Source organism: Microtus oregoni, unplaced genomic scaffold (genome assembly GCF_018167655.1).
Source record: "Microtus oregoni isolate MIOR12 unplaced genomic scaffold, Mior012 000006F_ref0000085, whole genome shotgun sequence".
In the NCBI taxonomy this organism is placed as follows: domain Eukaryota; kingdom Metazoa; phylum Chordata; class Mammalia; order Rodentia; family Cricetidae; genus Microtus; species Microtus oregoni.
The window spans coordinates 38,241,585-38,302,718 of record NW_024543065.1 but is presented as its reverse complement, the minus strand read 5'-3'; the positions used below and the strand labels follow the sequence as shown (position 1 = coordinate 38,302,718).

Genomic DNA, 61,134 nt, shown 5'->3' with positions numbered 1-61,134 from the left:
ATGAAGATGACTTTCTCCCTAAGCTGGGCCATATAATTGATAATGATGTAAGCTTATGCAGAACTTTGATGAGTAAAAATATATACAAAAATATGTTTCACAGCTAGGACTATGAGTTATGCCTAGAAGTTGTTTTAGACCACAGCTCAGGTTATGATTAAGGAGAACATGGCCATTGGTAGCCAACACGGCCATGGCCTGGTGACAGCACAGGCCATCCAGATCAGCACTGCCCTAGTGGCAGCCTGGTTCCAGGTGGGTAACCAGACCTCAGGCAACTGTGTAGCCCTCGGTGACAATAGGAGCCATAGACACCAGCCAAGATCCCAGCCTTCACTGGGTCATGAGGTAGACATTGCCCTAGGCAGTGGCCTGTACCTGAATGTCTCCATGGCTCCAAATGGCAGAACCCACCGCCCTGATCAACATGGACTCATGCGTGGCATGGTCCTTGAAGACCAACACAGTCAAAGGTGACTAATCAGAGCAGATATTTTTTGCTTTGCTAAATTGCTAATATTCTAATGTACCAACAATGTATCTGACAAATACAGGTGCAACATTCTAAATGGAAACTGTTTATCCCAGCTCATGTCTGTTGATGTCTTCTCAATCATAATTAGATACCAATTCATGACTCATTAGTATTGTGTTTTTCTTAACTTTCTGTCTGAGATCAAATAATTAATACTTAAAAGTTTTAGGGCAATTTGTTCATTTCATATGTGTGAATCTCTTCTTTCTTTTCTTTCCATTTTTTTGTGTTTTTTTTCAAGACAGGGTTTCTTTGTAGATTTGGAGCCTGTTCTGGAACCAGCTCTTGTAGACCAGACTGTCCTCACACTCACAGAGATCTGCCTCCCTCTGCCTCGTGATAGCTGAGATTAAAGATGTGCACCATTGCTGCCTGGCTGTGAATTTCTTTCCTTCGTGTATGTGCATACAGTGCCCACAAAGGCTACAAAGAAAACTTAGAAGGACGTAAAACTGGAGTTATAGATGGTTGATAGCCTCCATGTTGATCCTGGGAGTTGAACATTGTTCATCAGGAAGAGCAGCCAGGGCTTTTAACTGCCGAGTCATCTTTCCAGCCCCAAAATCATTAACGTTTTAGAATAATAGTTAGAAACACATCAATTCACTTCATTTAGTTTCAAATACATTTTTAAAATAAAGGGCAACAGATTTCTTCTTATTAGTCCTTTTCCAGAATTTTGTAGCTAATTTAGTACAAACTTGTATAGGTGCTTTATGTAAGGTGGTCTTCAGTGAACTGGTGGTGCTCACGTATGTGGGCAGTTTGCCAACCTTCTTCATAATGCAGTCTGATGCATGCCAAATGCGAACTTTCCCATGCGATTGTCCATCAGAAGGCACTAACCAGTTCTGTGTCAGGTATCTCTGTCAGATGATCTGCTGAAGATCAAAGGGCCTAAGGGAGGCCATGGGTGACTGCAAGCACACTTGCCTGTAAGGCTACTTCAGGCTCAGGAAAGTTACCAAGTCTAAAAATACCTTTTCACACTGAAAAGAAAGAGTTCCCGTTTCATCCTGCCTTATATCCCTCTCTAGTGTTGGTATTAAAGGCAAATACCACCACTGCCAGGCCTCTAAGGCTAACTAGTGTGATTTCTGTGTTTAAAGGCATGGGCCACCACTGCCTGGCCTATATAGCTGGCTAGTGTTGCTAGCTTTGCACTCTGGTCTTCAGGCAAGTTTTATTTGTTGGATCATAAATAAAATATCACCATACAATAACATATGTCTTTTTTTTTTTTTAGTTTTTTTGAGACAGGGTTTCTCTGTAGCTTTGAAGCCTGTCCTGGAACTAGCCCTTGTAGACCAGGCTGGGCTCGAACTCAGAGATATGTGCCAGCCTCTGCCTCCCGAGTCCTGGGATTAAAGGCGTGCGCCACCATCGCCCAGCTATAATAACATATTCCTATTTTGTTCTCTACATTATTGTCATAGAATTCATTGTATCTGCTATTTTTTTAATATTTATTTATTTATTTATTTATTATGTATACAATATTCTGTCTGCATGTATGCCTGAAGGCCAGAAGAGAGCACCAGACCTCATTACAGATGGCTGTAAGCCACCATGTGGTTGCTGGGAATTGAACTCAGAACCTTTGGAAGAGCAGGCAATGCTCTTAACCACTGAGCCATCTCTCCAGCCCTATCTGCTAATTTTTATGAACTCTTTTACATTGATGTCTTATTCCATTCAGGCAAATGTAGCACTATTTTTCAGTGAAAGAGTTGAGGTAATTTCTACAGCTCCAACAAACCCTTGATCCCCGTAAACATTTTTAAAACATACATACTTATAGGATTTCTCCTGGGGTAACAAGGTGGATTATCTTTTCACACATTTTACTCTCTATCTTTTATTCATTTCTTAAATCTAACTTTTGTTTCTAGTGAATCCTCAATAATTCTTCCCCTTGTATAGATATGCAACAATGTTGTGGTTTTTAGTTTTTCTATATCATATGTTATATAAAATCCCTTGTGCAGTGGTGTCATATGAAGTAAAATAAAAGCAATTGATCTTTGCTATAGTTTGCACAGGCATGGTACTGATCCGTTTGCAAGAATCTGAAGACTTCTGATATCTTGAACAAAGGTTGTCCTCTCTATTTGTTGTCCAGCACAACAAACGCGATATTGAAATGGAAGAAATGACTGTTGTCTTATCAGATCTACTACAAGAGTCTCTCATGGGGAAAACTATTTTGTGACCCCATTAACTCAGGCGATCACCAAAAGTCATGATCATGTGTTTCATATATATATCCATGTGTTTCATATATATATATATATATATATATATATATATATATATATCCATGTGTTTCTCATATATATTTATATATCCATATGTTTCATATATATATCCTTGTGTTTCATATATATATATCCATGTGTTTCATATATATATATATCCATGCTTTTCATATATATATATATATCCATGTGTTTCATATATATCCATGTGTTTCATATATATATATATCCATGTGTTTCATATATATATCCATGTGTTTCATATATATGTATATATCCATGTGTTTCATATATATATATATCCATGTGTTGCTTTCAATGTTTTTTCATGTTGAGGACATTGTTTCTCATGCTTCTTTCAGCCAGTGGTCGTTGATGTAGTGACTGCATACAGACATATTTCTGCATCAGGAAAATGAATAAGCCATGAGGGAGAAGTGCATGATACAGTCAGTACATCAGGAATCCACAGCATAGTGATATTAATTCAATTGTTTTCTTTCAAAGTTTATTAATTTTTAGCATGCTGAGTTCACAGTATGTTAGCAAGATGAGTATTTCTTCCTAATTGATTGCAAACACAATTTTAGCTCGACTTTGAGTTAGGTGAATGTTTGATTTGTTAAGGCAAACATCAAACAGCATTCATCAGAAAAGTCAATCCCACACTCTTCTGTTGTAGAATATAATTGATTACAAAATTTAGGTGCCAAGGCTATGTTTTATGTCCATGTTTAATCCTCTTAGACATTAGGGCTACAAAATATTTTCTATTCCTGAAATATAACTCAAATATGTATACATAGATATATATAGCCCATATATGTGTACATATATATTTGTCTACATACTTGTACATGTAATATCTTAATATATTTGTATGTATATACTTTTCTATATACCAATTGTACTTTAAAAGCAATAATTATTCATCACATTTACTTCCCATGGTAGACTGACTTAATGAAGTCTCTGAGGAAGATTAAGTCAGTAAGAGAGTATTGCCAGTGTTCTTCCCAATTCAGAATTACTCCTCTCAAACATATTTTACAAATACTTTGTGTAGATGTGCATGAACATTCTGTAACAGATTTGATTAATACTCCTGGGCATAGTGTTCTTAATTGTACTGTTCACTTGATGTTCCATATCTCTAATTGCCTTGTTAATTGTGCAATTTAGGGGACTGTGACAAACTAGAGGAGGAATCTGCAGTACAAAAGTTTTCTCGCAAATTCACACCATCCGATGGGACTATGTACCTAATGGATAGCATTATTCTACAATGTGAGTCCTCAAAGATTCAGACATATGCTTTATGTGTTGTTTACAAGTGGGGACATTCTCTGCCCCAGAGACATTGGAAACACTGACCCTTTGTCTCATATTTATGGCTCTGCAGAGATTTTTAGCACAAGTCAGAAACTTTTAATTGCTTGTGGGTATTTAAAATTACAGGAAACTTTCAGAAATACAATGAAAACACTTCAGTGTCATTAACAGCACAAAGAAATGTTCATTTATGTTCTGAAGGAAGGTGATGTCACAGGTGAATTTATGTTTATCTTTGTGCCCTCTCTGAGGGTCATACCCATTCCAAATGCACATGGCCTTTGGACCTGTTACCTGAGAGAATCGTGCTGAAGCAGGGAGGGAGGAGGCAGAGGAGTGTTTTCCTTTCAAACTTACAGATAGGGTCAGAAAGAGCAACAGGGTTCTGGGAACATATTCTCCCTTGGAAAGGGCATTCTTGTGAGACTCAGGCTTATATTTCAACAAAGCCACACAGGTAGAAGGAGTGATACCTCCAGATAAGGTAGAACTGTGCCTAGGGATATGGGTCCTAGATCCTGAAATGAATGTGGAGACCAAAAAATGTCAGCCTATTTCCATGTTGACCAAAGGTCAGAGAGTTGGAACTTACCTCTAGTTGCTTCAAGGTTATTGTGCTTCTACCTCAAACAAAGGTTCCACCTAGAAACAGACCAGAAAGTTCTGCTCTCTCAAGGTTGTTGCTCACAGGCGTGGCTAATAGCCAGACTGTATTCCAGGACTAGAGAATTACATCTGCTCCTACCTCAAACAAAAGTCTAAGGATCCAACTAAGTTCCAGTCTCTTAAGGGGATAACTTTGGATCCCACACAGGGAGTGTTTTGCCGACAAAATATTTTTTCTAGGGTGTAAGCGTGACTCGCTCAGTTCCAGAAACAGAAAGGTTTAACTGTGGGTGTAGCACTTGACCTTCAACTGGTCTGTTCATTTCCTTGTTTCATGTTAATGCAGTCTTTTGTCTTACTCCAGAAAGACCTCCAGAGCAGGGAGACTCTCACTCAAGTCTCAGGATAACTCTACCCCGAGCAACTCACAAGAGACTATCCTTGCTCCAATCACAAGGGTTATTGACAGGAACCAGCCCACTGGGGCCAATACTCATTTTCCATGCAGGGGTAGAGAGTTCGAAGCCAAGTAGCTGGAAGAAGGGGTATTTAAGGGAAAAAAAACACAACTCAGTAATCCAAAGGGGGTAGGGAGGGCGTCATTGGAAAATTTTGAAAGACCCCAGTGGTGGGCAGTCTTTCAGGCTAAGGAGACCCTCCCAAGGAACAGCGAGATCACTCTTCGGATGCAAACAGCAAGAGGCTTTATTCAGTACACAGGTACCTGGGGCGACTTAGTCTCTCAAAAGACAAAGCGCGCCTGCAGACTGGGGGAAGGTCTTTTTATAGGAAAGAGGGCAGCAGAAGCAGATTACAGAAGCAAATGCGTTGTTAGTGGTCAGTTGGAATGGGGCAAGTGGCATAGGTGGTTTTTCCTTTCCCAGCACAGATGTATGGCAACAGATATCCTGTCCCTCTTTTGTTCTTTCTTTCCTTTTCCAGCACAGATATATGGCAACAGATTTCCTGTTAATTGATGTGCTGTCCTAATCTATAGATATCCTGTTTTGCAGCCAGGGACCCTGACCTCACTCTGCACTTACATTTGTTCGTCAAAAGCTTTGTGAAATGACGTTACAGCAGCTTAAGCTGGGATCTTTCATAGGGGGAGTTTTCTCTTCTGTGAATTGCTGGTATTCTAAGTTGGGCATATGTGCTTACTATGGGCATCCGGGTTCCCTAAGCAAATGGGATGTTCTCATGGGAGCAGGCCAGCTGCCGGTTCTGGGAGGGGGTATCCAGAGGGCCTTCCACTTTTCCTGTTTCTAGTTTGGCTCCTTATCCCTTGGGGCCAGATGGCTGACCGGCTGACCGCAGATATCTTGCCTGGCTTCTCCGCCCTTGTTCTCAAGTCGAACTTCCCTGCTCTAATGTTACTTGTGTTGCTCCAAAGTTTAAGCCTGGCGTTGCTGCTGCTTAGCTGTTTGTCTATACTGTGGGGGTCTTTCAATTTCAATAATACCAATGATCATTGAAAAATTCCAAAAATACCAGTGATAATCACAAGGGGATAACTCCCTGTTTCTCAAAATTATTCTCAAGATTATAATCTAACTTTATCTTCAGCTAGTTCCTAAAACAGAATCACTGAACCAGCTAACCTAGATTTTTGGCTCTTCTCTTCCCGCTTAGATTTTTGGATCTTTTTTTTTTTTCTTTGCTTGAGTGGTCTGGATTTAACCAGGTCGTTCTCTTCTACCTTTTGGGGATAGGGGTATTTTAAGGCATTGGTAATTAAACAGGGACAAATTTCAGTACTCACTGAAATTTCTTCTTAATATTATCCTATGTATTTCTCTGTTTATTATTTTCATTTGTGTTTTCATATTCGCTACTAATATTTTCTAAATCCCGACACCTCTACCCTGGCAAAAGGTATTTTTTTTTTTTGGAAGATGGTCCCTGACAGATGAATCTTACAGTGCTAAGGTGTTTTGATGTAAACCTCGCAGGAAAAGATGGCTGGAGTTAGGTTGGAGAAGGAATGAAATCTCAAGTCTATAATGTGCAGGTATAACTCTAAGTCTTAATCTTCCTTTGAATGTGCCATTGAGAAAGAATTGGAAAGAAATAAGATAAGTATTAACTCTCTTCTAAAACGAAGCACATTCTTTTTTTTTAAATATTTATTTATTTATTATGTATACAATGTTCTGTCTGTGTGTATGTCTGCAGGCCAGAAGAGGGCACCAGACCTCATTACAGATGGTTGTGAGCCACCATGTGGTTGCTGGGAATTGAACTCAGGACCTTTGGAAGAGCAGGCAATGCTCTTAACCACTGAGCCATCTCTCCAGCCCCAGCCCATTCTTAAAATCATAAATAATTTACTGTATATGCACATGCATGTGTTAAGATGCTAAAATTTCATTCATTTGTTACTTTTCAATTTCTTGTGATATATGCTATATTATTTGGCATTGTGCAGGAGTGTGTAAAGAGATGGATCAGTGGACGAAAGCTCTGTCTGCTCTTCTAGATCACCCAGGTTCAATTTCCTCCCCCTACATTGCTACTAACACTTACTGAACTCTCTCCTGGGGATCCCATGCCATTTAATGGCCTTCGCAGGTACTGCATACATGGAGTTCACACACAGATGTGCATGCATACAAAAACATAAGTAAATACAAGCAGATGGTATATCAACAAACTTGAAAAATAAACATATCTATAACTCCATATTATATACATGTAAATACTTATAAATAAACCTTTTTGTAAAAATAGATGCCAAAGAAATATAACATTAAGGTCATTACTAGTGAGGTTCAGAAATCCAAACCTAAATTCTTTCCAAAGCAACCATTAATTAGCCTGCAGCTAAGTCTTCCTGGAAGGTAAATGAATAAAAATATATGTACAAGATTATATCATTATTGCTGTTAAGGTAATAATTCTGAAGTCATTAGTTGCAATTGTCCATGTATTTTGAACGTGGTCTAGACAGAAGCATTTAACTCTTGTTCATTATCTACACCAAAAAAAATTTAGGCAATAATGATCATTGCCTAAATAATATTAGTAAAAGTAGAAGAAATAATATTGACTAAATTGGTGTTTTCTCTTTCTTCTCCATGTAATACATCACACAACTCATGGGTTTTTTTTTGCTAAATATTCTATATAAGGAAATGTTATATGTTAAGTTCTATGTCAGAAAGTGTTATTTTTTTCTTCCATAAATATGATCATTGAGCCAGATGGTGGGGGCACACGCCTATAATCCTAGCAGTCCCTGTGAGTTCAAGGCCAACCTTGTCTACAGAGTTCCAGGATGTTTTCCAAAGCTACACACACCCTGTTGAAATTATTCAGCCACAGGTAAGGCTGCACTCCTGGGTTCTAAAGGCGAGCACGTGCAGACGGGTCCTCAGGCCACCCACCACATGACCCAAGTGCATGCATGAGTGCATACACGTATGACTCAGCTAAATCCTTGCATGCATGCGTGAGTTGTTTGTTATCTGTGTCATCAGCATGTGACATAATCGTGACAACCCCCTGTGAACATGTGGTAGGCATCTTTTAAAAGCTGAAGGTGTGCTGGGCTATGGTGGCACACGCCTTTAATCCCAGCACTGGGGAGGCAGAGGCAGGTGGATCTCTGTGAGTTCAAGACCAGCCTGGTCTACAGAGCCAGTTCCAGGACAGGCTCCAAAGCCACAGAGAAACCCTGTCTCAACAACCCAAAAAAAAATAAAAAAGCTGAATGTGTCATCTTCCTCTCTTTCTCTGCACACTGATCCCAAGGCCTGTAAGCAGCCCCTCTAATAAACTCCTAAGTGGATTTATTGTGTGTTCCATGTTTCCTTCTCACTCCCGCCAGGTAATTTCATTGTTGCTGAGACTCAAGAGGTGCTGCCAGGAGCAATCATGTCTCACTTCAACAGAAGTGATTTAAATGCCATTTTCTACAGCTATTTGAAGTGGTTGAAGATTATCTATCTATGCAGAATATAATCTCAATGTATCTAAAGAACCTGATTAGTCTAACTATAAGTATGACAAACATAGATGGCTATTGATCTATAATTCTTAATATCTATATAACTAATGGCCCCAAGGATATTAAAGGGCCCCCAAGTGACCTATGCACATGAGTGGTTGCATCATACACGTTTGACTCAGCTAAGCCCTTGTGCACATGCATGAGCACCATCATGTGGGCATGACAGATGTGCCTATGCACTAGGCAGGTTTTAAGAGCTGGATTCTCTCTCCCTCTCTCCCTCCCTCCCTCCCTCCCTCCCTCCCTCTCTCTCTCTCTGCACACTGACTTCCCGAGATCTGTACATGCTCGCTCTAACAAACCTTTAAATGTGTTTTTTGTGTTCCGTGTTTCCTTCTCACTCACACCAGATAATTCCAGTCATGTCTTGACAAGTACCCAAGCTAACTTTGCCTAAAAGATGTGAGTGTATGTGGGGATCTCATGTCTAATGACTTAAAAGACTCATTTTCAACTAAATTGAAAACCTTAAAAGAAGTGAATGCATTTCCAGATATTTACAACATAATAAAACCAAACCAGGAAGAAATAAACAATTTAAACAGATCTATAAGCAGCTCTGAGATGGAAGAAGTAATAGATTTCTTTCCTTGACCCTCCCTAAAAAAAGACCAGTAGCAGACTGAGCACCACAAAATTCTCCCCAGATCTTCAAAGAATAACCAGTACTGAATCTACTTGATGTAGAAAAGGAACGGAGGTGCCTGGACTATGAATGAAGCTAGTATTACCTGACACCAAAACTAGATAAAAAGCAACTAAAAATGAAATTAGAGTTTGGCTCTAATTTCTAATAATTGTGAAGGCACACATATTTGATTAGAGTACTTTTTTGTTTTTGTTTTTTTGAGACAGGGTTTTTCTGTAGCTTTGGAGCCTGTCCTGGAGCTAGCTCTTGTAGAACAAGCTGGCCTCCAATTCACAGAGACCCACCTGCATCTGCCTACCGAGTGCTGGGATTAAATGCTTGTGCCACTACCGCCCAGCTGATTACAGCACTTGTGATGGAGAGACAGGCAGATTTCTCTGATTTCAAGCAAGGAGGAGAGAGGGAAGGAAGGAAGAAATAAAGAGAAAGAAATTACAGTCATTTGGCCGTTTAAAAAAATTCTATTTCAGTTTCACTCACATAAGAATGCCACCCACTTTTACCTTCCTACAACCCAGAATCATACTCCCAACAAATCTTGTGCTGCTGTTCATATCCATTCATTTTCTATACAGGCCCACTGATACCAGCAAGGGCCATGTGTGAAACTGTGTTTGAAGATTTTTGTTGGAGCATGTGGGTGCTCAAGAGAACATACACAGCTAAAGAATTATTTTCATAAAGCCTTCTTTTTGGTTTTTCGAGACAGGGTATCCCTGTGTAACCATCCTGGTTGGACTGGAACTAGCTCTTGTACATCAGGCTGGCCTTGAACTCACAGGGATTTGCCCACCTCTGCCTCCTGACTGCTGGGATTAAAGGCTTGCGCCACCGCTGCCCAGCCCACAAAGACTATTTATATAGCCAACATCTGAGAGGTAGAACTTCCTAGACTGATTATGACTGGACTGATTTCGTGTGAGGCCAGTGTAGCTGAGTACATTTTCTCTGGGCTACTGATTGCAACAGCTGTGTGGATGGAGTCTAGAGAATGACATGGCTTAGCCCTTCCTCCTCGCTCCCTTATTCGCTTTCTTCCTTCTCCTCCACGTTCCCAGGGCCGTAAATGAGAAGGTATAACTGACTTGTTCAGGGCTGAGCTCATACACCTTACTTATTTTCTGCGTCTGGGATAGCCACAAGTCTGCATTCACCACTGCGTTTTCAAAAGGAACGTCTCTGTTTTATCCAAAAGCATCAGTAACATGATTTCCAGGAGACAAATTCATTTGTCAGTTAACAAAATGGTAAGATCATTAAGTATTGGTAAAAGCAGTACAGCACAGGATGAAGTCAAGTGCTGTTTGTCTGCCTGTAGTGTTTAGACCGGCAGCTTGCATTGTCACCTATTTCCCTTGGACGTCCAGAGTTCCTGAACTATCTTTCCCACTCAAAGTTGATGATGTTGCTAATCATGGGATTCCAGCTCTTTGACTGTTAATGGTGGGGAACTTTGAGGGCGGGATAAAGGTGGCTCTTAGTGACACTGCATTTGCATCATGAAGGAAATGATTATCAAACTTCCCAGGAATGCTCTCCAAGGCGATAGTTACTGACATCAAGTTTTATAATGTTTTATATCAATGCAGAAGTTGCATTTTTTATATCAATGCAGAAGTTCACATTTTACTAGTGCTGCCTGAACGGAGCATCTGATTTTTTTTCTAGTTTTTCATCTTACGTGACCTAGTGATATAGATCCTCTTATCTTGTCTACAAACCCTGATCTTCTGTCTCCTTCTTGATCTAGTCTGGTGTGGAAGCTTTTCATTGATTATGCTTAATGTGTTTTCCACTTCTTGTTTCACTAGCTCTTGTAGAGCAGGCTGGCCTTGAACTCACAGAGAGTCTCCTGCCTCGGCCTCCCTCCCAAGTGCTGGGATTAAAGGGTGTGTAGGTTGAATTTCCCTCATTTTTCGAGGACAAGCCATTTGCTAGTGTTTTCTTGCCCTCCAATCACTTCAATCCTGTCCTCATTGACTTCAGGAGCTTGCTTCCTCATTAAGTACTTTGACCTTATTGAGAATACTTCTGTGTGGTGTGTGTGTGTTTTCTGTTTCTCATATTTTATGTACTTTGGTCTCCTTAGAGGACACAGTCATGGAAATTTGGGGGAGCAATATTTCATCGTAGTTTGTGTTATAGAAACTAGCATTATGTTTTTGGGTGTTTTTTTTTCTGTATGCGTTTACAGGCCAGGAACTGAAATCCCATAATGAGGCGTTAGACTGAACAAATTCAACACAGAGTGGTCAAAACTCCGGATAAGAGAGTCGGATATGGAGAGCAGCGTCCTACTAAATCCAGATCTGCTCTAGGCCGGCAGCAAGCATGAGGGGAGGCTGTGCAGGGCGGGTCCAGGGCAGCCTGACAGCTGGAGCTGAGTGGGCGGAAGCCTGAGGCGGAGTGGGCGGGACCGTTCGATGTAGGGGAGGGGGATAGACGCACTGCGAACGGAAACGGTAAATGAGAGAATGTGACTCATTGGCTGGATGTAGGGGAAGAGTGGCGCATGGGCAGATTTAGAGGAGTGACGAAAGCGGAAGCTGGGAAACCTCGTGGGTAAGGACCGGGAAGTGGACTGCTGAGGGAAAGTCAGCGGCGCAGAGGACCCGTTCGCTGTCGTTCCTCAACCGTGGAGAGTGGCGTATGCAGACCTGGGAGTCGCGGGGACGCGAAAACTCCGCGGAGTCGCAGTCGCCGCGGGGCGGCCTGGGAAAGTCAGCAGCGCCGTGGCGGGAACCGCAGCCCGGCGGCCCTGGAACCTTGCAGGTCAGAGGAGCAGCGGGGCTGGGACCCAGGAGGGAAGGGACCAGGGGTGCGAGCAGTTTCTCTGCTGTTCATAAGGAAGCTGGTTCTGAAGTTGTCCTGTAAATTTCTTCCCTTGTTGGTAAATTTTAGGTAAAATCAATTGGTCGATCCTTCTGGTTGCCAAACTATTTTGGGGGGGGGGGAAGTGGGGGAAGAGGTTCGAGACAGGGTTTCTCTGTAGCCTGCCCTGGAACTAGCTCTTGTAGCCCAGGCTGCCCTCGAACTCACAGAGATCTGCTTGCCGTTGCCTCCTAAGTGCTGGGATTAAAGGTGTTCTCCACCACCGCCCGGATAGAGTATCCTTATAAGAATAGTTTGGCGGGGGCTGGAGAAGTGGCTCAGTGGTTAAGAGCATTGCCTGCTCTTCCAAAGGTCATGAGTTCAATTCCCAGCAACCACATGGTGGCTCACAACCATCTGTAATGAGGTCTGCTCTGCTGCCCTCTTCTGGTCTACAAACACAGAGACAGAATATTGCATACAAAATAAATAAATAAATATTAAATAAAAAAGAATAGTTTGGCGCCAGGCAGTGGTGGCACACGCCTTTAATCCCAGCTATAAGAGTTAGTTCCAGGACAGGCTACAAAGCTACACAGAAACCCTGCCTTGAAAAACCAAAAAAACAAAAGAAAACAAGAAACTATAGTGTAATGATTGATTTTGCACACTTGATTCCCTTTGTTATGGTGGAAAGCACAAAGCTCTTGAAACTCACATTCATCCATGCTAATTTCCCTGTTAAACCATTTATATATTCAGGCGCGTGGTACCTGGACCTGAGGAGCCCACATCCCTTTTTTTTAGATAGTAGTCCTCAAAGGAATTCTTGCAGATTTGGTAGAATCTGAAAATAAATTTATTTTCAAGCTCAAGTATGGTTGTAAGCATTAACATTTATTTTTTTTTTTTATTTTTTTTTAAAAATGGTTTTTCTTCTTTTTTTAATTTTTATTTATTATGTATACAATATTCTGTCTGTGTGTATGTCTGCAGGCCAGAAGAGGGCCTGAGCCACCATGTGGTTGCTGGGAATTAAACTCAGGACCTTTAGAAGAGCAGGCAATGCTCTTAACCTCTGAGCCATCTCTCCAGCCCAAGCATTAACATTTAAAAGCACACTTTTTATCGGTAAATTTTTATCTGATGTTATGTGCTCTGATGTAACCACAGCATTCTGAAAAGTGTCTTTGCCAGACTTGGTGGCACAGGCCTCGAATACCGGCATTCAAGAGGCAGAGACAGGTCAATCTAGTAAGTTTGAGACCAGCCTGGTGTACATAGTGAGTTCCAGGACACACATAGCTAGCTCCATGTTGAGACCCTCTCAAAAAAAAAAAAAAAAGAAAGAAAAAGAAAGAAAAACAAAAAACAATGAATCTTTTAATGCTGAGTTGGTAGTGTTGCATCTTGGAGTCTGGAAAGCACAGTATGCTGTTTGAGGGTGTCAATATTCTCACAGTTAGAAAAGGCATTATAAACTGGGTGGTGGTGGCACACGCCTTTAATCCCATCACTTAGAGAGTCAGGTGAGTTCAATGCCAGTCTGGTCTGCAGAGCAAGTTTCAGGGCAACCAGGGCTACAAAGAGAAACCCTGTCTTGAAAAAAAAAAAAAAAAGAAGGAAGGAAAGGAAAATGACTCATCTACATCAGAATAATGTCTAGAATAGTCTTCTGTCTCCTTGGTTCTAGAATAGCACACTGCCCATGGACACGTGGCCGACCAAACTGTTGGTTTTTCTTTTTTCTTTGTTTTGGTTCTTGTGTTTGCTTCTCTGAGAACTGAACTCAGTGTCTGGCCAAAAATTCACCCTGTAGGACATGTTGGACCTAGAACTTAGAGAGTTCCACCCACCTCTGCCTGCTGAGAGCTAGGATTAAAGGTGTGCCCTTACACAACAATTCAAACTCTTGTTTTTTACTTTGTGGTCTTTAGACAGCCAGTGTTGAGACTGGACTTTTCCCAACAGGAGTAGCGATGCCTGAAGCCTGCTGAGAAGGCTTTGTACTGGTACTGGATGCCACAGAATACAGAGGTCTGGTTTCTCTGGGAGAGAATTGTTTGTTTGTAGTCTCCCTTGTTCCTTGGGGTTTCTGAACAAACTAATCTGCAAGTGTGTGAGCTTTGTGCAAGAGTGTGAATGAATCTCACAGAATAAAGAGGAATCCTCAGAGGGGAAAAAAAAATTTCAAGGAATGTTCCTTCTTTGTGTGTTTCCCTTTGGGATGTGTGAGGCTTCAATCGCCCTGGGTCTGTGATGAATTCAGAACCTCATCCCAATCATTCAGTTTCATTTCTTCTTTTTTTAAATATGTATTTATTTATTTTTGTATACAACATTCTATCTGTGTGTATGCCTGCAGGCCAGAAGAGGGCACTAGACCTCATTACAGATGGTTGTAAGTCACCATGTGGTTGCTGGGAATTGAACTCAAGACCTTTGGAAGAAGCCCGGTGGTGGTGGCGCATGCCTTTAATCCCAGCACTTGGGAGGCAGAGGCAGGCAGATCTCTGTGAGTTCGAGACCAGCCTGCTCTACAAGAGCTAGTTCCAGGACAGGTTCCAAAACCACAGAGAAACCCTGTCTCGGAACCAAAAAAAAAAAAAAAAAAAAAAAAAAGACCTTTGGAAGAGCAGGCAATGCTCTTAACCATTGAGCCATCTCTCCAGCCCCCATTCAGTTTCATTTCTACCACTGATTTCTGACTCAGCTGTGACTGGAAGGGGCATTCAAGTTACGCTAACTGAAAATGCTTTCTAAATGTTTCCAGTACTCTGACATTGTAGGACACTTGGACTCATTTGTAGAATCCTCTCTTCATCCTTCATCTACTGAGCACAGTACTGTTTTAGGAATCCAGATGCTTTCTGAACAATCTCTTTCTTAATTACAGGACATGCTGATCACCCAGACCTGCTCACCTCTGTGGCAGAACAAGGAGACCTGGAAGGAGAGAGGAGACCGTAGCTAAGGATCCAGGTATGGTGGAGGCATTGGTGAAAGAGTGGTAAGGGGTTCATGTGGAAATGGGACATGAGATCAGTTTTGTCACATTTTCTTTCACTAGAAAGAATTTGGGAGACTTGCTCTGAGAAAAATCTCCTCACAATTATCCTATTATAGGTTTGAGAAGAGGTTCTGAGGAAGAATTGACACTAGGAGGCAAATGAAATTGTATTTCGCTGTACATTGAGTTGCTGTCATTCCCTTCATAGCATGTCATCATATTAATTGGTTTTCATGTATGATTTTAATAAATTATAAAATGGTGAAAGAAGTGCTTTATTGTGTTCAGAAAATTTGAGCCTTGGTTTCTAGCCACATTCTCTGCCTTTTAGTGTTTTTTTCTCCGTTCTTGAAAATAATGCCAACTGAGTTTGATAAGAATGAAAGTAAGTGGTGGCCCAGGCCTTTTAATCTCAGCACTCAAGAGGCAGAGGCAGGTGGATCTCAGTGAGTTCCAGGACAGCAAAGACTATACAGAGAAACCCTGTATCGAGTTTTTGGGTTTTTTTTTTTTTTTTTTTTTGGTTTTTCGAGACAGGGTTTCACTGTGGCTTTGGAGCTCTAATTCCTTCAAGATTATTGTGCTTCCACCTCAAACAAAGGTTCCACCTTTGATGTAGACCAGAGAAGGAGAGGGAGGAGAGTGGAGACCTGAAAATGTGAGCCTGTTTCCACATTTACCAATGGTCAGAGAGTTCTGTTCTCTCAAGGCTATTGTCCTCAATAGGTGTGGCTAATATAGCCAGACCTACTCCAGGAATAGCGAAGTAGATCTGTTCTACCTCAAACAGAAGTCTAAGGATCCAACTAAGTTTCATTTCCCAATGGATCCCACCCAGGGAGTGGTTTGCCTACAGAATGCTTTGGTGTAGGGATTGAACATGACTTGTTCTAGCAACCAAATGTTTAATTATGAATGTAGCCAACGATCTTCAATTGGTCTGTTCATTTCCTTGTATCATGTTAATGCAGTCTTTTGTCCTATTCCTGCCTTTTGGGGTCAGTAGTATTTTAAGCAATTGGAAATTAAATGCTGGCAAATTTCAGTACTCACTGGAATTCCCTCCTGATACTATGCTGTATGTTTCTCCATTTTGCTATTTTCATTTGCATCTTCATATTCTTTACTATGTTTCTAAATCCCCATGCCTTTACCTGGTAAGAGGTATTTTTGTCAAGACTGGTCCAAAACAAACTACAAAGCATGTGTCCTGCCTGATTTTGGTGATTTTGTATGAAAATCTCTGGCTCTTGTGAGGAGCATCATCAGCCCAGATATGGTTTTTGTTTTCATTCTAAATGTATCTGCATGTACAGACTTATGTATTAGAAGCAGTTTTTTTTTTGTTTCCATTTCCCCCTTTAGATCATTTGTTCCCTGTTATTCCCAACTATTAATCCCCACACGTCTCATAGTGCTTTCTTTTTACTGCATCACTCCAGGTTGTGTGTTCAAATCTAAAGATTTGGAGCTAGGAACTTCCTATGAGAGAGAATGTGCAATGTTAGTCTTTCTCTGCCAGGAATACCTTACTTGAAATGCTCTTATCCATCCAATTACTTGCAAAGCTCATGATTTCAGTTTTCTTTCCAGCTGAATCATATTTTCACTCTCCCTGTCCGTTGAAGGACATTTTGTAACTATTGTGAGTAGATCAGCAATGAGCATGGCTTGCAAGTATCTGTGGAGTAGGATGTCAAGTCCTTTGAGCATATGCCAAGGAGTGGACTATCTGGGTCATGTGCTAAATTCATTAACTTGAGAATTTGTTGATTTAATTGAGGGTTTTCCATATTGATTTCTAGAGCACCTAAATTATTTGTTCATAAGGATTTTATTCCCTATGCTTGCTTGTTTGCTTGCCTTCCTTCCTTCCTTCCTTCCTTCCTTCCCTTTTTTGATGCTGTTTCTGGTTGAATTATTCATAGTATTCCTCTTCCTTCTCTGTGAGAATTTGCTGCCTTGCCTATGGATGATTACTTCCCAGTTCTCTGGTATTTATCTATTCTTCATTTGAAATTTATTTCCCATGTTCCCTTTTAATTCCTCTGAATCTTCTGTGTATGTTCTGCCTGTAATTTATTATCTGCAGTGTTGCATTCGTGAAATCAGTTGTGATAATTCATAACTGTCCTAAAATGCACTCATGTGTTCCTCAATTGTAAGATAGAATTTTTCTGTGTGCAACAGTGCTGTTGGTGGTGATTTTCTTTACAAGCCCTACCTCTCGCTTCATGCTCTCCTGGGTTTTGGATCATGGTGAAGACATCTGGTCGTATTCTGTTTCTTGAATCTTTTCATGTGGTTTGACATTGTTCTGTAACCTCTTTCAGTATTAATTTTGTTTTTCTTTTTGACCCCTTAATGTGAAAGGGCAGCAAGCCATCTACTCATTGTTCCTGAAAGAGAAACTCAGAAAAGAGAAACAGAAAGGAATGGCCGATTCTCCAATAAACGTGCCCCAGGTCAGTAGTCATGTCCTCCTTTTTTTATGGAAATGTTGTAGTTTGATATACTTTGAAGCCTTTCATTTTCTGCTTCTGACTGTTTTTTTTTTAGCTTTGCCATGAAAAATATTACAAACATAAAAATAAACAAACACAAAAATCACATGTTGAAATTAAGCAGGCCCACTGTACAACTCAATGTACTTTTGTACAGTTAGAGTAGTCACTGTGAACAGACGCTCTGGAGCCTCACATGGGATTTTATAGTTTTAATATCCAATATAGTTGTTGTACTTATCTACCATCAAAAACCAAAACTGTGACAGTGTTAGAGCTAGAAAAGCACTCGGCTTTATATCCTTTTTCATAACTTATGTTCATTGTCTGCATCCAGTTCTACCTCAGTATTGATATTGAACTTTACTTACCTTGTTGAACTGTGCGCACATGACATTTCATTGGCTAAATTCTGCATATGAGGCAAAACATGATTTCTTTCTGACACTGTATGACCTCACTAACTATTACGCATTCTAAGTCCAACTGCTTTCCTTCATGTTATTATTAATTTTTCTCTTCAGGTGAATGGTACTTCATAGTATATACCATTTCATTATCCATTCATCTGTTGATAGACAGTTTGGTTGATTCCAATGTTATTATTCCAATGTTCTTATTCAGGGCTGGAGAGATGGCTCAGAGGTTAAGAGCACTGACTGCTCTTCCAGAGGTCCTGAGTTCAAATCCCAGCAACCACATGGTGGCTCACAACCATCTGTAATGAGATCTGGTGCCCTCTTCTGGCCTTCAGACATACATGGAGGCTGAATACTGTGTATATAATAAATAAATAAATAAACAAATAAATAAATAAATAAACCATCTGTAATGAGATCTGGTGCCCTCTTCTGGCCTGCAGGCATACATGGAGGCTGAACACTGTGTATATAATAAATAAATAAACAAACAAATAAATAAGTAAACCAATGTTCTTATTCTTTTTTTGAATAAGCAGTAGTAAATATCAGGTATAAATATCTCTATTGGGGGTATGGGGTTCCCTAGGGATATGGCCAGGAGTCAAAAACTGGGTCATAGCCGGGCGGTGGTGGCGCACGCCTTTAATCCCAGCACTCGGGAGGCAGAGGCAGGCGGATCTCTGTGAGTTCGAGACCAGCCTGGTCTACAGAGCTAGTTCCAGGACAGGCTCCAAAGCCACAGAGAAACCCTGTCTCGAAAAACCAAAAAAAAAAAAAAAAAAAAAAAACTGGGTCATACATTAGTTCTATCTTTAATTGCTTAATAATCTTCAAACTGATTTCCATTGGAGTGTATTAATTTGCATCCCCACCTACCCACCCTTACACCAACAATGAATAATGGTATCTTTCTCTCCACATCCTCTCTAACATTTGTTGTCAGGTTACTAGATGACTGCTGTTTTACCTGGGGTCAGGCAGTATGTCAGAGTAGGTTTAGTTTGCACTTCTGTGGGTGAATTTTAGGGATCCTGAATACATTTTGCCATATTCATTGACCACTTGGGTTTCGATACTTAAAACTGTTCAGTTTATTTGCCCATTTGGGATTGGCAGTTATATTTCCTTGAAATTTTACTTTCTGTAATTCTCAGTGAAAATTAGACATGAGCTGCTATCCAGAATGCTACTGGTACAGATTCTTTCCCATTCTGTGTAGTGTCTATGTAATCTGCTGATTTGTATTGAAACTCTTATCTTCATGGAGTATCATCTGTTAATAGTTGGGTTAGTTCCTATGCTGATGTTCTTTGTAATCAGTAAATTCTTGCTCACCTCGATGTGTAGTCCCTAAGTTCTTGGTTTCTGATTGCTTGGTTCTAAATGAGTTTTTTATTCATTTTGAATGGATTAATATACATTGTGTAAGATAAGAATCTAATATATTTCTGATAGAATTTAATATCTTCATTTACTGACAGGAAATCTGTGTCACTCCAGAATGCATCCAAAGTAACTACACTTATGTGTACATGCTGAGCTGTAACTTAAATATTATTTGATGTGTTTTTAAGACTTCCATCAACTTTTACAATTCTGCAATTGAAGTGAAATGTTCTTCAAAACTTCTGAGATTGTTATTTGTTTAAGTCAGCTTCTTAATATTTATAGAAAAATTTGGATTATAGCAAATGTGACGGATGCTGATTTTTCTATGTGCTTGAAAATAGCTCAATATTATTATGAAATTAAGTCTATAGACTACTTGACCTTATTATATATTGAAGTTAAAATTTGTAGTATGCAGTGTGGCACACCTTGTTACTGTTGGGAAACCCCCAAAGTCTTTGACTATCCAGTCAATCATGAATTATGCCTTCTGTATCTATCCCTTTACTATTTAATGATGGGGCTTTGAACCTACAATCTAAACACCCCAACTGATCCTTTTAGGATAGAGTCATGTAAGACCTAAGTACAGACAGTATTGATTCAGGATCAGTGTTTTAGCATGATCTTCAGGTACTGCATTAAAAAGCACATGTCCTCATCAAGAATTTTCCTTCGTAGACATGGACAATACCAATGTGACCTAACATAGCATCCATAACGTATAGATTACTGTGTTCAGACCTTAAATGTATATCTTCTTGCAGGGACATGCTTGTGAAACTATCATGTATGTCATCCTGCTTTCAAAGTTAGAATATTCATTATAGAGTGTGACTTTATTAGAAATCATCTTTTTTTTTCTTTTTATTTAACTTTATTTCATGCACATTGGTATAACGATGTCAGATTCTCTTGTACTGGAGCTACAGACAGCTGTGAGCTGCCATGTGGGTGCTGGGAATTGAACCCGGGTCCTCTGGAGGAGCAGTCAGTGCTCTTAACCACTGAGCCATCTCTCCAGCCCCCTAGAAATCATCTTTTTTGAGTAGTTGTCTTCTCTCATTGTCTACATCCCTGATTTCCTTAAGTCTCCTTATATCCAGGAAAGCATTCTGCCTGGTTTTATGTGATTAAACTGTGCCCTTTGTTTCAGGGTCTGTTTACATTCTGGGGTGTGAATGTGAACATCTCCCAGGAGCAAAAGGAATGCCTGGACACTGCTCAGGGGAATTTGTACATTGATGTGATGTTAGAAAATTACAACAACCTCGTCTCTGTGGGTGAGAACATTTGCTTGTAGAATTCCCAACTCAGGCTATAGGTTGTTTATTGTCTGTTAGGCTGCATTGGAAGCAACAGGAAACTAGGAAATGCGTGATAGTAGAAAATTTCTTTTTCTTGGTATTTGTTTTTTGCTTTTTTAACATTTTTCATAGGAGAGGTGTCATGGACTGTAACATGATTAATCAAAACCCAGAGACAGAAATAAATGTTCAACCTGAAGGTTAGAAAAGCAAACAGTCAGCAACTGGCTCTTACCTCTACCTCAGTCCAAAATGGCGATCCTGCATCCAATAATCTCAGAATGAGCCCATGTGTTAGAGCTGTTTTCTCCCTTCTTACATTCCTCTTTAATTTAGAGTTAATAGCATGAACAACTACTACCCAGTTTCTTTGGCAAACTGGCTACTGGGTTTAAAGGTGTGTTCACCGCCGCTGGTCTATAAGACTGATCAGTGCTACTATTTTATTCTCTGAACTTCAGGCAAGCTTTATTTATTAAAACACAAATGCATTATCACTAAAATGCACCCTTTAGTTTCATGATGCATTCAGAAACTCAATAGTTTAAGCAGTTTCCAATCATTTTTTTTTAATTTTTTTAATATTTATTAAGCTCTACAATTTTCTCTACTCTCTTCTCTGCTTCTCCCCAACCCCCTTCAAACCTCCCCTAAGGTCCCCATGCTTCCACTTTAGCCAGGAGATCTTGTCATTTTCTACTTACTACTTCCCATGTAGATTAGATCTATGTAAGTCTCTCTTGGTGTCCTCATTGTTGTTTATGTTATCTGGGATTGTGGTTTGTAGTCTGGTTTTCTTTGCTTTGTGTTTAAAAACCACCTATGAGTGAGTCCATGTGATAATTGTCTTTCTGTGTCTGGGTTTCCTCACTCAAATTATGTTTTCTAGCTCCATTCATTTTCTCGCAAAGTTCATGCTGTCGTTTTTTTTTTTTTTGCTGTGTAGTACTCCATTGTGTAAATGTACCACATTTTTCTTGTCCATTCTTTGACGGAGTGGCATTTATGTTGTTTCCAGGTTCTGGCTCTGACAGACAAAACTGCTATGAGCACATGTCCTTGTGGCACGATCGAGCATCTTTTGGATATATACCCAAAAGTGGCATTGCTGGGTCTTTTTTTTTTTCCATTTTTTTATTAAGAAAAGGAGAAAAAAAAACAAGTTTCCACCTCCTCCCAGCCTCCCATTTCCCTCCCCCTCCTCCCACCCTTCTCCCCCTCCCCCCAGTCCTTTCCCCATCCCTCTCCAGTCCAAAGAGCAGTCAGGGTTCCCTGCCCTGTGGTAAGTCCTAGGTCCTCCCCCCTCCGTCCATTTCTAGGAAGGTGAACATCCAAACTGGCTAGGCTCCCACAAAGCCAGCACATTACATAGGTTCAAAACCCCGTGCCATTGTCCTTGGCTTCTCATCAGCCCTCATTGTTCGCCATGCTCAGAGAGTCCAGTTTTATCCCATGCTTTTTCAGTCACAGTCCAGCTGGCCTTGGTGAGCTCCCAAATAGATCAGCTCCACTGTCTCAGTGGGTGGGTGCACGCCTCGTGGTCCCAACTTCTTTGCTCATGTTCTCCCTCCTTCTGCTCCTCATTGGGACCTTGGGAGCTCAGTCCAGTGCTCCAGTGTGGGTCTCTGTCTCTATCTGCATCCATCACCAGATGAAGGTTCTATGATGAAATGCAAGATATTCGTCAGTATTGATATAGTCTAGGGTCATTTCAGGTTCCCTATCCTCAGCTGCCCAAGGAACTAACTGGGGACCTTGGCTTGGGCATCTGGGAGCCACTCTAGGTTCAAGTCTCTTGCCAACTCTAAGGTGGCTCCCTTAACTAAGAATTGTGCTTCCGTGCTCCCCTATCCAACCTTCCTTTATCCCAATCCTCCTTTTTCCCCAAGTTCCCCCAGTTCTCCCCTTCTCCCTTTACTCTCCCCATCTCCCCTTACCACCATCCCACCCCACCCCCAAGATCTCAATTTTCTCCCCGGCAATTTTGTCTACTTCCCATAGCCAAGAGGATAGCTATATGTTTTTCCTTTGGTTCACCTTCTTACTTAGCTTCTTTGGGATCACCAATTGTAGACTCCGTGACCCTTGTTTATGGCTAGAAACCAATTATGAGTGAGTACATCCCATATTCATCTTTTTGGGTCTGGGTTACCTCACTCAGGATAGTGTTTTCTATTTCCATCCATTTACATGCAAAATTTGAGAAGTCATTGTTTTTTACCGCAGCGTAATACTCTAGTGTGTATATATTCCATACTTTCTTCATCCATTCTTCCTTTGAAGGGCATCTAGGTTGTTTCCAGGTTCTGGCTATTACAAATAATACTGCTATGAACATAGTTGAACAAATGCTCTTGTCATATGATCGGGCATCTCTTGGGTATATTCCCAGGAGTGGTATTGCTGCGTCCAGGGGTAGGTTGATCCCGAATTTCCTGAGAAACCGAAACACCGATTTCCAAAGTGGTTGCACAAGATTGCATTCCCACCAGCAATGGATGAGGGTTCCCCTTCCTCAACAGCCTCTCCAGCAAAGGCTATCATTGGAGTTTTTTATTTTAGCCATTCTGACAGGTGTAAGATGATATCTCAAAGTTGTTTTGATTTGCATTTCCCTGATTGCTAAGGAGATTGAGCATGACCTTAAGTGTCTTTTGGCCAATAGAACTTCCTCTGCTGAGAATTCTCTGTTCAGTTCAGTGCCCCATTTTTTAATTGGGTTAATTAGCATTTTAAAGTCTAGTTTCCTGAGTTCTCTATATATTTTGGAGATCAGACCTTTGTCTGTTGCGGGGTTGGTGAAGATCTTCTCCCAGTCAGTAGGTTGCCTTTTTGTCTTGGTGACAGTGTCCTTTGCTTTACAGAAGCTTCTCAGTTTAAGTAGGTCCCATTTATTCAATGTTGCCCTTAAAGTCTGTGCTGTTGGGGTTACACATAGGAAGCGATCTCCTGTGCCCATCTGTTGTAGGGTACTTCCCACTTTCTCTTCTATCAGGTTCAATATGTTCTGACTGATAGTGAGGTCTTTAATCCATTTGGACTTGAGTTTTGTGCATGGTGATAGATATGGGTCTATTTTCATTCTTCTACAGGTTGACATCCAGTTATGCCAGCACCATTTGTTAACGATGCTTTCTTTCTTCCATTGTATACTTTTGGCTCCTTTATCAAAAATGAGGTGTTCATAGGTTTGTGGGTTAAAATTCGGGTCTTCTATACGATTCCATTGGTCGACTTCTCTGTTTTTATGCCAGTACCACACTGTTTTCATCACTGTAGCTCTGTAATAGAGTTTGAAGTCAGGGATGGTAATGCCTCCAGACAATCCTTTATTGTATAGGATTGTTTTGGCTATCCTGGGTTTTTTGTTTTTCCATATAAAGTTGATTATTGTCCTCTCGAGATCTGTGAAGAATTTTGATAGGACCCTGATGGGGATTGCATTGAATCTATAAATTGCCTTTGGTAGCATTGCCATTTTTACTATGTTGATCCTCCCAATCCAAGAGCAAGTGAGATCCTTCCATTTTCTGGTATACTCCTCAGTTTCTTTCTTCAACGCCTTAAAGTTCTTGTCAAATAGATCTTTCACTTCCTTGGTTAGAGTTACCCCAAGATATTTTATGCTGTTTGTGGCGATCGTGAAAGGTGAAGCTTCTCTGATTTCCCTCTCTGCTTCCATATCCTTTGTGTATAAGAGGGCAACTGATTTTTTGGAGTTGATCTTGTATCCTGCCACATTACCAAAGCTGTTTATCAGCTGTAAAAGTTCTTTGGTGGAGTTTTGGGGGTCGCTTAAGTACACTATCATATCATCTGCAAATAACGAAAGTTTAACTTCTTCCTTTCCAATTCGAATCCCCTTGATCCCCTTATGTTGTCTTATTGCTATTGCTAGAACTTCAAGCACTATATTGAAGAGGTATGGCGAGAGTGGACAGCCTTGTCGTGTTCCTGAGTTTAGTGGGATGGCTTTAAGCTTCTCTCCATTTAATTTGATGTTAGTTGTCGTCTTGCTGTATATAGCTTTTATTATATTTAGGGATGACCCTTGTATCCCTAATCTCTCCAATACTTTTATCATAAAGGGATGTTGAATTTTGTCAAATGCTTTTTCAGCATCTAATGAAATGATCATATGGTTTTTTTCTTTCAGTTTATTTATATGCTGGATTACATTGATAGATTTTCGTATGTTGAACCAGCCCTGCATCCCTGGGATGAAGCCTACTTGATCATAATGGATAATTTTTCTAATGTGTTCTTGGATACGGTTTGCCAGTATTTTGTTGAGGATTTTTGCATCGATGTTCATGAGTGAGATTGGCCTGTAATTCTCTTTCTTGGTTGAGTCTTTGTGTGGTTTTCGTATCAGAGTGACTGTAGCTTCATAAAAGGAATTTGGCAATGACTCTTCTGTTTCTATATTGTGAAATACATTAAGGAGTATAGGTATTAGTTCTTCTTGGAAGTTCTGGTAGAATTCCGCATTTAAACCATCTGGTCCTGGGCTTTTTTGGTAGGGAGGTTTTTGATAACCTCTTCCTAATTCTTCGCGATTAACAGGTCTATTTAGATTGTTCACCTGGTCCTGGTTTAACGTTGGTATATGGTATTTATCTAAAAACGTGTCCATTTCCTTTACATTTTCCTGTTTTGTGGCATATAGGCTTTTGTAGTAAGGTCTAATGATTCTCTGAATTTCCTCTGTGTCTGTGGTTATGTCCCCCTTTTCATTTCTGATCTTATTAATTTGCAATAATTAATTTTAGCTTGAAGTCTATTTGTTAGATATTAGGATAGCTATACCTGCTTGTTTCTTAGGTCCATTTGATTGGAATATTTTTTCCCAACCCTTTACTTTGAGACGATGTCTGTCTTTGAGGTTCAGATGTATTTCTTGTATGCAGAAGAAGGATGAATTCCGTTTTTGTATCCATTCTGTTAGCCTGTGCCTTTTTATAGGTGAGGTGAGTCAATTTATATTAAGGGATATTAATAACCAGTGGTTGCTTTCTCCTGTTAATTTATTTTTCATTGTTGGTGATGTTAATTTGTGTGGTTTTTTTTTTCCTTTGGGATTTGCTGTTATGAATTATCAATTGTCTGTATTTCTGTTGTTGTAGCCATCTTCCTTGGGTTGGAATTTTCCTTCTAGTATTTTGTGAAGGGCTAGATTTGTGGCTAGGTATTGGTGAAATCTAGATTTGTCATGGAATATCTTGTTTTGTCCTTCTTTGGTGATTGACAGTTTTGCTGGGTATAGTAGTCTGGGCTGGCATCCCTGGTCTTTTATTGTCTGCACAATGCTTGTCAACAACCTTCTGGCTTTCATTGACTCCAATGAGAAGTCAGATGTAATTCTGATAGGTCAACCTTTATATGTTACTTGGCCTTTTCCCTTTGCAGCTCTTAATAATGTTTCTTTACTCTGTGTATTTAGCGTTTTGATTATTATGTGGCGACAAGACTTTTTTTTTGATCCAGCTATTTGGTGTTCTGTAAGCTTCTTGTGTCTTCATAGGCATATTTTTCTTAGGTTGGGAATGTTTTCTTGTATGATTTTGTTACATAAATTTTCTGTGCCTTTGAGTTGAACTCCTTTTATACCTATTATTCTAAGATTTGGCCTTTTAATGGTATCTCATATTTCCTGGATTTTTTGGGTTAAGCTTTTGTTAGATTTATTGTTTTCTTAACTAATGAGTCTATTTCCTCTATTGTATCTTCAGCGCTTGAGATTCCCTCTTCCATCCCTTGTATTCTGTTGTTCATGCTTGCGTTTGTGTTTCCTGATCTTTTTCTTATGATTTCTGTTTCTATAGTTCCTTCGGCTTGTGTTTTCTTTATTGCTTCTATTTCAATTTTCAAGTCCTGAATAGTTTCTTTTATATGGTTGATTTCTTTTTCTTGGTTTTATTTAAGTAATTTGCTGATATCTTCCAATTTTTTTTTCTCTTTTCTTCAATTTATTTAAGGGAATTTCTCGTTTCATCTTTAAGAATTTCTAACATTCTCTTGAAGTTATTTTTTTACTTCATTTTCTTCTGGTTCATCCATATTTGGTTGTTCAGGCTTGCTGTTGTGGGGACTTTAGGTTTTACTGGTGTTGTTCTGGTCTTTCTGGTGTAGCATGTGATCTTACCTTTTCTATTCATCTTTTCCTCTAATAGGTGGTTGGGGCTGTCTGAGATTCTGTTGAATAATCTTCCAGGTGCCAGTGAATTCAAAGTTCAGATGGTTTCTCCTTGTGGTACAGTCTGTGTCACAGTTCTTCTTACCCCTGGCCTCTACTTCCAGTGGATCTTGTTTCCTCAGGCCCTCTCTGTCCTAGGTAGCTCCTTCAGAGCCACTCCTGTGGATTTTGTTGCCCAAGGTGGAGTTCCTTGCCTCTGGGCAAATGTGCTCTAGGTTACCAGGTTTGACCTGCATCTGTAAATCTTGGTCTGGATTCCCTCCTGCAGGAGTCCCTGGGTTGGAGTTGGACCTGGAAAGGTTTCTGGCTCCAGTCTTCTGCCTCGGAGATCCCAAGTTCTGGTGCGCCCAGATCCACAGAGGAATTGCTTACTTGCTCAGAGGTCCCAGACTCACACTTGGACTGGCAGAGGTTCTGCTGGAGATGTCTGACTCTGGATTTGCTCGCTGGCTCGATCCTGATCCGCCAGGGTCCAGGGAATAGGTTGGTTCCCTGGACTGGATTTGCTCCTGGCTCTTGCTCCTGGTGGAGCTTGTTGGCTCTCTGTCCTAGGTAGCTGGTTCTGTTCCTCTCCGGTTCTGGTCTCCACCCATATCTTAAAGCGGGTTGTCCATCATTGCCTTTGCCATTGTTTTAATTGTGAGAAAAATTAAGAGTATGGAAACTTAAAATTCTTCCTAAATCTGCTGAAGATTCTGATAGGATGGAGCAATTGGGAAATCATTCCTGTGTTGTTCTACTTTATGTTCTCTTCATGTATTGAGCAGAGTGCTGTGTTAGATGTCTGTATTCTTTCTACACATTCTAGTAGGGGTCATGGGCTACCTCACAGAATATGTGGATTATTGTATGCAAGGTAGGCCTGGTCACCTCTCTGGAGCACATGAGGTGGCTCTGGAATGTGGAGAGGAGGGTAGTGAATGAGCAGGACAACAGTAATGATTTCAAGTGAAAGAGAAAGCAAGGACTGAAACTAGAATTTTGCTTTATCCAATTCCACTTAAAAGGATTCCTGGTCATTTAAATTAGTATAACATCCTGGCCCCAGGGTGATTCAGTCTATTGGAAATGTTAGAAGACATTGAGCCTTATTGCACCCGAATTATAGAGACAATACTAGTACAAAATGCAATTTATGTGAGTATGCTGATATTGGAATAATTTGACAAATTGTAAACCTAATGTGAATCCATGAAGTAGAATTATTCTGTAATTGCCTACCTTGCATGTGTGTCAATGGTGGATAGAAATAAGCAGTGGCTTTCTGTAATAGCCCTGCCACTAATGATCTAGAGCAGCAGTTGTCACTGTTGGTATTGTTATGACCCTGTAATGAACAGCTTGTGTTGTGGTGATCACGACCATGAAATTATTTTGAGTGCTACTTCTTGACTGTCACTTTACTGCTAAGTGATATCTCAGTGACTAAGGCCATCAGATATGTTTTCTCAGATGGTCACCTCCCACAGGTTGAAAAATGATGATCTAGAGCCTCTGATGTCTGGCAGAATCCTTGCTTTGCATGCATTATTATTGAAAGAATCTATGTAGTTTTTTTTGGGGTGGGGGGAACCTTTGATGCTTTTATATATGCCTTGAATCTTTAAAGACATTTGGTCTTCTGCAGTATAATCTTCATTGCTGTACATTAGTTAGTAAGAGACTGAACCTGGGATTGGATTATACTCTTCTTTAACAGTTTCTGAGATAAAAATACTTAAAAAATACAGACAGGTATTCTATATATAATCAGTCAGGGGGCTCCTTCCCAAGGGAAATTTCTGATTCCTCAATTATTTGTTTCAACTTCCTTATAGTGAAAGAATGAGGTCAAGTAGTGTGAGCTCTATTCTAAGTCGTTGCTGGTTGACTTATCTTAAGAGAGAACATAGGAAGAGAGTCATTTATCAAATAATTAGTCTTGTACTCATTTTCCAGAGAACTATGGCATGTGTAACACTGTCCCCCAGCATGTGAAGACTGATAAGGAGTCTCGTCAGTGTAATGAGCTTGGCAAAATGCTTCGTGACCCCTCCAGATGTGCACTTTATAGAACAAGTGAAACTACAGAAAACTCTAATAACTACAGATGCAGTAATCACGGGGATGCCTCTGACTTATCAAACCCAGATAGACATGAAAGCGTGCACTCTGGAGAAGAACCTTGCAAATCTAGAGACTGTGAGAAATCTTTAAATTTGTGTTCCAACATTACTCAAGATCACAGAGTCTACACTGCAAAGAATGAGCACAGGCAGGGAGAATATGATGACTGTTTCAGCTCTGCATACAGTCCTATGCAGCAAACAATCTATATCAGAGAGAAACCATTCCTGTGTGAGGAATGTGGGAAATGCTTCAATACTGCCTCAAACCTCAGTGTACATCAGAGAATTCATACTGGAAAGAAACCCTATAAATGCGATATTTGTGAAAAATCCTTTGCCCGATGTTCAAACTTTAAAATTCATCAAAGACTTCATACTGAGGAGAAACCTTACAAATGCAAAAAATATGAGAAGTCTTTTATTGGAAAGTCAAATCTTAAAGGGTATTACAGCATCCACATTGGAGGGAAGCCTTATAATTGTGAGGTATGTGACAAATCCTTTCATATCTCATTTCTTAGAGCACATCAGAAAAAACATACTGGAGAGAAAATTTGCAAACCTAAGGAGTGTGACAAATCCTTTGCCTGTAACTTATATTTTAGAACACAACAGATTGTTCCTAGTGAAGAGAGACATTATTTTAGTAAAAAATGTGACAAATATTTTACTAGATGCTTCTACTTCAGAGCACATCAGAAAATTAATAGGCAGAGAAACATACCATTGTGAATAATGTGATGTACCGTTTATCTGAAATTCTCTCTGCTTACAAATCTCAAGAGCATATGAAATAGAAACACAAAGATAAGAAACTTCGGAATGCCTTTAATAAAGGTCTAAATCTTTGAAAATATCACAGGGTTTATATAAACATTAAATCCTACAAAATATTGGAAATTTTTTTTATGTGTTTATGTTTGTGGTGACATTGCATACATGTCATCTGTACACCACGTGTCTGCCTGGTACCTGGGCATACAGGAGCCCAGAATAGAACATCAGATCCCTTGACAGTGGATTAACAGTAAAACGTGAGATAATATGTGTGTTGAATTAAACCTCGTTCTCTGGAATAGCAACCACTGCTCTTAACCACTAAATCATATCTCCAGTCCTCAGAGGAACAAGGAAAATCTTCATGAAATGTTCTCTTTTCCTGTCTGTCCCTGGGGAGGCGTGAAGCTTCCATCATCTTGGACCTAAGATAATTCAGAACCTCACCAATGTACATCCCAATCATTTAGTTCATTTCTGCCCCTGAATTTTGACTGAGCTGTGAATGGAGGTGGGATTCCAGTTACACTAACTGAAAATGCTTCCTAAATATTCTAACATTGCATGACAATTGGAAAACCACTTGTTTGTTTTCTTTTTATCTACTGTGTACAGTACTGCGTTAGAAATCCATATGCTTTCTAAAGAATCTCTTTCTCATGTGCAGGGTCAACTGATCACCCAGACCTGCTCACCTTTGGAGCAGAACAAAAAACCCAGAGAAATGGAGAGAAAGGAGATAGTGTCTAAGGATCCCGGTATGTTGCAGGGACTGGTGAAGGAGTGGAAAGGGTTTCAAGTGAATGTGGACTTGGGACATGACATCAGTTTTGACACATTGTTTCACTAAAAATACTGGAGACTTCCATCTACTGAGAAAGATCTCATGGTTATCCTAATGTAGCATGCCTATAATAGGTATAAAAAGGTATGTTGAAAGGAGCTGTTCTGCAAAAGAATTGATACTACGGGGCACATAAAATTTTATTTGAGTGTATATATCAGTGATACTATCCACATTCATGTACGTCACTGATTATGTCATGCAAATATTAAGTGAAATTCATTTCTGTGGTTTTAATGTGTTATATAAAAGGATGAGAATCAATACCTCTAGGTTTATTTATTGTTTTCAGATTGTTTTGAGCTTTGGTGTGCTAGCACATTCTCTACCTTTTGGTATAGTACGAAGGGGGAGTGGGCTGTGTCCCGCCCGGTTCCCGGCCTCCCAGCTAGCTCATACCCGAAATAATTACACAGAAATTGTATTAATTAATTTACTGCCTGGCCCATTGCCTCTAGCTTCTTATTGGCTAACTCTCACATCTTGATTCAACCCATTTCTAATAATCTGTATGTCACCTTGAGGTCATGGCTTGCCAGGAAAGATTTAGCATGTCTGACTGTGGCGACTCCATGGCAGCTCTCTTTGCCTTCCTTGTTTCTCCCAGCATGCAGTTCTCCTTCCCCCTCCCCCAAGTTTCTGCCCTATCAAAAGGCCAAGGGAGTTTCTTCATTTGAGCAGTGAAAGCAACATATAGAAAGAAGAACCTCCTACACAATTTTAGTGTTATTGTGTCCATTCCTGAAAATGCTGTCAATAGAGGTTTGATAAGAATCAGGAAGTATATTTATAGACTGTTAAACTCTGTCTACACTGTCTGCCCATTGCTATCTCCTATTGTCTGTTGTCATGATAATTCCAAGTGGTTTTCATTACTGTAATATAATATACTGGCTTCTTTCTCATTGGTAGTTTTGTTGAAAAAAAATCTGTGGCTCTTTTATGGACCATTTTATCTGAGAATATTAATATGGTTGACAGTGATTTTCTCCATAAACTATTAAATGTGGTTTCATGCTCTCCTGGCTTTGAGACCATTGACCAAACACCTAGTAGTATCCTGGTTCTTGGGTTTTTCATGTGGTTTTACGTTGTTATTGAACGGTTTTCCTTACTAAATTTTGCTTTTCCTGTTTGACTCCTTTATATGAAAGGGCAGCAAGCCATCTCTTCAGCAAGCCATCCGTTGTTCCTGAAAGAGAAACTCAAAGAGGAGGAACAAGAAATGGCTGATTCTCCAGGACATGTGTTCCAGGTCATTGGTCATGTCAGTTTTTTTCTGGAAATGTTATATTTTGAGACATTGTTTTTAACTTTATTATGAAAAACAGTTGCAAACAACAAAAAATTCACATTCTAAATTAACCAGACCCCAAGACTGTACAACTCTATGTACTTTTATTGGGGAGAGAATCTTTGGAACCTTACATCGACTTTGATGTTTCAGTCCTGAATATATTTTGTAATAATTATCTTCTACCCCGTTCCCCTAAAGTGTGACAGAATTAAAACTAGAAAAGCAATTATTTTTATATTCTTTTTCAAAGCTTTTGTTCAATTAACTGCATGCAGTCCTATCTCAGCACCTGATAGTCACCCTGTTTTTGTTCTCTTAACTCTGTTCTACTGTGTCATAATAAACATTGTTTCCATAAATACGTATCATTGACTAGATTCTGCATATGAGGGAAAATGTGATTTTTTTGTGGCACTTTATGACCTCACTTATATTACACATTCTAAATCCACATTATCCTTCACATTTTTGTTATATTTTTCTCCTCGACTGACTAGTGTCCCACATTCATTATCCATTCATTTGTAGATGTATGTATGGTTAGTTTGATTCCAATGCTTTGCTATGGTGAATCGGCAACAGTAAACACGGGACTCCCTATAGTGGGCTGTGAAGTTTTCTGGCCTTATGCCCAGGAGTGAAAGGACTGGGGCCACTTTACTCCTAGCTTTAAGAATTTAATAATCGGGGGCTGGAGAGATGGCTCAGTGGTTAAGAGCATTGCCTCCTATACCAAAGGTCCTGAGTTCAATTCCCGGCAACCACATGGTGGCTCACAAACCATCTGTAATGAGGCCTGGTGCCCTCTTCTGGCACGCAGACATACAGACAGAATATTGTATACATAATAAATAAATAAAATAAATAAATATTAAAAAAAATTTAATAATCTTCAAACTGATTTTTTTTTCTCTGATTTTCATTTGAGTTTATTAATTGCACCCCCCCCCCACACACAAACAACACAATAAGTTCATAAGGGTTCCTTTCTTGTCACTTCTCTAACATTTGTTATCAGATTGGCAAATGATAGTCATTCTGCTTGGCGTGAGGCAATATTTACAAGTAGTTTTTGTTTATATGTCCATAATGGCATTTTAGGGATCCTAAACAATTTTTGCAACATTTATTGACCATTTGTTTATGTCTTTGAAATATAATCTATTCAGGTCATTTGCCCATTTGTTGATTGGCAGTTTTATGTCCTTGGAATTTAATTTCTGTAATTTTTGCTAAATTCTAGGTATGAGTCCCTATCTAAAGTGTCGCTGGTACAGATTCTCTCCCATTTGTGGATGTCTGAGTGATCTGCTGATTGTTTCCTTTCATGTACACAAACTTTATTTTCACGTAGTCCCATTTGTTTATACTTGGATTTTGTTCCTGTGCTATTTGTATGTTTACTATTCAAAAAGTTAAATATAGATACAATATTTAAAAGCACATTTCCTCATCACAGATTTTTCTTCTGAGACTGGTACAATCTAATCCTGCATGACACAAACACAGCATCCATAGCAGATAGCCATGTGCAAACAATAATCTGTTTTTGGTTTCATGCATATTGCTTGTAAGAATATTGTGTAAATCCTGTTTCATAGAGTTAGGATGTTCATTATAGAGTGACTATGTTAGAAATCATTATTTGAATAGTGGTCTTTACTCATCTACTTCCAAATTTCCTTAAATCTCCTTATATGCATAAAGAAATCTGTCTGCTCAAACTGCGCTTTGTCTTTCAGGGTCTGTTGACATTCTGCGATGTAGCTGTCAACTTCTCCCAGGAGGAGTGGGAATGCCTGGACTCTGCTCAGAGGGCTTTGTATGTTGATGTAATGTTGGAGAATTATAACAACCTGATCTCTGTGGGTGAGCATAGTTTGCTTGTAGAATTCCTCACTCAGGTTTTCTATGTCCCTACTTTATAGTTGTAGAAACTCTGATAAACTGTCATGGAAATAAGAGAAGACTATGGAAAGTTTGGTAGTAGGAAAAAAACTTTTTTATGATCCCTGAAAAAGAAAAACTCTTTGTTTCTTTTAAGTAAGCCTTTACTCTTAATAGGAATCAGGTTTTCTGAACTGTACTCTTCATGACTGTTCATTAGTAAGTACAAACACTATGAACCTGGGATTGTATTGAACTTTTTTCATCATTTTCTGAGGACATAAATATTTAAAAAAAAAAGATGTGCATTCTAAATATAATCCCAAGGACTAATTACTAATTTCTCTAATATTTGTTTCATCTTCCACAAAGGCTGTCAGTCTGTTTTTGTGAGAATCTATATAATTAAGGTGAAAAAATATGTTGACTACTGGGAGCTCTATTCAAAATAGTTGCAGATCGATTTAACAGAAAAATTAAAGATGCGGTCATTTATCAAATGTTTGATTTGGAACAAGCTCTAGTAATCTGAATTGTATTTTTTCTAGAGAACTATTGGATATATGATCCTGTCTATCAACATGTGAAGAATGAAAAGGATTCTTGCCAGTGTTGTAATGATCTTGTCAAAATGCTTCATGACCACTCCAAATATGCACTTTATAAAACAAGAGAAGCTACAGAAAACTCTAATATCTACAGGTGCAGCAATCACGTTGATGCCTCTATGAACTCAGCAAACCTAGATAGACATGAAAGCATGCACAGAGAAGAAGAACCTTATAAATCTAAAGACTGTGAGGCGTCTTTAAATTTATGTTCCAACATTTCTCAAAATGAGAGCCTGTACACTGCAAAGAGAGAAAACAGACAGGGAGAATATGGTGACAATTTCAACTTGGCGTACATTCTTTTGCCCCAAACAATCTACATAGGGAAAAAACTACATCAGTGTGGGCAATGTGGTAAATTCTTCAATTTCCCCTCAAACCTCATTATACATGAGAGAATTCATACTGGAGAGAAACCTTACAAGTGCAATGTTTGTGGCAAATCCTTTACCAATTGCTCAAGTCTTGAAAGACATCAGAGAGTTCATACTGGAGAAAAGCCTTACAAATGTGAGGTATGTGACAAATCCTTTACGGTGATCTCAAATCTTAGAATACATCAGAAAACTCATACTGGGGAGAAACCATACAAATGTAGAGAATGTGACAAATCCTTTACCCAGAGTTCACATCTTAAAAGACATCAGAGAGTTCATACCGGAGAGAAACCTTACAAATGCAAGCTATGTGACAGATCATTTTGTAAGAGCTCAACTCTTCAAGCACATCTGAACAATCATTCTATGGTGAAAACTTACAGATGCAAAACCTGTGACATATACTTTACCCGGTATTCAAATCTGAAAATACATCAAAGAATTCATCCTAAAGAGAGAACTTACCTTTGTAAGGAATGTGGAAAATATTTCACTAGCAACTCATATCTTAAAGTACATCAGAAAATTCACACTGGAGAGAAATCTTACAAATGCAAACACTGTGACAAGTCCTTCACCCAGTGTTCAACTCTTAGAACACATTACAGAGTTCATACTCGAGAAAGAAAGCGTGTGTAAGGAATGTGAGGTTTGTTTTACTGGGTGTTCAATACTTCAAACACATCAGAAGATTCATACTGAAGAGAAAAATACTGTTGTAAAGAAGATGACATAGCATTTATATGGCAATACAAATCACATCAGTATACATGATGGAAACATAAAGGTAAAATTGTAGAAGCTTTGAAAGAATCTTAAAATCTTAGGAAAATATTAAAGAGTTTATATTAAATTAAAATCCCACAATTCTGTGTGAAAAGCTTTTAAAAATTTTTAGGTATTTTGACTGCATATATGTCTGTACCTTGTATGTGTGCTTCTCCTGTGGGGGCCTAAAGAAGGTATCCGATCCACTGAAGCTTGAGTTATAGGTAGTTGTGGGTTGTATCTGTGTGTTAGCAATTGAAGCTTGGTTCCTTGGAATGGCTGCCAGTGTTCTTAACCATTAAGCTATCTGTCCAACCACCTGGGGAAAGCTATAATTAAAACATTTACCTTGCTCAATATTCTAAATTTCATGAGAATACCATCCATGGTTACGGTGGTTTGAAAGAAAATGGCCACTAAAGGGAGCAGCACCATTAGGAAATGTAGCTTTGTTGGAGTAGGTCTTGTTGGGTCTCATATGCTCAAGATACCACCCAGTGTCTGAGTTCACTTCCTGTTGCCTTGGATCAAGATGTAAGGACTAAACCCCAGCACCATGTCACTCTGCATGCTGCCTTCCTACCATGACGATAATGGACTAACCCTCTGAAGTATTAGTGAGCCATCCCTATTAAATGTTTTCCTTTGTAAAAGTTGCCATGGTCATGGCGTCTCTTACCAGCAACAGAAACCCTAACAGGGACAGAAGTATTGCAGTGATAGACCTGACAATGCTTGAAGGAATGTGGACCTTGTGACTATGTATTTAAAAAGTAGTTATCTGTTTTAAGTGCTCATTAATGGGACATCCTGGTAGGAGCATGGAAGACAGTGATACTGAGTGATTTTAACTAAGTACCTGGATTGAGTAGTAAAAAATATAGTATGTGGCTAGAGATTGTTGTGATATTTTGGTGAAGAATGTGGCTGCCTTTTGCCCTTGTCCAAAGTGTCTGTGTGAGGCTAAAGGAAAATTTTGGAGTTTGTTAATTTTATTAACAGAAGGCATCTGAAAACAGCCTCATATAGACTCTGCCATATAGTTATTAGTGATAATTCTAATGAATATTTATAATGGAAATGAGCATGTCTAGCAAGGAAAAATACAAAATGTAGAGCAATTTGCAAAGGAAAAGAGCACCAAGAATGGAGTTGAATTCTGTGTTCCAGGAGATCAACAGATTAAGAAATAGAAAAATGGGAGTGGTGACCTCAGGACATCATCCTACCCAGATAAGTTTCCAACTTGTGAAAGAAAATTAAAAGAAACAGCCAGGTGTACTGATGATACATGCTTTTAATTCCAGCACTGGGAAGGCAGAGCCAGGCAGATCTCTTGTTTGAGGCCAGCCTTTTCTACAAAGCAGGTTCCAGAACAACCAGCCTTAGGCAATAAAGGAAATTGTTGAAAGCAAAGCTGATGAAGGGGCCATTTCCAGTCCCAGTAAGCAAGAGAACTCAACAGCTTTGACCTCATAATTCTGACTTCAAGGGTAGAAGAAATGTATGTGGAACCTTCCTCCTTGAGTAACAAAACTCACCAAGGCCACACATGTGTCCAGGGTGTGATAAATGGAGGCCCAGAGAGGTTATTGTGTGAAACTGAAGGAAAAGCCTGCATTTCCTTGGAGACCCCAAGATGTTAGAGATGCCAGAGTCATGAGATCTCTGTTGAAGAAAGCTGCTAACGGAGTGGAACCATCCCATGAGAAAGAAGTGTGTTGCAGTCAACACAATTGAAGGGAGTTTGAGCTCTGAAGCACATTTTGACATCAGACATGGAAATGCAGTTTGGAATACCTGACGGGTTTTTGTCTTGTTTTGGTCCAGTATTTCCAGACTTTCTTCCCTGTGTTTTGGAATGGTAATTAGTATCCTGTGCCATTATATGTTGGAAGTGTGTTTTTTTTTTTAATTACGGTGAAAGTGATTACATGACTCTGGAGAGACTGGACTTTTAAATGTTTAGACTGATAGAGTGGAATCTTTTGCATTTGGACTGAATACATTTTTGTGTTATGGTATGATTACATGCCTTTATAGCTAGGCAGTCAAATTCAGTGGTTTGAAAGGAAGTATCCCCCATAGGGAGTGAGATTTTAAGGAGATACAGTTTTGTTGGGGTGGTTGTGGCCTTGTTGGAGGTAGGGTGTCGCTGTGGATACAGGCTTTGAGTTGTCATCTGCAAGCTATTCTCATTGGGATAGTTTACTTCCTGTTGCCTTTGGTTTGTTAAAAATTAAAGACAGCTGACTTCACTTTTCCATTTAATTAAACAATGTTAACCTCAGCTAGAGGTTAACTTTTGAGTAGTTTTTCCTCAGTAACATTGTGAATTACACATCATAAACTGTTTCCATTGTTCTGAGAATTGACTGACCATAAGATGATTTGTGGAAGAATATCAGAGTATGAGGCTAGACTGATCACATACGGAGTTCCAGGACTGGTAGGACTACATAAACCCTGTTTCAAAAAGAATCGTAAGGACAGAATGTAATATCAAAATTTTGAGAAAGGCTTTGTTTTTCCTCTAGTTTTGTTGTACACTGAAAAGGCATGCTTTTGACACCATATAAAAGTGAACCATACCTTATTCATTTGAAGTTCCACCTCCAAATACATTCAATTTGACTATTCCTTTGCCTAGTACTGAAACAGTATACATAAAATTTATCATGAAAGAAAACACAAAATGTTCCAATAAATTTTAATCTTTTATTCACCTTCAAAATCTTCAAACTATAGTCAAACCACACAAACATCAAGACAACGAGAAACTGTAGGGTTAAGATGCGAATGTGACAACATGTACGTGAAGTCATTTAGTTTACAAATGACCAAGATCAGGGCTGGAGAGATGGTTCAGTGTTTGCTCTTCCATGGGTCCCTGGTTTGATTCACATCATTTAACATGGTAGCTCCCAATTATGGGACTTGTACCTGAGGATCTGGTGCCTTCTAAATTATGCACATAAGCCAGGCGGTGGTGGCGCATGCCTTTAATCCCAGCACTCGGGAGGCAGAGGCAGGCGGATCTCTGTGAATTCGAGGCCAGCCTGGTCTACAAGAGCTAGTTCCAGGACAGGAACCAAAAGCTACAGAGAAACCCTGTCTCGAAAATCCAAAAAAAGAAATTATGCACATAATTCATTTATATACTCCATAGACACATGCAGGCAAAACCCCCGTACACATAAAAGTGGGACCATCCCCCAACCATGATGTAACGATAATAGCCTCATTCTTCCAGAACTGTTTGTTCTCAGTACTTTTTGAACAGCAATTTCAGTGTGGATTATTTACTGCCAAATGTATGAGGAGGCTTCCTTCACTAAAGTTGATAGTACAAATCTTAATGAGGATGAATAATTCAATAACAGATTAGTAATATGATCATTAACAAAACATTATGTTCTGCCCTTGAACCAGTAATCTCCACCCATGATCTTCTACCATGTTTGCTGTTTCAGGCAAGAATTCCTTTCTGTGGAACTGGAATCAGTCCTATTGAGATTAGGGCTGATTATGCCCATAAGCAATTGTGCCAGTATTGTACCACTGCATGCATCTTTTGTTGGTTGTTATTGTAGATTGCAGTTACAGTGGTAAGATCATTGACATCCTTTCCCTGACTGGAGCCCACACAGGACCTTGCAGGGTTACAATAGCCAGCAGAGAGCTTTCCTTCACAAGTTCAAGATGGCTCTCTTGCAACCAAAATGTTTGGAGTCTTCAGCACCACCATGTACTTAGTGACAAAGAAAGCACTGACAATGACCTGTTTTGCTTGGTTTAACAATGGGGACCAGTAAGTCCTAGGCAGATAGACATTAGCTGCTGGTTCAGAGTTTCATTTAATAGTTCTGGTGTCTGGGAGCGAGACTATTTACCCATGTGGAAACTTCTGTTCAAATTGTAAAATCATATTTACTTAAATTATATTTAACTTGTAAGACATATTCCATGAGACTACTTCATATATCCTTACTATTGATGTACAGACAAATCAACTCTACAAAGAAAAAGGTGGCTCGTTGGTTTACCAAGTTAGAATTTGTTGTCTTCCCAATTTTGGCTTGTCAATGTTTCCTTATTTATGATAAGTAGATGTTTGTCATTGTTTGCACAGGAATAGTATCACACATCAATTCTCTAATTGGGTCACCCAGTATTTTTTATTTATTCATTTTTTAAAACATCTAGATTGATTTCAGAAGTTGATTCTCTAGTTCTCTCTTACACAGCAGTGTATTAACTTCCTTTTCCCACATTTATGCCAACATTAGTTATTTCAAGGCCTATACAAGGACAAAAAAAAGCCTTTTCTGGAATGAAAAATACTTTGCTCATTGCCTGGTTGCTCTCGCTTTCCTAATACATCCATTTCTTCAGTGGCATTGAAACCTACTTTGGAATTTCAGCATGAGGAATATTTCTCATGATTGATATTGTAGCTAGGGCAGCATGGAAACTTAGTTCTCATTTCCCTGGCAGGTATATAACTTGTTCATTTTGGTTTTACTTTGGATTGTTGTTTGTTCATTTGTTTTATTTTTGTTTTGCTTTTTTTTTTCAAGACAGACCTCTGTAGCTTTTTAGCCTGCTCTAGAACTAGCTCTTGTAGATCAGGCTTGTTTTGCTGTTACATATTATTAATTTATACCCATTATATAATTAGAACATATCTCCCTGATGTTTCTCCTGCCAAATCCTCTCATATACCCTCTTTGCTCTCTTTCAAATCCATAACTTTTTATTTTTACATACTACATATCTACACACACACACACACACACACACACACACACACATATATATATATAACTATTCAGTCCATATAATGTTATTTGTTTTCCTGGTTGAGCATTTGGTATTAAATAAGCAATTGGTGTGCTCATCCATGGGAGACACTATTTTCCCTGCTATAAACATTTCCCAGTTGCCTGTCACTCTATAGTTGAGGCCTTGTGGACTTTTCCCATCGACTGTGGTGTACCTATTGTTTCTGTATTTGTTCAGCTGGCTTTGGGGTGGACATAGTCTTGAAATATTAGAGATAAAGCTTCTGGCATTATTAGGTGTGATGGTTACTCTTGACTACATCTGGAATGAACTACAATTCAGAAATTGAGGGCATACCCCTGAAAGATTATTACTTTGGCTTGTTTTGAGTTGAGTCAATATACCTTTGAGGGAGGAAGACACACACCTTTGATCCAAGTCTTGAGGATCAAACATACAACTTGAATCTGGACTACATCTGCTGGAAGCCTATACAAGGACAAAAAAAAAAAACTTTTTCTGGAATGAAAAATACTTTGCTCGTTGCCTGCTTGCTCTCGCTTTGCTAATACATCCATTTCTTCAGTGGCATTGAAACCTACTTTGGAATTTCAGCATGTAGTGTAAACTAGCTGAGACAAGCAGCCTTGTGGACTGATCAACTACTGGATTATTTGGCTTTCTGTTCACAGTCAACCATTGTTGGATTAGCTAGACAGCAACCTGTACGTCATTCTAATAAATACTCCTTTATTTATCAATATATAGAGGGATATGTAACTATAGATCCAGAGAGAGATGTAGGGGCGGATACACAGATTTATTTTATAAGTTAGGTTATTCTAGCAAACCCCGACTAATAACAGATTTGGGTACCAAAAGTGACTTCTTAAAATACCATAAAGGGCAACAAAGACCTCAGTGATGAAATTGACTGGCTCCAAATATGAATAAAGTATAAAGGTTCCTAATTGTGCTCTGGTAGAGAATCTTTCCTTCAGCAGTCATTAGTTGCACAAAATCAAACTGGGACCCTCATTACAAATTGGGCTGTACTGCATTGAAAAGTTAAGTTTCAGCCTCAGAGGTGTCAGTGGTTAATGTGTAACTTGGAATGGGGATGTGGGATAGGATCCTATTGAAGCTGAGAACTTGAAAACTCAGATTCTCAAGGGCTTATCTCAGCTGAGGAAGTAGTACCCTCAGCCCCAACCCCTTAAAACATTGCCCTTTTCATCTTTCACTTAGGAAAGTAATCCTTCAGTATCTGCCAAACCAGGAGTGACTTTCTCTGAAGAATATGCCACTGAAGACTATCGATGTACTTCAAGGTTCACCAATAATTGCCTCTAAGCCTATAACCAGACTCAAGCAAAGCAAGTTCCTAGAAGGGTGATAGGAAGTGTAGTTCATGAACAGCTGTGCTACACTTCTAAAGAAATTAATGATTTTGTTAATTCATTCAAGCAGAAGTCTGGTGAATATATGTGCTAATAATTTTATGGGATAATAGTGGAAGGAACATATAGCTAGATCAGGCAGAATATTTTGATATGGACCTCCTGAATGGAGATTCTGGGTTTAATATGGATGCTGGCAGGGAAAAAAAAAAATGTTTTCTCCTAATGGTTGGCTGAAGCATTTGTCAAAAGATATCCTACTGGGAAAGAGTTGGAGATGTCTGATATCCCTTGGATTAGTGTTGATGAAGGGCTTTTAGGGCTCAAGAAAATTTCAATAGTAGAGTGGATGTCTTAGGATTTCTCTTACTGTGAAGAGATACCATGACCATGGCAACTCTTCTAAAAGAAAACATTTAATTGGGATGTAAGCTTACAGTTTCAGGGGTTCATTATCATCATGATGGGATCTTGATGTGGAGGTAAAAATGATGCTGGAGAAGGAGCTGTTACATGTTGCTATGCAGGCAACAGGAAGTAGACTTTCTCACTGGGTGTGGCTTGAGCATATATGAACTATCCAAGCCTACCTCTACATTGATACACTTTCTCCAACAAGACCACACCTAGACCAACAATATCTTACTTCATAGTAATGGCACTTCCTTTGGAAGCCATTTTCTTTCAAACCACCGCAGTGGGTGTGCTGTGGAAACCAAATCCCACACCAAGGGAAGGCCTAGAAGGCATGCCCTTCACAATTCATATAAAATGGGAACGGATGAGAGGGGCACCAGCACATTTTAAAAGCTTTGTTGTCCCCCCTCCCCATTTTTTTATTGTTCCAGGCCTTAGGGTTGGAGATGTTGCTGCTCAGTTTAATGAATTAAATACAATAGGTTGCTCTTAAAAATTGGGCCCCTGAGATAAGAGGGACCAAATAGCAACACGAAATCACCAAAGACAAGGTGGTTTTGGTTATTGTAATGAGCAGCACGGACAAAGCTTAGACAATTATGAACATTTCCGTAATTGCCTAGCCAGTGATGGTTAGCATGGGCAAAATGAATTTTATGGTGGCATGGCTCATATGGACTTTTTGGTACTGGTCATGGTGTTTCCAGGCACCAACTAGACAAGAAGCATACTAAATTTGTGTTTGCTTTAAATAAGCAGAAAAATCTCAAGAATCTTTACTTCCATGTGTTACTCCAGTCTAATAGCCAAGTGGCCCAGAAAGCTGCTCGCTTCATATGGGGTAGGGAATGGGAAAAGGCTCTTCAACAGGTTCAGGCTGCTTTGTTGGCTGATCTATAACTGGTGTCATAGGATCCAGCAGACCCAAGAGTACTTGATTGGGTGTCAGTGGCAGGTAAGGATGCTGTTTGGTGCCTTTGGCAGACCCCTAGAAATGAATTACAGATGTAGTGATTAGGTGAGCAGGCCTGCTTTTTGTCCCGCCCAGCTCCCTCATGGTTAGCTTTACACCCAAAATAACAACACACAATTTGTATTCATTTAATCATTATATCTAGCCTCTTCTTGGTCCATTATATCTAGCCTCTTCTTGGCTAACTCTCATAACTTGATTAACCCATTTCTAATAATCTGTGTAGCACCATGAGGTGGTGGCTTACCGGGAAAGATTCAGCATGTCTGATCTGGCGGCTGGCTCCATTGTGGTCTGGCCTCACTTCCTTTCTTCCCTGCATTCTGTTCTGTCTACTCCACCCACTTATGTTCTGACCTATCAGGCCAAGCAGTTTCTTTATTAATTAACCAGTGAAAGCAACAGATAGACAAATGACCTTCCCACATCACACAGAAGAGACCACTGGGATTTTGGAGCAAGGCTTTACCATCATCTCCAGACAACTATTCTCCCTTTGTAAAACAGCTGTTGGAGTCAGAACAGGAAAGAGACCCAACTGCCCTTTTAACCCACCCATGCCCCCTGTTAGGATCTGAAAGAACCAAGATGCAGACTCTCTTCCAGCTCTACCACCCACCCCTGCTACTCTGCCTCTACAAATAAATAATAAAATAATAAAAAGAACAGGCAGATATCCAATGCTCAAGTGAACATCACATTAATCAGAAGAACAGGTGTAGATCTTGCAAGTTGGAAAAGCAAATACATGCCACATCAATCTAAAGACCCTTTTCCACTCTCTCAGTGACACCCCATACTATCCTTAATCCCTATTCCCCTCCTCATCACTTGCCCCACCCCCAACACAGGCAGAGGCCCTTTGCCAAGCTAATTAGCTACCTGCTAATTAGTGCAGCCCCTAACTTGGATGGAAACTCCATGCTGACCTAGAGATCATGCTGACAGTCAGAAATTCAAACCATGAAGAAAGCCAAGAAACTAACAATTGGAGGAAATAAATCTGTTGCAGAAAATAAATAACAACAGGTAAAGGAAGTGAATAAAACTGTTGAAGACCTGATAATAGAAATAGAAGCAATAAAGAAAACAAACAGAGAAATTTGGAAGGTGAAAAATCTAGGTAAGTAGGAACTATAGACAGAATCATCATTAATAAAGTAAAAAATCACAGGCATTGGTGATACAATACCAGAAATAGAGATGTTGGTTAAAGAAGATATGTAATCTAAGAAATTCCTTTTATAAAACATTCAGAAAATCTGGAACAGTATGAAATGACCAAATCCAAGAATAATAGAAATAGATGAAGGAGAAAAACCCCAGCTCAAGAGCCCAGACATTATTTTTAACAAACTCATAGAGGAAAATTTTCCAAACCTAAAGAAGGAGATGCTGATAAAGTACAAGAAGCTTACAGGACACCAAATAGATTGGACCAGAAAAGAAAGTTCCCATACCACATAATAATGAAAATTCTGAACATATGGAATAAAAAAAAATATTAAAAGCTTCAAGGGGAAAAGATCAAGTAACATAAAAGCAAAGCTATTAGAATTACACCTGACTTCTCAACAGATGCTCTAAAAGCCAGAAAGGCCTGCACAAATGTCTTGTGACTCTGAGAAACCACCAATGGCAACCCAGCCTACTATACCCAGCAAAACTGTCAACCACCATGAATGGAGAAAATAAGATATTCCATGACAAAGTCAAATTTAAACAATACCTATCTACCAATCCAGGTGCACATAAGGTACTAGATAGAAAAATCCAAGGAGGTTAACTACACCCATGAAAACACAGGAAATAAAAAATTTTACACTGTAAAGGGAGAATGCTCATTCATTTTACAGCTACCCAGTTCCAAATAATCACACAGAAGCTATGTTATTTACAACACAGTTTTTTAAAATATTTATTTATTATGTATACAATATTCTGTCTGTGTGTATGCCTGCGGGCCAGAAGAGGGCACCAGACCTCATTACAAATGGTTGTGAGCCACCATGTGGTTGCTGGGAATTGAACTCAGGACCTTTGGAAGAGCAGGCAATGCTCTTAACCTCTGAGCCATCTCTCTAGCCCCTACAACACAGTTTGACCAATAGTTTAGGTGAATTCCTAGCGAGCTCTTATATCTTAACCCATTTCTATTAATTTGTGCATCACCACGAGGCTGTGGCCTACTGGTAAGGTTTTGGTGTCTTTCTCCTTCGACAGCAATATGGTATCTCTTTGACTCTGCCTTCTCTCTCTCTATTCCAGCATGGCTCTATTCTGCTCTGCCATAGATGAAAGCAACTTGTTTATTAGCCAGTGGTAATAAAAACTCTTCACAGCATACAGAAGGGAATCCTACATCATCACACCAGCAAAACCAAAAGAAGGGAAGCACATAAACATATAAACACCACCACCACCAAAATAATAGGAATTAATCATTTGTTATTAATATATCTCAATGTCAATATATTCAACCCCCAATAAAAGTACAAGGCTAACAGAATGGATATGAAAACAGGATCCACTCTTCTGCTACATACAATAAACACACACTGAAGATAAATATTACCTCAGAGTAGAATGGAAAAATATTTTCTAAGCAGATCAACCCAAGAAGCAAGCTGGTTTAGGTATTCTAATATCTAAAAAGTAGACTTCAAACAGATTTACCAAAAGAGATGAGGAAGGGCACTTCATAATCCTCAAAGGAAAAATTCATCAAGATGATGTCTCAATTTTCAACATCTCTACCGGTAATGCAAGGTCACCCACATTTGTAAATGAAACATTACTAAAGTTTAAATCATATTCTGAAACTTACACATTAATAAGCTTCAATACCCCGCTCTTACCAGTATACAGGTCGTTCACAAAAACTAAAATGGAAAAAAATGGCACAAACAGACATTATGAATCAAATGGAATCAAACATATCTACAAAACATTTCATCTAAACACAAAAGGATATACTTTCATCTTTGCACCTCATGGAACTTGTTCCAAAATTGGCCACAAATTAAGTCTCAACAGATATTTAAAATTGAAATAACCCCTTGTACCTTAGCAGACCACCATGGATCAAAGCTGGATTTCAACAACAACAGAAACAACAGAAAGCCTGCATGCTTGTGGAAACTGAACAACTGTCTCCTGCATTACTACTGGGTCATGGAAGGCATAAAGAAATAAGTTAAAGACTTTCTAGAATTTAATGAAAATGAAAAGACAATATACCCACCTTATGGGACATGATGAAAGTGATGCTACAAGGAAAGTACATAGCACTAAGTGCTTTCATGAAGATTTGGAATGATTCCACACTAGCGGTTTAACAGCAACCTTAAAACTCTAGGATAAAAAGCATTCACACCTAAGATGAATATGTGGCTTGATATAAACTGAGGACTAAATTAATAAAGTAGAAACCAAGAGAACAATACAAAGAACCAATGAAACAAATTGGGTCTTTGAGAAAATGAATAAGATAGACAAAACTCTTATCCAAACTAAAAGACACATAAAGAATATCAAATTAGCTGGGTGCGGGTGGCGCACACCTACACTCCCAGCCCTCGGGAGGCAGAGGTAGGCAGATCTCTGTGAGTTCAAGGCCAGCCTGGTCTACAAGAGCTAGTTCCAGGACAAGCTACAAAGCTACAAAGAAACCCTGTCTCAAAAAACTGCACACACAAACAGAATATCAAATTAACAAAAGCGAAAGGGGGAAGCATAAGAACAGACAGAAAATCCAAAGAACCAATAAGTCATATTTATAAAACCTGTACTCCATAAAATGAGAAAAAATTTAAAAAGTACAATTTTATCAATATATATGACATTATTTACCAAAGCTAAATAAAGATCAGTTAAATAAATAATTTAAATACACTTATAACACCTAAAGAAATAGAGGCAGTCATTAAAACTCTCCCAAATTAAAAAAAAAAAATTCCGGGGCCAGATGATTTTAGTACAGAATTTTACCAGACTTCCAAAAATAGCTAGTGCCAGGACTCCTCATATTTTTCCACAAAACAGAAACAGAAGAAACACTGCCAATTTCATTTTATGCTGACACAGCCACCCTGATAACCAAAGCACACAAAGGTTCCACAAAGAGAATTATAGATCAATTTCCCTCATGAACATTGATGCAATAATGCCCAACAAAATACTCAAAAATGGAACCCAAGAACACATCAAGAAGATAATTCACCATGATAAAGTTGGCTTGATCCCAGAGATGCAAGGATGGTTCAAGATACAAAAATCTTTCAATGTAATCTACCATATAAACAAAGTGAAAGAAAAAACCCACATGTTCATCTAATTAGATGCTGAGGAAGCTTTAGACAATATCAAACATTCCTTCATGATAAAATACTTGGAGATATCAGGGGTCAAGGGACATTCCTAAACATAATAAAAGCAATTTTATTATGTAAACAAACTGATAGCCAACATCAAATTAAGTGGACAGAATCTTAAAGCAATTCCACTAAAATAAGAAACAAGACAAGGCTGTCCACTTTCTCCAGATCAATTCATAATACTACTTGAGGTTCTAGCTAGATTAACAACTAAAGGAGATCAAGGGGATACAAATTGGAAAGGAAGAAATCAAAGTATCATTATTCACAGATCGTATGATACTTTACAAAAGAAACCTATAAAAGTCTATGAGGGAACTCCTACAGCTAGTAAATATTTTCATTGAAGTAACTGCACGCAAGAGTAACTCAAAAATCTGTGGCTACCATACATGCATGTGTATGTGTGTATAAAAGCATGTATGTGTGCATACATATGTGTGTGCGTGTATATACATGTGTACATATGCACATGTATATACATACACACACACACACACACACATATATATATATATATATATATATATATATATATATATATATATATATGACAAATGAACTGAGAAAGAAATCAGGGAAACAACACCCTCTACAAGAACCACAAATAATACATGTTGGAGTAACTCTGACTAAGTAAGTGCAGGAACTTCAAATCTTTTAAGAAAGAAATTGAAAAAGATAGCAGAAGATGGAAAGATCTCCCATGTTCAGGGATCGGTAGGATTAACATAGTAAAAATGGCAGTCTTACAAAAAACAATCTACAGATTCCATACAATCTTCATCAAAATTCGAACACAATTTTTATAGACTTTGAAAGAACAATACTCAACTTCATATGGAATAAAGCATGATGGATAGCTAAAGCAATCTTGTATAATAAACAAACGTCTGGAGGTAGTGCCAGATATTACTTATGCCAAGTTATATTAAGCACAGAGTAATGGTAATAAAAACCTTCTGGTATTTGCATAAAAACAGACAGGTTGATCAATGGAATCGAATCAAAGACCCAGTTGTAAATGCACACCCAACAGACACCTGAGTTTTGATAAAGAAGTGAGAAATATACAATGGAAAAAAGAAAGCATCTTCAACAAATGGTGCTGGTCTAACTGGATGTCCACATAGACATCCAGTGCAAATAGATTCATATCTATCACCTTGCATAAAACTCAAGACCAAGTAGATAAAAGACCTAAACATAAAACCAGATACCCTGAATCTGATAGACGAAAAAGTAACAAATGGTCTTAAACACATTGATACAGGAAATAACTTCCTAAAGAGAACACTGATAGCACAGCACTTTATCAACAATTGATAAAGGGAAGCTCCTGAAACTGGAAACCTTCTTCTGGCCAAGAACACTGTCACTAGGACAAACTGGGAATTCACAGACTGGAAACAGATTTTCACCAATTCCACATCCGACTGATGGCGAATATTCAAAATAAATAAAGAACTCAAGAAAGTAGACATCAAATAATCCAATTTTAAAAATGGGACGATGATCTAAACAGAGAATTCTTCATAGAGAAATACCAAATGACTGGGAAACTATTAAATAAATGTTCAACATCCTTAACTTTCAGGAAAATGCAAACCAAAACGACTCTGAGATTTCATCTTATACCTGTCAGAATGGCGAAGATAAAAAAATACAAGTGATAGCTCATTCTAGTGGAAAAAGGTACTCCTGTGCTGGTGGGAGTGAAATTTTGTACAGCAACTTTGTCAATGTGGTAGTTCCTCAGAAAACTGGGAACCAATCTACCTCAAGACCCAGCCATACCATTCTTGGGCATATATCCAAAGGATGGTCATATTTGCTCAACTATGTACATAGCAGCTTTATTTGTAATAGCCAGAAACTGGAAACAACCTAGATGATCCTCAACATTTTATATTACAACATTACTCACGATCAGAGACTCTACACTGCAAAGAAAAAGCACAAACAGGAAGAACATAACATCCATTTTGGCTCTTCATATACACTTACGTTTGGGGTGCCTTTGGAGCCTCTGTGACCAATAAATGCTAGGCAGAACCATAGACAGAATGATCTAACTGACTTTTTAGGTCTGGGACCACACACTGTGCTTATTTCCTGCATCTGGAACAACAAAAGTCTCCGCTTTCACCATTGCACTTAAACAAAATAGCAGTTTATTTTAAAAGCACCTTTAGCATGAGTTGCAAAAGAAAAACTTGTTTTTGAGTTAGTAAAATGACCATCTAGTGACTAAAGCAGTATAGGGCGGAATATACTCTGCACTGGGCTGTTAGCGATGCGCTAACATTCTATAGAAACTTTTATTTTTTTTTCAAAATCCATGTTCTTAAAAATGCCTCTTCCCAAGGCACAATTGGAGTATTTGGTTTTGACTTGTCTGTGTTGACGATGGGACCCTGACATCTGAATTTAGTCTTTTAGAGTTAAGTCTGTAACCCGGGACGCTGGTAGTCAGGTCAAGGTTAGGCTGCCCATCGTTTATCTGGAGGGTTCAGAACTCCGTGTGGGGGTCAGATATTGGGGTGCAGCGTCCTAGTAGATCCAGTTTTGGTCTAGTCAGGCAGCAAGCATATGGGAAGCTGTGCAGAGCAGGTCCAAGGCAATCTGACAGCTGGAGCTTGTGGAAGGCGAGAGTGGGAGGGACGGTTCAGTGTAGCTGGAATGCTCACCTTGAAACAGAGGTTAACCTTTATTTAGGTGGGTGTAGAGGAAGCTTGGAGAATGCAAAGGGTTAAAGGAAAGAAGCTAAAACACCCAGTGAGTGAGTCCAGGAAAGCTGAACAGATGAGTCAAACCCAGAAGTACCGAGTACCCATTCTCTCTTGTTGCTAGGGGGCCTGCACAGTGGGGAATCCCGTTGTGCAGACCTGGATACAGAGGACACTGTGGCGTGGCGTGGGGACACAAACCCCCCTCTCCCGCCCCCGAGTTTCAATCGCCGCGTGGGACGACCTGGGAAAGTCACCAGTCAGCTGCGCTGCGGTGGTGGAATCGCAGATCAGAGGAGCTGCAGGACTGGGACACAGAAGAAAAGGGACCAGGGGTTTGATCAGTTTCTCTGCTGTCGGCTCTCAAATTCTGCTGTGGATGTCTTACCTTTGTTGGTAAAATTTAGATCATGTGAAGTGGACTAATCCCTTTTTTTCATTGATCTTATGATTGCCAAAATATTCTTATAAAAATACTCTTGTAGAATATTTAAATTTATCTGTTCATATTTGCTGACATAGTTCTCATTGGTGTGTTGGAAACAAAACTTTTCACATTTACAATCATCCACTCGAACTTCTGTGTTCCTTACTCAAGAGTGTCACATGGACCTGGGAACTTGGTATTTCTGGAGAGCGTTTAGATATTAGTCTTGAAAGGAATGCCCTCAAATATTAATTGAATCCACACGTAAATATATATGTAGTGAGTTTCACAGGTATGGTTTTTTTTTTTTTTTTTTTTTGGTTTTTCGAGACAGGGTTTCTCTGTGGTTTTGGAGCCTGTCCTGGAACTAGCTCTTGTAGACCAGGCTGGTCTCGAACTCACAGAGATCCGCCTGCCTCTGCCTCCCAAGTGCTGGGATTAAAGGCGTGTGCCACCACCGCCCGGCCACAGGTATGGTTTTAAACAAACATTTAAAAGTAAACTTTTTATCCACCATTAATTTTCCATCTGAGACATATACACTCTGTGATGTAAATACAGCATTCTGAAAAGTGCCTTTGATAAGACTAGTGACAAACCCTTTAACCCTAGCACTGGGGAGGCTTACACAGGTGGATCTCAGTGAGTTGGAGGCCAACTTGATCTATATAACGAGTTCCAGGACAGAGCTACATAGTGAAACCCTGTCTCAACAATCCATAAAATAAAAACAAAAACAAAATGAAAGAAAAAAAGAGAAAAGAAATGTATCTTCTTGTGCTGAGTTCCTAATGCTGGAATTTAGAGCCTGGAAAGTCACAGTATAGTGTTGGAGAGTATCATGTCACAGTATTTTTATGGTTAGAAAGGACATAATAAGCCAAGTGGCAATGGTGTCACATGTTTTAAATCCTAGCACTCTGGAGGCAAAGACAGATGGATCTAGAGTTCCTTGCCAGCGTGGTCTCCAGAGTGAGTTTAAGGATAGTCAGGGCTACACAGAGGAACCCAGTTAGTTTACCTTCCTTCTTTGTTTTTATCTGTTCTTCTTCATAATTAAATTTGTCCCCTTGTGTCTCCATTTCTGCTTTTACATTATGTTGTTTCCATAAACATATATTAGTGGCTAGATTCTTTACATGGGGGAAATGATTTCTTCTTTCTGACACTGTATGACCTCAGTTAATATTTCTTATTCTAAGTCCAAACATTCTTCTGCAAGTTTATTTTACGCTTTTCTCTTCTTCTGATTAAGATTATATTTTGTATATTGAAGCATTAATCTAATTACTCTTTATCAAAAAATCCAGAGTCAAATATTGGGTAAGACCCTGAAAAAGGAGCAGCCACCAGTAGCTTCCAACCTCTTCAGTTCCTTCGTACAAAAGGACCAAGATGCTATCTCTGCCTTACCTTACCACTTCTTGTATCTGTCTCTGTGTCTCTCTCTGTCACACTCTCTCTGCCTCTCTCCTTCTCTGTCTCTGTCTCTCTCTCTCCCCCCAGTCCTCCAAACCTCTATGGTTATCTAGTGGCTAGCTCTGCCCTCTGACTTCAAGCAAGATTTATTTGTCATAACAATCAAAATAGCACACAACAATGTATGGACCATATATGTACCATTTTTATTGTCCATTCATCTGTTCACAGACAATCAGGTTGAATCCAATGATTTGCTTTGATGAATAAGCAGCAATAAACATAGGGTGTAAAATCTCAATAGTGGGGTGTGGAGTTCCCTGGGTTTATGTTCAGGAGTAAAAGGACTGTTCATACAATAGTTCCTTCCATTTTGTTCTTTTGAGAGGGTCTCACCATGTAGCTATGTGTGTCCTGGAACTCACTATGTACACCAAGCTGGTCTCAAACTTACTGAGATTGGCCTGTCTCTGCCTCTTGAGTGCCAGTATTCAAGGCCTGTGCCACCGGGTCTGGCAAAGACACTTTTCAGAATTCTCTGGTTACATCAGAGCACATAACATCAGATAAAAAAATAACGTAAAAAGTTTGCTTTTAAATGTTATTGTTTACAACCATACCTGTGGAGCTTGAAAAAAAAATATTTTCAGATTCTATCAAATCTGCAAGCATTCCTTTGAGGACTATTATCTAAAAGTTCTCTGGGGATCTGGGCTCCTCAGATCCAGGTACCACTCTCTTGAATATGTAAATGGTTTAACAGGGAAATTAGCATGGATGAATGTGAGTTTCAAGAGCATTGTGCTTTCCACCATAACAAAGCCAATCGAGTTTGCAAAATCAACCATTCTTCTCGAGTTTTTGTTGTTGATGTTGTTCTTTTTTGTTTTTCATGGCAGGGTTTCTGTGTAGCTTTGGAGCCTGTCCTGGAACTAGCTCTTGTAGCCCAGGCTGGCCTCAAACCTCTGCCTCCTGAGTGCTGGGATTAAAGGTGTTCTCTACCACTGCCTGGCTAGAGTATAGCATAATTTCCTGGAGCATGAAGCATTCCAAATATTAACAACATAAAATAAATAATGTAAACAAAACTTTAAATAGCAATGACACTGAAGAAGTAATAAAATGCCCCTTTAAGACAACTCCATTAATGCATACATTGGGGACTTAACAACACACCTGAAAGCTCTAGAAAAAAAAGAAGCAGACGCGCCCAGGAGAAGTAGAAGACTGGAAATAATAAAACTGAGGGCTGAAATCAACAAAATAGAAACACAGAAAACAGTCCAAAGAATCAATGAAACAAAAAGCTGGTTCTTGGAGAAAATCAACAAGATCGACAAACCCCTATCCAAACTAATTAAACAACAGAGAGAGAACACGCAAATAAATAAGATCAGAAATGAAAAGGGGGACATAACCACAGATACAGAGGAAATTCAGAGAATCATTAGATCTTACTACAAAAGCCTGTATGCCACAAAACTGGAAAATACAAAAGAAATGGACATTTTTTAAAAATAAGTACCATATACCAAAGCTAAATCAAGACCAGGTGAATGATCTAAATAGACCGGTTACTCGCGAAGAATTAGAAACGGTTATCAAAAATCTCCCTTCGAAAAAAAGCCCAGGACCAGATGGTTTCAATGCAGAATTCAACCAGAACTTCCAAGAAGAACTAATACCTATACTCCTTAATGTATTTCACAATATAGAAACAGAAGAGTCATGTCAAACTCCTTTTATGAAGCTACAGTTACCCTGATACCAAAACCACACAAAGACCCAACCAAGAAAGAGAATTACAGACCTATCTCACTCATGAACATCGACGCAAAAATTCTCAATAAAATACTGGCAAACCGAATCCAAGAACACATAAGAAAAATTATCCATTATGATCAAGTAGGCTTCATCCCAGAGATGCAGGGCTGTTTCAACATACGCAAATCTATCAATGTAATCCATCATATCAATAAACTGAAAGAAAAAAACCATATGATCATTTCCTTAGATGCTGAAAAAGCATTCGACTAAATTCAACACCCCTTTATGATAATGGTCTTGGAGAGATTAGGGATACAAGAGTTCTACCTAAATATAATAAAAGCTATTTACGGCAAGCCAACAGCTAACATTAAATTAAACGGAGAAAAACTCAAAGCCATCATACTAAGATCAGGAACACGACAAGATGTCCACTCTCGCCATACCTCTTCGATATACTGCTTGAAGTTCTGGCAATAGCAATAAGACAACATAAGGAGATCAAGGGGTTTGTATTGGAAAGGAAGAAGTTAAGCTTTCGTTATTTGCAGATGATATGATAGTATACATAAGCGACCCCAAAAATTCTACCAACGAACTTCTACAGCTGATAAACACCTTTAGTAATGTGGCAGGATACAAGATTACCTCCAAAAAATCAGTTGCCTTCCTATACACTAAGGATAAGGAAGCAGAGAGGGAAATCAGAGAAGCATCACCTTTCACGAAAGCCACAAATAGCATAAAATATCTTGGGGTAACTCTGACCAAGGAAGTGAAAGATCTATTTGACAAGAACTATAAGTCTTTGAAGAAAGAAATTGAAGAAGACACCAGAAAATGGAAAGACCTCCCTTGCTCTTGGATTGGGAGGATCAACATAGTAAAAATGGCAATTCTACCAAAAGCAATCTATAGATTCAAAATGCAATCCCCATCAAAATCCCATCATTATTCTTCACAGATCTGGAGAAGACAATAATCAACTTTATATGGAAAAACAAAAAACCCAGGATAGCCAAAACAATCTTATACAATAAAGGATTGTCGGGAGGCATTACCATCCCTGACTTCAAACTCTATTACAGAGTTACAGTATTGAAAACAGCTTGGTATTGGCATAAAAACAGAGAAATCGACCAATGGAATCGAATAGAAGACCCTGACTTTAACCCACAAACCTATGAACACCTGATTTTTGATAAAGGAGCTAAAAGTATACAATGGAAAAAAGAGAGCGTCTTCAACAAATTGTGCTGGCAAAACTGGATGTCAATCTGTAGAAGAATGAAAATAGATCCATATCAATCACAATGCACAAAACTCAAGTCCAAATGGATTAAAGACCTCAATATCAGTTCGAACACACTGAACCTGATAGAAGAGAAAGTGGGAAGTACTCTACAGCACATGGGCACAGGAGACCACTTCCTATGTATAACCCCAGCAGCACAGACACTAAGGGCATCATTGAATAAATCGGACCTCCTGAGGCTGAGAGCTTCTGTAAAGCAAAGGACACTGTCACTAAGACAAAAAGGCAACCCAATTACTGGGAGAAGGTTTTCACCAACCCTGCAACAGACAAAGGTCTGATCTCCAAAATATATAAAGAAATCAAGAAACTAGACCGTAAAAGGGTAATCAACCCAATTATAAAATGGGGTATTGAGCTGAACAGAGAATTCTCAACAGAAGAACTTCAAATGGCCAAAAGACACTTAAGGTCATGCTCAACTTCCTTAGCGATCATGGAAAAGCAAATCAAGACAACTTTAAGATACCATCTTACACCTGTCAGAATGGCTAAAATCAAAAACACCAATGATAGCCTTTGTTGGAGAGGTTGTGGAGAAAGGGGTACACTCACCCATTGCTGGTGGGAATGCAAACTAGTGCAACCACTCTGGAAAGCAGTGTTTCGGTTTCTCAGGAAATTTGGGATCAACCTACCCCTGGACCCAGCAATACCACTCTTGCCAATATACCCAAGAGAGGCCCTATCATACAACAAAAGTATATGCTCAACTGTGTTCATGGCAGCATTGTTTGTAATAGCCAGAACCTTTAAACAACCTAGATGCCCTTCAACGGAAGAATGGATGAAGAAATTGTGGAATATATACATATTAGAGTATTACGCAGCAGTAAAAAACAAGGACTTCTTGAATTTTGCATACAAATGGATGGAAATAGAAAATACTATCCTGAGTGAGGTAAGCCAGACCCAAAAAGAGGAACATGGGGTGTACTCACTCATATTTGGTTTCTAACCATAAATAAAGGACATTGAGCTTATAATTCATGTTCCTAGAAAAGCTAAATAAGAAGGTGAATCCAAAGACAAACACATAGGCATCCTCATGAATATTAACCTTCATCAGGCGATGAAAGGAGACAGAGACAGAGACCCACATGGGAGCACCGGACAGAAATCTCAAGGTCCAAATCAGGAGCAGAAGGAGACAGAGCACGATCAAGGAACTCAGGACCACGAGGGGTGCACCCACACACTGAGACAATGGGGATGTTCTATCGGGAACTCACCAAGGCCAGTTGGCCTGGGTCTGAAAAAGCCTGGGAAAAAACCGGACTCGCTGAACATAGTGGACAATGAGGACTACTGAGAACTCAAGAACAATGGCAATGGGTTTTTGATCCTACTGCACATACTGGCTTTGGGGGAGCCTAGGCAGTTTGGATGCTCACCTTATGAGACCTGGATAGAGGTGGGTGGTCCTTGGGCTTCCCACAGGTCAGGGAACCCTGATTGCTCTTCGAGCAGATGAGGGAGGGGACTTGATCGGGGGAGGGGGAGGGAAATGGGAAGGGGTTGCGGGGAGGAGGCAGAAATCCTTAATAAATAAATAAATTTAAAAAAAAAGACAACTCCATTAGCCAGATTGACAGGATTCTGTCAAAACTTCAAAGAACTAACATCAAATCTTCTTAAAATACTTGACACAAAAAGCAATACTTCTGACACTTGATATTTCCTGATATTAAATCAGATACTGACACAACCAAAAAGAATTTAGAGACTGATGTGAACACTTCAAAAATTATTGTTAAGTATTTCACACAACACATATAGTGTGTGCCTCTGTGTTGTGTGTGCCTGACAGCTGGAACTGTGTGGAAGGCGGCCTGAGGCGAAGTGGGAGGGACCGGTTCTTTGGGGCGGAGACACACACAGGAAACTGAGCTTGGAAGGAAGGAAGAGGCACCTTAGTTAGGTGTAGAAGAGTCCAGAGTGGGAGGAGTTAGAGGAGTGAAGTGAAGGAAAGCTGAGCACTCCTTGGGAGAGGCCAGGGAAGTCGTACAGAGGAGCCAAAGCCGGAAGTACCCAATACCCATTCCCTGTCGTTGCTCTTGGGTCTGCACTGTGCGCAATCCCGTGGTGCAGACCTGGAAGTTGAGGGGACGCGAAAACTCCCTGGAGCCGCAGTCGCCGCGGGGCGACCTGGGAAAGTCAGCAGCGCAGTGGCGGAAACCGCAGCCCAGCGGCCCTGGAACCTCCCAGGTCAGAGGAGCTGAGGGGCTGGGACCCAGGAGGGAAGGGACCTGGGGTGAGAGCAGTTTCTCTGCTGTTCAGAAGGAAACCGGCTCTGAAATTCAACTTCTGCTGTGAATGTCTTTCCCTTTGTGTATTTTAGATCATATGGAATAAGCCTGATTTTTTTCAATTGATCTTCTGATTGCCAAAATATTCTTATAAAAATAATATTAGTAGAACATTTGATTTAGGTTCTTTTACTTATTTATTTGTTATGTATACAATATTCTGTCTGTGTGTATGTCTACAGGCCAGAAGAGGGCACCAGACCTCATTACAGATGGTTGTGAGCCACCATGTGGTTGCCGGAAATTGAACTCAGGACCTTTGGAAGAGCAGGCAATGCTCTTAACCACTGAGCCATCTCTCCAGCCCCTTGATTTCTGTTCTTGATATTTGCAAACGCGGTTCTTTTGGCTGTGGTGGAAACGACAAAGCTCTTCAAAATTACCATTCTCATCCATGCTAACGTTTGTTACACCTGGGGACTTGAGGACATAGCATCCCTGCAGCGCTTTTAGATATTAGTTATGAAAGGAATGGCTGCAGTTTTAATTGACTATGAAGATATCTATTTGCGAGTTTTACATGTATGGTTGTTAACATTCGCACTTAAAAGTAAACTCTTTACTCATCATTAATTTTTCATCTGACACATACTTACTCTGTTATGTAAACACAGCATTCTAAAAAAGTGTCTTAACCAGACCTGATTGCACAGGCCTTGAATTCTAGCACTCAGGGAGCAGAGGCTGGTGGATCGCTGTGAATTTGAGACCAGCCAAGAGTACATAGCGAGTTCCAGGACACCCATAGCTACATCGTGAGACTCTGTCTCAAACAACAAAAAGGCGGGCCGGGGTGGGGGTGGGGTATATGTGTCTTCTTGTGCTGTGTTCTTAGTGTTGCACCTTCCAAGGAAAGCCAGGTATGCTATTTGAGGGTGTCAGGTCACAGTATTTTCAGTTAGAAAAAACATTATGAGCCAGGTGGTGGCGGTTCATGTCTTTAATCCCAGCACTCCAGAGGCAGAGGCAGAGGCAGGTGTTAGGAATATTTCCTAACTTGAGCTCTCTGCCAACGCAAAATCCCAATCAAGCCAAATCAAAACAAGCCGAATTAAGAAATATCCAGGTTTAATGGGAGTTCTGGGCTCTCGGGTGGTCCCGTGGGGGAACTGGGAGTTCGTGCAAACAGGATCACCGACCCCCAGGAGGAAGGAAAAGAGACCACGTTTTCCTCTTTGGAGAGTTCATTTAAATACTGTGGGGGAGTGGTCCCTACAAAGTGACTTTCAGGACAGCCAGGGCTTATGATAGAGCAGCCTGACTCCATCTTGAGGAAGATATTTGTTATAAGGTCAGAAGTTCATTTCCGTTTGCTGCTAAATTCAACTTGACTGTGCTTTAACCTGTTTTTGGAATTTGACGTGCTCCCCACCCTCTGGAGTCTGACTCACAGTTTGAACACACCCTGATAAGATAAGATGTTCTGCCAAATAATTAGAAAATGTTCGGCCAAGTTCCTATTTAACAAAAGTTCGTCTGGAAGTCCACTAACAGGTGAAAACCCCCTTGCCCTGCAGTTTTGGGGAATGTATAAGCCCCACTTTTTCCTGAGTTCAATGCTATATTTTCAAACCCTGCTTTAGGGAGATAACCCTGTCTGACAGAAAATAAAACTTGCTTAATTTGACCAAAGGATTTCATTTGGTGGGATTATACTGCATATAGAAACCTTTCTCAAAAAAAAGAGGCATTATAGTATAGAATGATTTATAAAAAGCATCTTTTCAATAATTATGATCATGTACATCAGAAAAGATGCCTGCAATAGTCTTTTGTCTCCTCGGTTCAAGAAAAGCATTGTTCATGGACACATGACCAAACTGTTAGTTTTTGGTTCTTGTGTTTGCTGAACTCACTGTGTTTCTCTGGCCCAGAACTCACCATGTAGATCTGGCTGGAATAGAACACAGAGAGTTCCACCCACATGTTTCTCCCAAGTGCTAGGATTAAACATGTGAACAAACAGGACAATTTAAAGTGTTGTTTGTTATTTTGTAGTTTGTTGATAATCAATGGTGTAACTGTGGACATCTCCCAGGAAGAGGGGCAATGCCTGGACTGTGCTCAGAGGGCTTTGTACAGAAACTGAATGTTGCAGTAGTCCAGTTTCTGTAGATAAGACTAGATTGCTTGCTCCCCGTGTGTGAATGAGTCTCACATCTCGAACAAAATAAAAAAAATAGATGTCATCTCTTCTTGTGTATGCCCCTTTAGGAGGTATAAAACTTCCGTCATTTTTGGTCCATGATAAATTCAGAACCTCAACAATGTAAAATATTCTGATCCCTAACATTCAGTTTCATTTCTCCCCTGAATTGTCAATTCAAGTGGGATTCATGTTATAATAACAGAATTCTTTCTAAATGACATCAGTATTCTGACCCTGCAGGACAATTGGGGAATCATTTGTGAATCTTCTCTTCATCCACTGAGCACAGTACTGTGTTAGAAATCCAGGTGCTTCCTGAAGAATCTCTTTCTCATGTGCAGGGCTCACCGATCACACAGACCTGGTTCTCTGTGGAACAGAACAAAGAGGCCAGGAAGATGGAGAGAGAGCAGACAGTAGCTAAGGATCCAGGTATGGTAGAGGGATTGGTGAAAAGATGGCAAGGGAATCAAGTGGAAGTAGGACAGGAAATCAGTTTTGCATGAGTGTTTTGCTACATGTATGGCTGTATATCATGTGCATTCTAGAATTGTATGTGTGGACTAATGGGAGCCACCCTCTGGGGCCGGAGCATGGAACCTGGGTCTCTAAAGCAGTCACAGACGTTCATACCCATTGAGCCATCTATCTAGTCTTATTAAGTTTTACTTATGTGAGTATCAATAATAGAAAATGGTATAAGGCTCTTATAGACATTTTTTTTCTTTCTTTTTTTTAATTGAGAAAAGGAAAAAAAGGTTCAGCCTCCTCCCAGCCTCCCATTTCCCTCCGCCTCCTCCCACCCTTCTTCCCCTCCCCCCCTCTTTTCCCCCTCCCTCTCCAGTCCAAAGTCCAGTCAGGGTTCCCTGCCCTGTGGAAAGTCCAAGGTCCTCCCCCCTCCATCCATGTCTAGGAAGGTGAGCATCCAAACTGGCTAGGCTCCCACAAACCAGAATAAGAAGTAGGATCAAAACCCCATGCCATTGTCCTTGGCTTCTCATCAGCCCTCATTGCTCGCCATATTCAGAGAGTCCGGTTTTATCCCATGCTTTTTCAGTCATAGTCCAGCTGGCCTTGGTGAGCTCCCCATAGATCAGCCCCACTGTCTCAGTGGGTGGGTGCACCCCTCGTGGTCCTGACTTCCTTGCTCATCTTCTCCCTCCTTCCACTCCTCATTGGGACCTTGGGAGCTCAGTCCAGTGTGGGTCTCTGTCTCTATCTCCATCCATCACCAGATGAAGGTTCTATGGTGATATGCAAGATATTCGTCAGTATGGCTATAGGATAGTGTCATTTCAGGTTCCCTATCCTCAGCTGCCCCAGGAACTAACTGGGGACATCGCCTTGGGCTCATGGGAGCCACTCTAG

The 61,134-nt window shown here is 39.6% G+C and overlaps 1 pseudogene; it reads left to right on the top strand.

Annotated features, from left to right (window-relative positions):
• Positions 1–11,953: 11,953 nt before the first annotated feature.
• On the top strand, positions 11,954–36,241 carry LOC121449194 (annotated as a pseudogene).
• Positions 36,242–61,134: the final 24,893 nt, after the last annotated feature.